Here is a 70,064-nt window from a genome sequence, read left to right as displayed (position 1 = left end):
GTGGGCTGAAGTTTGATTTGTCCTACTGCCCCCCTCTACATTTTCTTCTCCTTCTTGCTTCCATTGCTCGCTGCAGTGCTAAGGTAGACCTGGTTTCCTTTGTCCCATTTTCAATTTTTAATGTTTTTAGGCCTTGTGGCTGGAAATATTTCCAGTAAGCTATTCAGGGACTCTCCTTTTACTAATCTTGTGTAAAGTTTTTTTTAAATAATTAAAATAAGCGTTCTGATTTTTCAGTTTCTTAAATGTGAATATTTTCTCCCTTTGACACGGATCAACTGAAAACAATCAGACCTCTGAAACGGAATCAAATGGTGCCCTGACAAAAACAAAATAAACTTTGTTCGTACACGTCTGAAGTATGACGCCGCGTCTTTTGTGCCATCAGGTGGTGTGGATGGCTCGTTACCTGCTGGAGCTCACTCTTCTGGAGGGTCAGTGTGTGGTGTTCCCACCTGCACAGCTGGCAGGAGCGGCCCTCTGCTTGTCCCGTCAAGTCTTGCAAGAGCCCCCAACGCCAGAGGGGGAGGCTGCCTGGTGCCTGGCCTCTAGTATTTATGCTGGCAGGTGTGCACTTTGCAGTCGTTTATCTTCATGGCTGTATAGTTGTGTGTTCCGTGTTTTTTAAATTGGCCGCCCATTGTTGCTGTCACTTTGACCTGTTTTTTTGCTTTGTGGTTTTCAGCGAGACTGTCCTGCTGAGGATAATGCACATTCTAGCCAACGCTGCAGCCAAGGCCCACAACAGAGAGACCTGTGCATCTTTTATTAAATTCTCTTCCCCGGAGAGCATGTACGTCAGCAGACACCCAGGTCTAAAAAATGCCTCTGCTCTGCTGTATGCACTTGACAAACTTGAATCTCGGGAACCACACTATTTCACCAAATCTAGGTAGAGATACTGGACTGATACAACTGGAGTCAATAGCCTCGTGTATGTGTGTGTGAGCCTTGTCTCTGTATCCTGAGGAATAACTATGGAAATGGGTGAGGAAAAGGTGTATAATAAATGTATTACCAAACTATATTCCACAAAGAATTGCATGCACTCGGATTGCACGTGATTTAGCCTGTCTATTGGCACTTTTTTTTTTTTATGATCTTATCTTGCAGCTGATTTAGAAAATATTTGAATTGTACTGACGTGTCCTTGTCATTTTTGGAGAGGATGTGAGTTGTCTGTCAAGTTATCTGAAGTTTTAATGTAAAAATAAAGAGTCTGCTGCAAGTATTGCTTTTCAGCTTTTTGCCTCTCTTTTTCTGCACACACATTTATGAAAGTTTAGGATTTCAATTTATCCGACAGGACTTGCAGATCATTTATGTTTTACAACATTGTTAAGTAACCAGTAGAGAGGTGGGCATGAGTTAATAAAAAATGTGGTTGGGGTATGTGGGACTGCTGCTACAGCACTAAACTTTTTTCTTTCTTGGTGTTACAAAATAATTAAAATTTTCCAGGGTTGCAGGCCGTACACTAATATGTGATAATTATACTAATGGCATTTATTTAAAAATGGCAGCAGCTTTGAAACTTGCACACATTGTCATAGGCCTTTTACAGCACATTCAAGGAGTAGTAATACTAATAATTAATAAATAATACTCTCTGGTTATTCTTAGCTCTGGATGACCAGGAAAGGAGCGTTATAGAATTCTAGCAAAAGCTGACTAACTGAAATGCCTTGTTGGTTGGTTAGGGATTGTGTGTGTGTCTTGTGTGGTTCCTGAAGCATGGGGAGTGGATGTCAGTTTATACTGTGAGCCTGACCCCATGAGGTATAGGGGGTCTTGCCTCACTTTTATGCCCCTCAATTTGATGTGATGAAAAACGTTGCTATCTCTGTCACTTCAGTTCTTACAGGTGCCATGACTGGGAGGACACAAGGTTTGACAGTATGGCATGATATTCTCCATAATTGGCTCTTATCCTGATGTTGACATGCTAATGTATTCAGCTTGATTGCACAATATGATCCGCTGCTGTTTGTGCCCATCTCAGCAACAAGGTTTCACTGAATGCTCCTTTCTCTCTGTATAATTTAGTCATGAATCCAAAACGTGATTTGAACCCAACAGGCACGTCGTCATCTTGTTTTGTTCCTGAACACTTGAGTTACTTTCTTCTTCTTCTACTACCACACTTGTCAGTGCCTGGCCTGCCTGCTGCACGTGCGCGAGCCTCTGATTGGCTGTGGCGTTTCCTTGCAGACCAATGAACGCAACGTCATCGTGTCCGTGTGGTTAGGTGGCCCCGCCCCCGGCAGGCGGCTCTGGCTCTGGGTTCAGCTAAGGTAATGCGGACGCTAAACAACAGACACTTGACAAAGTGCGGGTTTAATCGTGCTGTCGGCGAGTTATCCCCTCATTATTGTTCCTCCACACACGCGTTAATGAAACAAAGTGTCTCTTGCTGATGTTTTTGTTAGCTCGCCCCACTTCCAGCAGGCAGTTGTGCTCCGGGTTCATTTAAGGTAATGCAGACACGCCGGGACAGACACTTGGCAAAGTCCGAGTGTAATCGTTTTTTTTTCAGCGAATTCTTCTCATTATTGTTCCAACACACACGCTTTAATGATACAATGTGTTTGGTATTGATTATTATCGCGACCTCTGCTTTTAACGTTTCGTCCTTACGTCAAATGGCGACGTCAAGTTAGCGAGATTTAGCCACCGGGATTTCAAAACACACGTCTTTAGAGTTGCCACAGATGGATAAAATTCCAGGTAAGTTCTGTTCTAATAACATGTAAATAGTGAAATGACACAAAGTGATGTTTCAATATGTGTAATAAGTAGGATTTCCTTACTTAAACGTGTTTCGGTTTTAGTTGTATGTAGTCTATGGCTTTTATTTGCAACCAACCGGAAGTGCTCTTATCCGTTTTCTCACTAGCTTGACGGACACTGTTGAGACCGCTTTGACTGGAGTCGGTGTATTTGACAAAGAGAGGAAAATGAATCAATTTAAACTGTAATTCTCACCGATCATTTTCACGGCGTGGAATCGCTTTGTCACACTAGTCTTTACCTGCGTTCAATATCCGTGCAAAAGGAGGAAAGCACCTTTTTTTACTGGAAATATTCTTTGCAACACTTGGAGGTATGATTCGAACTAAAGGCGCGATTATAAATGTATAGGCGTTGATATAAATACATTTACAAACTTCCTACTCAATATGTCACCGTTATTATAACTTTCCAGGTTCATGATATGAAATGCAAAGATAACATGTTGAAAGTCTCAACTATTTCCGACTGTTTGTATTTGCTTTTGTGTTGTGTGTTGTATGTGTTGACGAGCATTATGAGAAAATAGTGTATGTCAGAGAGGGCAGGACTAAAAAGTAGTGTTACATAACAGGGAGAGAGGGTGGGAGGGAGCGGTGCTGCCTTCGCTGAACCGCTCCCTTCCAAAATACTAGGAGCCGAGACATAACATGGCCAACAATAGTGACAAAATTAACAAGTTCAAATGCTTAGTGACAGGTGAAACTGTTTTGAAAAGGGAGTGTTTGTGTTTATCAAAGAGGAGAGCTCGGATGGATGGTTGAGTGCCTCCTTTGTTGTTTGCACTGTTCATTCCCCTGAAGCAAACTGCTGCTAACTGAACAATAACTTTGCCCTGACGTGACTTGACAGGGGGTGAATACATCTGATCATGAAAGTCAGATATAATTTTTCTATTGTCGTGCATCATTTCTATCCAGCAGAGGCATATGGGTGCTTTTTATTAAATTGTCAACTGGTTTGAGTAGGGTTTAGTGAATAAAAACGTTCTCTGATGATTAATGTGAACATGATCTGGTTTCTTTGCTTCTCTATGGCCAAAAACTGAACATTTTTGTCATCTTTTCAAAATGACAATTTGAAACAACACAAATGGCTGCAAAGGTTTTTGTTTATGATTAAGTTCCAAGCTCACAAGGTGTGGAGGGACTCTGTTGAAACTGAAGGAGTTCTTATTATTGTTATTACTCAGTCATTGTCTACCAATTAATCCTCCACATGGACCTCTGTCTAATTGGGATTTGAGCCGGCTACCTTCTTGCGTGAGGCAACAGTGCTAGCCACTATGTCACAGACAGTGTGACCCCCTTCTTGTTACTCTTACTACTAGAACCTGTCTCAACACGCTGTGTATGACAGGAAGATGCACGGTGTGACCTAAAGTTCTGTTTTTGTGTCGGTATCTGTATGGTATTCATGCACCGTCTCAATATCATGCGTTTTTCCCATTAGGGTCCAGTATGCCAAAGGAACAGCCTCGTTTAAGTGAGCAGAGTCCCTGCGATCCCTCAAGCAAGAATGCCAAAGATAAGAGGAACAGCACAACTCTGCTGGCAATTTGTGACACTAAAGACACAAATGGTTCCAGTGGAACTGGCTCCCACTGCAGCTCGGAAAAAGACTCTGGCTACTCTGGTGAGTTTAAGTACACATGGCAGATATATAACCAGAGAATTCACAACATGCCAAATATGATTATCTATTGTAAAATGCTGGGCAATTTCACTGTTTTGTGAATTTAACATTGGGAAAGATGTTACTGGGCTGACATGTTCATTTTAACTTGGTGGACATTCTTAAACAAGGTGTCCACGGGGACTTAAAAAGTCCCCGCTTTGTTCCTTTCAAGCTTATGAGTTAAAACTGTTTTGTGAGTTAAATATGTGTTGCTGATTACAGCTTGCAGTGGCGATAAGGTCTCACAATATTTTGAGAAGGTCTTGAAAAAGTCTTAAAAGCTATTTAAATTAACTTCAGGTTTCCTGCATATACCCTGTTAAAATCAAGATTATGTGTGAAGGAGAATCTTTCTATTAATTTATGGAATCTCTGTCTGTCTGTTTATTGCACAACAAATTGTTTTGAATTTGATTTCTATTTATCTGTTAATTGCGTATCTATCAAATGGGTCACCTGACTTGCTTCGGACTCAGCAGGTGACTTACTAAAGACACTAGTGTGTGCATCGCTGACTTAAATTTGGATAAGAAATACAGGGGAATGGGTACTGGTGCTGTTTTTACTTGTGGTTTTTTAAATTCTAAATTGCTGCATCTTAACCGCAGAAGGCTCAGATTGGCAGCAGACAGATGTAGAGGACCAGCATAGCAACAAAAGCCAGTCCAGAGGCAGTGAGCGCACTGAAACTTCACAGTCTGGCCAAAACCAAGAGCATGGGCAAGGAAATCCTGGGACTCCTTCCCTGATCCCAGCAGGCCGCGATCTCCGGACCATTTACGTTGTCAAGAATATGATGCTGAATCAGGTAAGACAGTCAGACATCATACAGAATTCCATTAGCATGTCACTTCGGTGCCATGGACTCTGAAGACTCTTTACGATTGTGGGTGTTTCCATTCTCATAACTCATAACATTTTCATTTTAGTCCATGTTTTCCTTCTCTCATTCTGGCTTTCTTCTTCCTCCCTGTCCCAGCAGCCTGACGCAGTCCAGAAAAATGGTCCGCTGCTTTGGAACAATATAAGCAGGGAGTCCGGCAATGTTGCTGCACCCCATATGATTCTCTGCCAGCAGCCAATCTTGTTGCCGACCACCCTGCAGATCCAACATTCCGTGTCCCGGAATCCCAACTTCACAGGCAAGAAAGCAAATGACACGTACTTTCCTATTTTAAACTCCTACCCTTGCATCGCACCACACCCTAGCAAGAAGCCACCTGATAAATCTTCATCAAATGATGAATCCCAGAATCTGAGTAAGAGGGTGCACATAGAACACAAGAGTGAGAGTACAACTGAAACCATGACTCTGCAACACCTTCATAAGCAACCCAAATTAGCAGTGTTAGCCTCTGCACAGGCTTGTTCCTCGACAACCAGAGATACTGTCTCTTCCTGTTCCTCCACTGCTTCCTCGAGCCAGTGCTCCCCATCTGTGTCCCCCATCAACAATACCACCACCACCACCTCCACCTTTCTTGCAACCAGAGGCCTCCGCAGATTTGGAACCACAAATTTTCAACACCGCCGTTTCCTCAACACGGTAGAAGTCCTCCGACAGTCGGGTTTGTTGGACATTACGCTGCGCACTAAGGAGCTGCTGCGCCAGAGCAACGCCACAGAGCAGAACATTGCCCAGCTTCGCCAACACACAGAGCTGTTGTGCCAGGCTGTTCACAACCCCAGCAGCAGACTGGAAAGTATTAGGTCCTGGGAACATTTACACAGTACCATGGCTGAGTCAAGCAACTACCCAAACCTCAAAATCCTACAGGAATTGTTAACCCCGTCTCATCAAGATTCTCCTGCTCAACCAGGGAATGCTGTCACAGGTGAAGCCCAGGGGCCATTTTCTGCTGAGAATCCAGATGTGTCACCTTATCTCTTTCTCAACACAATACTGAACCCGAACCAGACCTGTCCTGTATCACAGCAGTTGGAACAGAACAGGAAGCTTGATGCCGCTGAAAAGAACATAACGCCTCCTGACAGCTCTACTGGTTAGCACAACCTACAGTGCCTTGAGGAGAAGAGTGAGTACTCAGGACCAGCCAGTGGTGAACTGGTAGTTAGGTCAACATGTATTATGTTTGTGTGTTTTTTTGTTTTTTTTACTTTACAGTTTTGTTTCCAGCTGATGAATTCACCTCAGCAGAGTTAAGTGTCTGAAACACGATCCTATAATTAAAGCATTAAAGTGCAATTCATTTCCATGACATCATCTTCGATCCCCACTGCAGACTTTATAGAGCCACGCACAGAAGAAGAGAGGGTCTCTGCATGTGAGCCACTTAAAGGATTATATGAAAATGGATTGTGTTCCCTTTGGAGGATGAGAACTGACTTAGCACTCAGGTGTTCCTTAATGTTGATGGCTTCTTCCTTATGTACTACCAGTTTAGGTGTCGCACCTGACTAATGACTTTATTTCAGGAAAATGTGAATAAATCCATCTAACTAGATAAATGTGAAAATGAAAAGAAAATATTGTCAACCTTCAACCTTTTTACAGAGAGAGAGGGAGAAAGAGAGCGCTCACCAAGTTTGGTGCCTTAAAAAAAACATGACCTGAAGAGAAAAATGTCCCAGTGGCAAAACTGGGAGCTTAATGTTGTGGAGAAAATCCTCCTGTTGCATTAGAGATTGCAGAACTCTGGACTTCTGCAGGGGCTTTGTTTTCAAATGCTACCCATCAAAGCCTTAAAGACTGATTTCATTTACGTTCCACATCACCTTGAGCGATTATTCACCAAAGTCCTTATTCTTAACATATAAATGGCACGTCTTGTGAGAGGGAAAGCAATTTTCAAACACCCACAGACTGCTGCTTAAACACAGTATTTCCCAGATAAACAGTCACACCATGCAACAAGTTTCCTTTTATGGTTTGTTTGTTTGTTTTTCTTTTTGTTTGCAACGAGCCACTGATTGTTTGCGTTCTTTTGTTTTCTTCACAGATGTAGCATCATTTGCATTGTGAGCCTTGGAGTTTGACTATGTTGACATAAAAAAAATGCCAACTCAAGTGACTTAATGCATGCAGTATATGTATGACTTTTTTCTTTCTCCATCCACTTTGTGCTTGTGTGCACACAAGCTCTGGAATCTGAAGTGGTTTATACTTTGTGTATTACATAACTGTCAGGTATTTCAATAAAGCAATATAAAATGTAACCGTTGCAGAGAGTGTCACGTAAAACCCATATTACTGTTGAATGTCCCTTAAAAATCATTGACATAACCTTGACTTAATCCAGTTTCTGACCTGGGAATGAGTAGCTTGTCAAGGTTTTAATGCATGTATGGCAAACGCCATGATTACTGCACTGTCTTGTCACTTTGGGAAGAATTTTGTCACGTCTTGTCCATCCATCTTTCATCTGTTCTGCTTATCTTTTAAGGTCCTCCAGTTATGGGACATAGGCCGAGAAGCAGACTATCATAGGTCATGCATCCATCTTCTCCGGGGAGGGCGCTGTGCCAATCTCTGCTGACATAGGGCGAAAGGTCGGGTCACACCCAGGGCAGGTCGCCAGTCCATCACAGGGCCACATAGAGAGACAAACAACCATTCACTCTCACAATCACAACTATGGTTAATTTACAGTGTTCACAATCGAGCTCATATAACACTGATTAAGCATTCACAATTGGGGTGGAAAAAAACAAGTGAACCCCTGCCGAGACTAATGACTACAACATATGCTAATTAGAGGTGTGACTTTGAGCTTTGACTGATTAAAAACACTCCAAATAATCTTACCAAACATCTACTATCAAGATATGTTGATGTGTAAAGCTGGAAGTGTGAAAAAAGTGAGTGAGTGTTTTAAAAATATATGGATGTGGACCTAATGGACACGGTTCTACAGGTCGCGAATAGCCCACTGGTAACAAACGATGTTTGTTCATGTATTGACGTGTGTCATAGCCCTAGCCTGACAGTTTTCTTTAGCCCGAATAGCTCGAGAGTTGAATATTTTTGAATTCATTTACGTAGGATGTGTATCGCTGTATCACTGTTTCCAAGGGGACGAGTTTCAGGGGAGCTCCACCCCATGTCTAATTGTGTGCTTCAGCTCCCACTATAGGAATACATACTTCCTACGGGCACTGCACTAGTTTAATAAAAACGTGAAATATTTCAGTAGTGTGTGCTTAGCTAAAGTATATTGTGTTTCTAACACTTAAGACTTGGATGAAGGTCAGATCACATTTCATGACAAATTCATGTAGAAACCTAGAACATTCCAAAGGGTACAAGTCATTGTACGAGGGACAACTTTTTGCGTGGTGTCCGAGAAAATGATGAGTAGTGTTCTCATTGAGACTGAAGCAGAAAGTTTTTCTCATCAAATTTTTATATACAGTATTTTCTTTTAATAAGTCATTTATTTCATGTTAACATTTCAGAATCATCCCACCCATTTGCAGCTCGTACTCGTGGGGCTATACTTAATACAGTTGCAGAAGAGCTCGGGATCAGATGACCTTTCGTATCAGGCAGTGGACATTTGCACTTCTTCACCTGCGATGTGCTGCAGCTCAGCTTCTCTCACTTTAGTCAGCAAGCTGATGGGTTCAGGTTGGCACAGGTGATGAAAACGCTTAGAAAGGGAGATAAATAGTCACTTATATGTATATTATTTATATACACCAGGAACAAAAGTATAAAAGCCATAGAGTTTTTTACATTGTTGTAGTGGCAAGACAGTATCGATGCAATAATCAAACTGAAAACTTGTTTTGTAGATGAGTATCTATGTGACTTTGCTGTAACAATGTGACATTGTGACAGGCGTGAGAAGCATTCACTCTATTGCAGGTTTTTCAGATTTTGCACATTAGTTCAGGACAGGACATTAGTTTTTTGCATAAAAGGATCGTAGGAGGAAAGGAAGTTGTGAAGAACATGGCGTGAGTATTGTGTGAATGAGTCTATTGTATCGTCTTAAATAGCACAAAGTTCTCATGTCCATGTGTATTTTCACTGATGGTGTTAAAATGGCCCAGGGGTTTTGAAAAGAGTAATCTGTATTAAACTTAAAGCTGCACTCGCAACAAAATTAGAGAAGGAACCATTTTACTATCACAGACAAAGTGGTAACAATAGTATGGTATCAAGTTTCGGGTCTTTTGTGAATTTTAATGCCATTAAGAGGAAAACATGCAATAAAGTATTGCACGAATAAGCCAACACAAGTGCGATTGACTGTTGCAGGTGACGCCTCTGAACATACGATTGGAGGCTTCAAAATGGCAATTCAAATTCCTATGGTTCATGACTGGTTGCCACCTGGTGAGACTATAAAGAATACACAAAGCAATTTGTTGATTTTCTGTCCTACCTGTCTGAGGCTTCCAGTCCCATTTCCCAGCTTATACAAAGCACAGCCTGGCACAAGCAGGATGGAGGATAGGGCAAGCATCCAGCCCAACATATACGCCCAGTCTGGGTACGTATACCAACGATTGAAGGTCAGAGGTTGGTACTCAATCAAAGACCATATGAACGAGACCTGTGAACGCAACAAAAAAAAGAGACTTGCGTTTACATATCAGAAATGCAAATTGTCATTTAAGCACTTGCATCCTCGCTCATCGCTCACCAGTGACACGAGCGGTGTGAGGTAGAGCCAGCAGACTTTAAAGAACACGTTGGCACGCACACCGGTCATGTCTTTTATGATGTCATAGAGCCGCTTGACCCCTTCAGGGGAGATGAGGTGAGATAAACAGTACAGTTACAAAGTGAGACCAGGTGTGTATGAATAATTGGAACAGTTGTCCTCAGTCTAATCTAAAGATCACCGTGTAATATTGTCTGTGGTTCTGGAGCAGCTGTGTCCAATGTGACCACACAACCCTGATGGTGTCACAGTCTAATAGGAATATGCTATTGTTCATCCACTTTAACCACACAGGGATTTTTTTTAATTTTTTTTTCAATATCTGTTGTTTTATTTTTTAAAATTTTTTTTAAAAGAAACAACATTTTTTAAACTCATTTTTATAGGTGGGGGTTTGAATCCTCCAATCGTATAATATTATTGTGTGATTCAACACCACAATATGACACTTACCAAATATCCATCCCAGTGCCAGACTTTCAAACACAGCGAGAAAAATGAGGCACACTCCATTACAGGCGTAGTAGTCAAACAATTGGAACACATACATTCCTCCCTGGAGACAAAAAAGTGCAAACATTTATTTGATTTTCTGTAAATGTCAAAATCATAATATAAATTTCATAATAAGGAAAAACTGCACTGTTTTGTGATGTTTATTGTACCTGTTGTGATACATCTCGGCATTCCTTTTAAGATGTTTTTTTTGTTTCTTTCTTTCATGCTTCCTGTTTTATTGTGAAACTTACCTCTCCTCTCGTCTCAGATCGCTTCACTTCCTGCCCCTGTGTTGACTGTCTGCCCCGCCCACATTAGATGCACCTGTGTCTATATAAGCCGTGTTCCTCTTTCCCCTCTGTGCCAGTTCGTCATTGCTGTTCATTATGCTTTCCTATTTTTTTGGACTTCTGTCTTTGCCTTTCCCTTTTTGGATTTGTTTGCCTGGGCCGATTGTTCCTTGTGTACCGAACCACCCTCTGAGACAAGTAAACTGATTTTGTTATTAGAGTCGTGCTTTTGAGTCATGCTTTTTGTGGAGTCTTAACACATTACTGTGTACTTTCTAACAAATGTGCATTTCTCATCATATTTTAGCTTGTCATTTCTCTAATGTGCTGTCACCAAACGTGATAACGTTGCATTTTAACACCACAACACTGCCAAGTCGTATTAATAATGAATACATGTGATCATTTTCTGACCTCAGTGATCATGACAAGCTGAGAAAAAAAACAGATGAGGCAGAAGAGGAGGAGGAGACACTCTCGACGGTGTGCTTTACGTATCACAGTGGGAAACATGTCTGTGATGGATGTCATCACCACCTCCATTGCGACAAACTGAACAGAAGGCAGACAAGAGAGAATGAGCGGATTTCTTAATGGAAACGTGTTTGTCTAAAAATAGTTTCTTACTTGTGTGTCCAGGCCCAAGAGAATGAGCATGACGAAAAAACAGATGGACCACAGTTGAGGCAGAGGCATCATGGCTACAGCCTGAGGGTAAGCAATGAACGCCAGGCCTGGACCTGGAAAACAACATATAGATATGTCTGCCTTCTAAAGCTGAAATATAATTACACCTAAAGAGGCCAAATGCAGAACGTTGCAATTGAGCCTCGATATTCATTCATGAAAATTTGATTTGAAGAAAACCAAATGCGTATTTTAAAGGAAAGTGTTATAATTATATAGGTCCATGGACATGTCTCACTTTTCCGTAAAATAGAAGGAAATTAATTCAACGCAGTTTGCGCACATCTACAATTTTAGAAAATTAGTTACGGTTAGTTTACTGCTGTAAGAACAAAAAACGAAGAGACACACTACGATAACCGCAGTTGTAATTTACATTATCAAGCCACTGGATTGCAAAATATAATGTGAAGTACTTTTTATAGACTTTTGACGCAGTTGGCAGAAAGGCTTTATAACTATGATCTGTCTGAACATGCTGTAGGTTGTTTCTTCTTGTCCTTCATGTGTAGAAAGGTGTGCCCCAGGGCTCAATATCGGGACCTCTTCTGTTCATGTTGTATGTAAACAATTATGCGATTAATATTTTTAAATACTTAACATTTGCAATAACTCTGGTCAAATTGGCTCTTATCAAACTACACTATCAGACCTGACTGATCTGTATACGTCCCACTTTGTGTCAATGCATCTTCCTGAATACCTCTGGTGGCTGGCATTACCTGACTCGGCCACCTCTGAAATGGGAATGCCTTGCTCATGGGCCATGAACCCTAGCACTGAGAAGACCGCAAACCCAGCTACCAAGCTGGTACCACTGTTCAGCAAACACAGCCAGAAACAGTCTCTGCAAAACATGAACACACAGAATTTGTGCTCATAGTCCACCATGCAAAAGAGTGATGTACCTTTATATAAATATTAGAAAAATCCCCAAAAAAATGTTCCTGTTATATTTTTGTCACAGTTCATTCAGCAGTTTTCCACTCATCTGACCCCACTCTGCCTGCCAAGACACACCTCCTCATCAAGCCAACACTACTCACCTGTGATCCTAGCTGCTCCTCATCTCCTACAATCAGCCCTCCCTATATACTCCAGCTCCTCACTCACTCGATTGCTAACCCTTCCTGCCACATTTTCTCCACGGCATAATTGGTGTTGTCGGCAAGATTTGGCCAGAGGTGCGATTCCATCAGCGCCGAAAAAAATCAAGGTAGGAGATATTTCTCAATAATTAGTTATTCAAATGCATACTGATTGCTGTTCTGTTTGTTTTGATAAAAGTAGCTGTGTGAAAAAGGAATGGAGCAGTGAAAACGGCTGATAAATTGCCATGTTGTTGATGCTGTTGAGCAGCTTTTGATGTGGATTGAATACTGCAGGCGCCGTTGTTGCTTTTTTGTATGTAGGACGTGGCTATAATCGTGGATATCGTGCTCCCAGATGGTGAGTAGAGCTCACGATAGAGAATGCAGATTCCAAAATGTAATTATCCTGCTGATGAAATTAGTGATGTATCCTGCTATATGTCGCTGGTCAAAGTGACCCATTGCAACACTGTGCTTTTAGAAGAATGGCATCCTTTTTGGTTGGCGTCATATTGTGTTTCATTAAACATAGACATAAATGGCAAATATAACATTTTACGAACCCCTAACATACATTTCAGGCCACTTCAATGCAGCAGTGACAATTAAGGCTACAGAGATCAATATAATTGACTGATTATATTAAATTTGATTAAAAGACTCTTGATATTGCGAACAAACAACAGGGTGTCCACAGGGTCTTAAAGTATTAAGTCGATAAATCAATTTTCGGAGAATTAAGGCAAGTGTTCACTCTTAATCACGATTTCATGAGGTGTTAAATTTCGTCCATAGAGTTTGACTGCAAAAGTATGCATGAATGTATTTATTTTCTTACCCGCTTTTCTTAAAGACAACAACGTGCAGGCATGCTCACCCCGCAAGATCAGCTCGAGGCCTAGTGCGTACATGTGACGATAATAATAATAATAATAATATTATTATCTGAAATCGTACAAAATAAACTGCAAACAACTGGGAGGCTTTTTGTATTGCTTTATATTCCTTTGTATTGGTTGTGCTTTTTAGATTTCATTGCAAACTAAAAGGAAGTATGTGTATATGTGCATCTTGAAGTGGCGATAAGGTCTTAAAATATTTTGAGAAGGTCTTGAAAAAGTCTTCATTGGTGTCCTAATGAACTTGTCTGTGACGTGCTTTGGTCAAAATACCTTAAGGATGAAGTACCACAGCAGTTCAATCACCCTGCCAAAACAGTCCTGTTTTGAGTGCCTGTCTCTTTAAATGCAAATGAGACACATGAAACTATGTCCGCGTCACTGATGCTGCGGCAACTAACAGCAGTTAGCATTTGCAAAAGCAATCATTTGCACATGTATCCACTGGACACGTACATCCTCTGAGGCTGGACGTTTGTGTAGAACTCTGTGCTGCACTGTGCAGACAAGAATATAACACTTCGTGGACTTCCACTCTTCCGGATACTATTGCCCTTCGCCTGCACTCTTGTGTTTTTTAGGGACAAAGTGGAACTCTGCGAGACAACAATTCAACATTGCATGTTGTATCTCCTGTATTTGTCATCTTTTTTGACACTTTGCCTACTTATAGGGCCTCCAGAGTCCCAAATATGAGTATTAAAATGATTAAAAAGTTGATTTGGCATAATATGTCTCCTTGAAAAAGATATTGAAATTAACTTCAGGATATACCCAGGAACAAGCGCTATGCCTTTGGACGGTGAGTGCAATTGACTCGGTAACATTCCTGCTGGACGGTTACACATTAAAAAAACATGCTCATTAACAAATACTCACTTATAGCAGTTATTGTTGTAGTGGTTGTAGCTGCCTAGCACAGTCAAAGAGCCGGCACCCACACTGTATGAGAAGAAGATCTGAGCCCCAGCCTCCATCCACACCTGTTCCCGCAAAGCAACAGTGAGTCCATCTGTCCACATGCTGTACACTGTTGCACTGTGTGTGTCTGAGCTGCTTTACCTGAGGATCTGTGAGTCGCGAGGGGTCAGGCAGAAGATAAAATACCACTCCTTGTAGAGCACCAGGAAGAGAAAGTCCACGAATCAAAAGGATGAGCAACATCACGTAGGGGAATGTAGCAGTGAAATAAACCACCTGGGGAAAAAAAGACAAGTGTGACTTTTGTAAATATATAACAGAGCCATGTATCATTGCACAGTTTAAAGCCTATACCTTTCCTGTGGATTTGACTCCTTTCCATATACAAAAGTAGCATGTTATCCACATTACAATTAGACACAATAGCACCTCCCATCGGATACTGCCTAACTCCTCAATTCCTCCTGAAATAGCCAGCACTCGCCGTCTACATGGAAGAATGTGAAGGATTAAAACGTGTTTGGTTTAATCTGCATAAAACAAGCATGTAATATTTGTTTGGAACTGGAAGAAGAGCCAAGAGGAAGCCATACTCCCAGAATTCAGTGGGAGCAGATGATGAGTTTGTCTTGTTGGTCCAGTGCACGCTGTTATTTCTTACTGTGAAGTCTACACAGTCATCTGAAAGGATGGTGAGATGCTATATTCAGACACTTATTTGTACAATGTCATCACATTAATGGGAGTGTTGCTTTGTTGGAAACAGTAAAATGCATCACACTGTCAAACATTATGCGGCTATTGAGTATGATGGGCTGTGTCCTGCGGTTTGAGCCATTTTTTCCATGAAATGTTTCCCCACTTCTATTAATTATAGAGCAATTTTGTTGAAGGCAAGCAATAAAAGAAAAAGACACAACAATTTAAAAACTCTTACCACAACCCAAGCATCGACTCAACAGTAATACCACCCATCTTTGGAGCTAAACATAAGCATTTCTTTACATTTTTCATTATTATATGCTGAGATTTTTACAAAGAAGTTGTCTTCTCGAATTCCTGATAAACGTTCAGCCTCGTAATATTTTGAAACTGTTAGAGCAGTCAAAGTAGAAAAAGGGGAAATAACATTGAAATGGATGATGGCTGCATTTCATTGTGCTACATCTGTTTCTGGGTCTTGGATCCTTGTGCTATTTTTACTACAAGTCTGTATATTTGCAGTGAAAAATGGTGTCTTGCAATACAATATGCATAATTGGTGGACAACATTCTATGTGAGGGCCCAGTTTGAAAAACACTAAACTCCCACTGATCTCATTAATATCCAGTGAAGCGTTGATATGTGAAGTAACATCAGTAGATCATGAAACGATTACTGCATAAGTCGTGTCCAGTACTACCTGTGTTCCAGTAGTTGTCACAGCTGGACCAGGGAAGCTGGTAGCTGAAGGAGAACACCAGGTAGAGCAAAGCCCAGGACAGAATAATGATGTAGCTCATACAGCTGTAGAAGAGAATCAGCAGCCCACCGTAGCCGATACCTGCATGTGTAGACACAGCCAAAACTTTGACTTCCTTAATTCATCCATCCATCCACCCATTATCTACCGCTTTATCCTCCACAGGAGGGTTGCGAGGTGCCAATCTCAGATGACATGGGGCGATAGGCGGGGTACACCCTGGACAGTTCAGTGAACAGAAACAATTTAAAGGTGCCATATGTAAGAATGTGGCTAAAAACGGTTACTACGTTCAAATTCAAAACACTGAGGTCTTTTAGGTTTCTTTTTCTGACGTAACTGGCAACCTGTGGTTGCTCGGCAGCTGACTGCAAAGTTTGGTAGACAGCAGTAGGTGGCACCACATGCCAAAACATGATTTCAAAACATAAACATGATCTGCAGTCTGCAAAATATTTTTTTTAATGTGAATATTTTGGCTGTACTGTTGTTGTTGGTGAGTTCAGTTTGTTATATGAATATTATTCCTGAGTTTCTGTGACATATTAGGAGGATTTTATGGCCAGTTGCTTTAGATTTATTACATAATGCACCTTTAACAATATTTGGAGGCTGTGTTCTTCATCTGGAAACAGCCTCTGTCGATCAATACTGTCCGATGTTACTGAGGAAGCATTTGTGTGTACAGTAGTAGTGCACGATCAAACTGCTGAGAATTACCTTCTGAATCTTTTTCTGGGGCAACTGCTTTCAGTCAACGCTCAACCTGTTCACTCTTGCAATGTTGCTGTTTGTTGCCTTCATCTGTCCTGACATGAAACAAATGACTTCCTTTTCCTGGCACTTTCATCATTAGAGCCACTGAGAGAGTGAATTGTATGATATTCAGCGCTCTATCAAGACTCAACATGTAAAGTTAACAAGTGTCATTACTGACTGTGATTTATCTGACTTCACACACTCCATCACCCTTGAGGCACTGGCTAATTCTGCAGCTTCCTTAGTGTAGCGCCACCTGCAAACTAGTTTATGCCCTTGTGAATCAATCTCTTGTTTAAATATTAATATTTGTTTAGCTGGGGTCATAGAGGCCATGTTGCCTCACACTTCAATGAAACATGGACATTACCCATCATAGAAGATTACCTGTGAATCTGGTTAATGTTTTTTTCTTTGGCTTTTGCATTCGTACAACACAACACAATTTGTTTGGTTAGATTAGACTTTATTGATCCCACACTGGGGAATAAGGTCAACGGTAGATAAGTGAAAAAAATATATAGAGATATTTACTATAGTCGAACGTGGAGCAACTTTCTGCTCTCATGTTAAGTCTGTGCACTTTAGATCTTCTCGGCCTTGCCTGAGCCCCTGTCTCCTGACATATCTAGCACTGATTACACAGTATTACAGTGTTTTGCATTGCTCTAATAAAGCTGTTATTCTGGACAGTTTACCCTCTGCCAGTGGACATAGTTTTCTCCAGCAGGTGATGCTGCCCTCCTGGGTGAACTGGCCTACGGTGGTCTCCAGCAGGAACAGTGGTACACCACAGGTCACCACAAATACCACATATGGCACCAGGAATGCACCTGAATTGATGACATACACAACACTGCATAACCGTCCTGCACGTTTCAGGTGACAATTAATGAGCATCACATTTACTTACCTCCTCCATTTTTATAGCAGAGGTAAGGAAACCTCCAGACGTTGCCCAGGCCGACAATATTTCCTGCCACAGCGAGTAGAAACTCTACCTTACTGCCCCAGTGTCCTCTCTCCTCCTGCTTGTTTTTTGTTGCACATTGTTTTTCCATCGTTGCAAAAACAAAATCAGTCTGAAGCTGCTCTTCCTCATAACCTATTCTACTTTTGTTCTGGATTCACCTTCTGCCTTAAGTAACTCCTAATTCTGTGTCTATGTAATGAGAAACTGCCTGACCGGTTAATCAGTTCTCAGAGGACATAAATTATCTGCTGCTGGGAATAAATTTTAATGTCTGCCACTGTTGAAGTGCAGTGCAGCCACTTAACCAGAGCTCGGCCAAGGCATAAGCCAGGGGCCCTGAGTAGTAGTTAGTTAGTTAGACGTTAACATATTTTTGCGTGTTGGGAGGGTAGGTGGGTGGAGCTTCCTTGCATGTATTGAGTTTCTTAAGCATAAAACTGTGTAGCACCAAGATGCTGTAGGAGAAGACCCTCCCGCTGACTGTCACCACCTGTAGTGCTGATCATCACTTCTAGCTGGCAAAGATACAAGACCCCTGCATCGCCGGGCTGGACTTGGTGCTTAAATGGAAAGCAGTGGTTGACGTACCCGGGCCCATACTCTACCTGGGTTTGGAAGCCTTTGTGCGCCATCCTGCTGGTGAATTAGGACTGCGACTCAGCTCTTAAATGGTGTTGAGCTTAAGTTCATCCATCCATCCATTATCTACCATTTTATCCTCCACCAGAGGGTCGCAGGGGGTGCTGGGCCTGTCTCAGCTGACATAGGGCGATAGGCGGGGTACACCCTGTACAGTTCGCCAGTCCATCACAGGGCCACATATAGAGACAAACAACCATTCACTCACACTCTCACACCTACAGTCAATTTAGTATGACCAATTCACCTAATCCCCAAATCTGCATGTTTTTGGACTGTGGGAGGAAGCTGGAGCTTAAGCTTAAATTGTTTTGTTTTAAACATACAAATAGCTGTAGCATTGTTCTTTTATTCCTTCTTCTAAAGTATATTTTTTTGGGCTTTTTATTGCCTTTAAGTGATAGTCCAGTGGAGAGAGACAGGAAATGGGGAGGTAGAGAGGGGGAACGACACTGCCCGACTCAGGATTTGAATCGGGGCCGCCTGCAATGAGGACTATAGCCTCAACATGGAAAGGCAGCTCTACCAAGTGAGCTATACACTGCCCCATATTCCTTCTTCTTTGGTAGGAATGCGTCATATTCCTTGCGTCCAGACTAAGGATTGACCGATATTTGCGTTTTTTTGCAGGTATATCTTGATGTGCGAGTATACCAAGGTCCAAGAAATGGGATGATACATTGGTATCAACAGCACACAAGCACCAGCTTCTTTGCAGTTTTCCAGTTTCCTTTTATAAGTCACAGTCACAAGAAAACGCCCCCAATTAATTATTTTTATATGATTAAGATGGGCCCACGGTTGGTGTAGTGGTTAGCACTCTTGCCTTTGCAGCAAGAAGACCCGGGTTCCTGGGTTCGAGCCCCGTTTGGAACATCTTTGGAACAACGGCCTTTCTGCAAGGAGTTTGCATGTTCTCCCCGTGTGTTGCGTGGGTTTCCTCCGGGTTCTCCCACAGTCCAAAAACATGCAATTTGGGGATTAGGTGAATTCATACTAAATTGACTGTGGTGTGAGAGTGTGAGTGAATTGTTTAATGTCTCTATATGTGGCCCTGTGATGGACTGGGGAACTGTCCAGGGTGTACCCCGCCTATCGCCCAATGTCTGCTGAGATAAGCACAGCACCCTCCGCGACCCTCTGGTGGAGGATAAAGCGGTAGATAATGGATGGATGGATGATTTAAAATGTCAAACACAGAGTGAAAACATAAGAAAAGGAGTTTCACTTGATGTGACCTTGAGTTACTTGAATTTACGTTTTATTTGGTGGACATAGTGTGAGTTTTCCTTACAACAGCACCCCCTGGCTGTGGTTTGTGTTTAGCACATCTATGACTACTACCACACTGCAAATAAGACATTCTCACTCAACTTAGTCAATCTTGTCCAGAGCCTATGGAAATTTGATCCCAGAAACCCCAGTGTTGTCAGCATTTGGATGGGGACCAACAAGATGTCTTTTATTTAATATTTCATGCAGATGAAAAATGTTGCAAACTATTTTGACCATGTCTATGTGTAAATTGTTGGAGTACAGATACTGAAAGTGTAAAAGACATATTCAGTTTCCATTCTTTTATTCAGTGCAACCCCCCCCCCCCCCCCCCCCCCAGAAAAAGGACAAGCTTCATATTGTCTTGGATTTACTTCTCATCTAGAAGACTGAGATCCAGTGATCAACACATACATAAGTTTGACCTGCAAAACATTTGTAATTACATGGAGCTAAAGCAAATGAAACCACAGCAGAACAAAGTACAAGTAAGAGGGTGTAGTGAGTGTGATGTGCTCAGTTCCACTGGTCTCTGTGCTCCTGTCTCTTTGCTGTCTCTGCTGACCAGGCATGAGGTGGCAGCGCTTCATGTTTCCCGCTGTGTCCCACACCAGCAGCTCTGCCTGAGCAGAGCAGCAGCTGGATGTGTATCTCACCCACAGAGGCTGAGATGAGGCCCATTCTGACACATTTAAAGGCAAGTCACCTCTCTCTATTCTGGCCCTGTGGTGATGATGGTAGTGGCTCCCCCTGCTGGCCGCCTGGTCCCTGTGTGCTTGGTGCTCTTTGGGGCCAGACTGGGCTGTTCTTATGCTGTCCTCTGTGGGAGGAGGATTGAGGTATAGAGTCAGAGCACCTTCACCTCTCTGCAGCTGGAGGGCAGCGAGGCCAGAGCGCCCTCTGTCTGACACGACCAGAGACACACTCCAGTTAGACAGACTGCAAATAGAGGGACAGGTGAACTGTCCTCCTGCAGCAGAGCACGATGGTGGCAGTGTATCAGGATCCTACAGCAGAATTACAGTAATTAAAGACGGACACAAAGGAGACCTCGATGCAGAAAATAACAAAGACTTAGGGGCTAGGCTTATCTTATTAGTTTTCAGTTGATACTCACCAGAGGGACCACGGTCAAGTAAGCGACAGCATAATTTGAGTCTGCAGAGTCAAGAGCGCGCACGGTGAGGGTAAGAGTGACTGTTGCTCCGGCCTTAGCTGTCGCAGGAGTGTGGAAGTTTACCTGATCATGAAAGGACCCGTGTTCTGTAACATAGAACCTGAGGGATAATAAAAACAAAAGTGTACATGCAGCATTGAGGTGTAAATATTCAGATTCTATATCATAGTACCGTTTTAAATTCCCTGAACATTACATATGTCCCTGAATATAACAATATTCAGAGCAGGGTTTCTTATGTATAGGAACGGCAAAGTTTAGAAATGTGTTTGTTACATTCTCACAACTACCTGTAGCCTATTATAATTTACTTTTAATTTCACTGTCATACACAGTGAAATGGGATGCAGGGGAATTCAATAGGAAGACAAAGACTGTTCATATGATGTTTTTTTTGCCGAACCTGTGAGGTCCTCTATTATGAATATATCCACAGTCGTCCTCCATGCTCAGACTGAAGTGTCGGGCCGGGCCATGGTTCAGGATGTTGAAATCCACAACTGAACTGTGGCCAGGTACCAGGCGAGGGACAGACAACACCTGTGGTGCGAAAGCATGAGACTGTATGAAAAGAAAATCCACATATACACAGAGTGATATGGAAAGTTGGTCAAGGAGGCGATAAATATGACAGAGTTTAGTTCTAGGCCAGAAAATCAGTTCCTCGATCGCATGTAAAATAAAAAGTTCAATGCATGAACCGCTACTTAACAGTAATAGATTTGTTCGAGAGAACAAAAGCAAAACTTTTTATTAGAATTTAAGTTCATCATCACATCTCTGGATGAGTACTTCTTCTGAGTACCTGTATCTGAACATGAGTGGGCTGCACCATCTCCGTGGAAACCCTCTCCAGCTTCTTTCCTGTTGCATCTCGGCCTGTAAGTCGAACACAGAAGGGAACTCTGGGAACCGAGGCCACCCATGCAACCAGCTGGTCCAAGGAATGAGACGATGAGGATGAAGAAGAGGAAGAGGAAGAGGAAGAATTCAGCTTCACCTGCTGGAGGTTCTCCCCTTTAGCCCCTAAGAGTGTCACATGACTGAAATATGCCTCGTCTTCAGGAGCCAGGCCTGTAACAGCCAGCACCAGAAAGGCAGGGACACCTGGGGAGACAACATATCCGGTTTGTTAACTGACAGGAACACACTGGGTCGTGATCCTTACAGTCACTGACACATCAATAGTTTTCTAATTTAAACAAAAACAAATAAAAAATGCTTACCTGCAACAGGACAACCTTCTACTCTAGCCAGACCTGGGTGTGTGTCGTTGGTTACAGTGGCAAAGTAATACAGGAAATCTATGCTGCTGTCACCTGGTGGAGCAGATCAAAATCACTTTACTAGCAGAAACATGAATATGCAGTACAGTACATAATGTCGAAATAATAATATTAGTAATATATTTATTTAGATAGCATTTTCTTAACAGATGTTAGAAACTGCATAGATTGTACCATCACATGTGTAGGAGCCATACTTTACTATTTGTATTTTCTGGGTTTATTCCTCCTGAACATCAGGGGGCGTAATGGTTAAGGCCGAGGCTTAAGTTCATGTCACTGATCACGTGTTGCTAATTTTTGACTGAGCTCGGAAGACTTGTGTTGGATGTTTATGGTTTAATGAATTTGTATGGAACACTTATTGAGAGCAACAGAGTGTGGACAGTGTGCAAATAAATGCATTTTGAGTTAAAGTATAAGAAAGATTTGGTTTCAGTTTCTCAGAGTTACACGTTACTGAGCAATCTACCAATTATCAGTAGCAGCTGAAAGTTGGACTTGGACACTACAACATGTCAAGTAAACTAAGAGTATAATCATTTAAAATACAGCCCAAACAGACAAACCAGCAAAAGTTAGCGATATGAAGTGGTATCTTACTATGCAAATGAAGAAAAAAAATATATATATTCTTTCTGGTATGTGAAGAGCAATGTTGGTCCCTGATGTGCTTGGAAAAGATTGGAGGAAATGGAGACTTACATTCAATCCTTGTAAATATGTAAATGTAAATAATGGTTACATGCTGCACCTTTAAATGCACATCTCACAAAATAGGACATATTGTCAGTTAATCCGCTCAATAATAAATAAAACAACATCCATCCATCCATTTTCTACCGCTTTTACCTCCATATGCGGGGGTGCTGTGCCAATCTCAGCTGACATCGGGCGAAAGGCGATACACCATTCACTCTCAGAATCACACTAACAGTCAATTTAGAGAGTTAGGGTTAGTCCAGGTCCAGTCCATATAAGGTTTACCTAATCCCCATATTGCGTATGGACTGTGGGAGGAAACCGGAGAACCTGGAGAAAATAATGTTTTTTACCTATCACATTGAATGTGAGGTGTCCATCACCCTTGGCGTGGACTCTCCACTGGCCCGGCTGTATTGGAGGAAGCAGATTGATGCGGTACAAACCCTCGAACTGCTCCAACTCTGCGAAGGGGCCGCTCTCGCCCAACAGAGACTGGCTTTTGTCTGAAGAAGAAGACGTGTTAAATGTTTAAAATCTTTTACTGTGATTTTAACACTGCTACTGCTTTAAATCATTCTACTTCTACTTCATACTGTGAATAATCTGAAAGAGAGGTGGGACACAAATTATTTTGTTTATTTAAAGGCAGCTAAAGAGCCTTAGTGTCCCACGTCACACTGCGATTCTGAAGTCAAGTATGATTAAATTCGTCCAAGGTGTTTCTGAGACATTGTGTTCACAAGAACAAACCCATGTTGTTCCTTGAGATATTGTATTCAGTAGGAAGGAAGGACAATTACCTGAAGGATTGGTCAGGATGCACTCTTTCAGGACGCCGATGACGTGTAATGTGACGTTTTTTACCGAGCTGTCAACTCTGAAGGAATGAGAGGACTCAAGATTCCGGGCACTTTCCACATGCAGCAGGGTCACCTGCAGGAATGATGCAATTACATTTATACTTTCCATCTCAGTGGTCATCGATGTGTGTTTCCAGTTTGAAAAGGCTTAAGAGTCTATAATCCAGTATATAATATGCAAGACAAATGTAATGTTTTGGATGACACGGACACATTTGCTCCATCAAACAGACAAAATTAGGTATTCTAATATTTTATTCCTTATTTGTTGTGTTCTTGTGTAGCATGTTTTTCTATAGATATATTTTACAATCTTGCAGATCGTGTCAGCTAGTTCAGTAAATCCGAAAATCACTGAGTGTGAAATATGAACCAGGCACACATTGTTCATCAATGTTCCAAAATAGCTGGTAGACAAAAGTGTCCATACCTTCCTCCAATCTTTGCCCTGTACCCTTTCATTCATTTCACTGTTGGTCAATTCCTGTTTTATTTTGCTTAGTTTCATTTCTTTTTAGCACCGCGTGGTTGGTGTAGTGGTTTACACTCAGTAGAAGAAGACTCAGGTTTGTGACCTGGTCGGAACAAGGGACCTTTCTGCATGGTTTCCTACCGGTGCTCCAGTTTCCTCTCACAGTCCAAAAACCTGTGGCTAAGGTAAATTGGACACTCTAAATTCACTGTAGCTGTGAGTGTAGGACTGGATATTTATTTGTCTCTATGTGGTCCTGTGATGGACTTGGTGTGCCCTGCCTTTAACCCTATGTCAGCTGGGATTAACACCTGCAACCCTCATGTGGATGATAACGCAGTAGAAGAAGAATATTTCCTTTTATTTCAGACACTGTACTTCCTGTTCCTGTGTTGTTTCCTGTGCCACTAATGCACCTGCTAGATTTAATTCTGTTAAATATTGAAATGTCCATTGCTCTGCTGTACCTTGTCGGCGGCTGTGTTGTCCTCTACTATGGCGGAGACCCTGTGGATGTCAGAGTTGGTGGTAAATATGGTCAGTCCTCCTGACACAGAGGAGAGGGAGGAATAGAGCGAGAAACGATCAGGGGACAAAGATTCCGCAATCCTCCTCTTCCTCCTCCTCTTCGCTCTGACCTCTGCTTTGTGGTTGGGGTCTACAGTGAGGAGAAACGTCACCTGAATGGAAAGAAATTAGCTAAATTACAACTTGTTGTGCACTGCAACCTGCAGGTTCAGATCCCGTTTCAGACATGGGCGTTTGTATGTGGAGTTTACACGTTCTCCCTGTGTGCGCATGGGTTCTCTCTGGATAGTCCAGCTTCCTCCCTCAGTCCAGAAACATGCAGAGGTAAATTGGACCCAAGATTGACTGTGTGCGTGCGTGCATGCATTCGTGTGTGTGTAAGTCGTTTGTCTCTTTGTCAGACTGGTGACCTGCCCATGATTGACCCCATTTTTTGTCTTATGTCAGATGGGATTGGTTTCAGTCTCTGCAACCCTCACATGAAGGATAAAGTGGTAGAAAGTGGATGAATATTGAGAAACTATGTACAGAAAGCTGATACTGTAATAGGTAAGATGAGACGCTTCAGTACTGTAAAGTAATTTAAATCTACTTAATAGACATTTTTGAAGCGATGTGACCAGATTCTGCAGACGTGCTGAAGATGGCACCTTCCTACGTCTCCAGATTTTGTACTCAGTCACTCATTCACATTCAACATTGTTACTGCATGTGTACAGTAAGAAATAATCTTGACATTCAAAACCTACCTTGCTCTGTTTCTCAAGCGCCAGTGCCTTCACCGTGTCAAACAAGTGCGCGTCTTTAGGTGAGGCATCGGTGAAGACGAAGATCTCTGACAGAGGAGGACTGTGAGTGAGTGCCAGCTGTAATCACACAGTAAAAATGGGAAATGACATGCATTTCTTATACCATACATTTGTTTACACCTAACTGATACGTGCTGCGTCTTACATTACCTGAATAGCAGAGAGACACATCTCTGGTTCGTCTCCTCCTCCAAGCGCTATCAGGTTCTCCATGTGCTCCATGAACTGGTTTGGGTCACTGGTCTCATACACTGGCCCTACAGCTACACAGTGCAGTACAACAGAAGAGTGAGATGGGTGAAATGTTGATTTACAGGCCCTATGTGAAACATTTAGGAGGGTTTAATTAAAGAAACGCCATTCAAATGGACTGACACAGTCAAATCATGTGCACCATTGATTCATTGTTTGGTTTTTGTTGTCTTTGATATATACTTAAGGCAATCACCCTGCTTTATAGAGGCTGCCATCTTGCCTCAATATGATTCAGCAGCTTTAATGGAAAAGCCAAAGCTTTCTATGCAAACAGAACAATGGAGCTGCCCAAGCTGATACATAGTCGAGGGAAGAAAATGTTGTGGAAGTGGAAGAGTGTTTACATACTTTTAAATATGTAATCGCCACTGTAGTTGATGAACTTGGAAGGGGAGGAGTGAGTAAAGGAGTCCTCTTTTTGTTGCTCTCAGTCTCATTGTTACATCTAATTACTTCTTGCACACTCTACATTTAATTGTCAAGACCAAATTCCAGAGGCGGAGCATCCGATAGCTCCAAAATTATGAGCAAACAAATGCTTAGGTTCATGTTCACATTAGTAATCTGCTTTGTTCAGTTCAAATTATATGAATGAAAATACCCTCACCTGGGTCATGGAAGGGTATGAGTAGAAAGGTGCCAGGCTCTCCAGGACTGTTGGCTTGGCTCTGGATGATGGAGTGCGCCCTGAGGCGAGCAGCGGTGATCTCCTCAAACATGCTGCCGGTGGTGTCCATCACAAACACCAAAGCTGGTGCCTGCTTCACACTGAAGAGTCTATCAGAGGAAATACACATTTTGTACACTCAGCAGCTGCATTGGGGTTTGGTTAATGTCAAATGAAACACTCAGACAATTGTAACTAACCGGAGGAAAGACTTGTGGCCCACAGTGTCTCTGAGGTCTCGCAGTACACTCAGAGTGGCCTCAGTAGCCAAAGTGGCCGCTTCCTCATGTAGGTAATAGTGAGGTGAGAAGAGAGGCGAGGTGCTGTCTTTGTTGATGCCGCCTTTAGCCTCCATATAGCGGCTACTGTCCAGAATGCCTCCATGACTGCATTTACCTGAAAAGTAAAACACCATTGCTACTCAAAAAAGGCTTTTTAATACATAGAAGTGACTTGTTTTTTGTTTTCTGGCAGGTCCGTAATTGTGGACTGTAACTATGTTTGATCATCATACCCCGAGGTTTAGGAGGGTAAGTGCTGAAGTAGCCAGTGGTGAGCAGCTGGGAGTGTTGCTGAGTGTTTGTCAGTCTTGGCAAGAGGTTGTTTCGACAGGTGGCGCTGAAGCATTCCATACAGGTGGGAGTGTCCGCTGTGGACGGAACAGAGAGATGTCATGTTTGCTTGAGTTTTCACACTTTTGGATTGAATCGTTTAGCAAAATGAGTGTTCATATTATTGCATATGAATGTTTTGGTGCCAAATTCATTTACCAGGGTTTTGAAGGCGCCAACGCAGAGCCATTATTAACATATATGCAGAATGTATGCAGTTCTTCAGTTTTCCACACCTCTGTAGGATGTTTTTAAATACAAATAGTAAGTAAATCCTAACATTTAAGAGATGTTATGATCTTGGAGAACAAATAACATGAATTTTGCATTTGATATGTCATTTTCAAAAAGATCAGGACAGGAAGACTATTGGTTACCCAGTTTTTTTTCTTTCTTTTCTTTTTTTTTAATGGAAAGATAGGATAATCGCAAACCTTCCTTGATACCTGCTTTTTGATAGCTGTACTAAGCTTTACCACTGTCTAGACTATAGTAGTGCTACCATTTGTTTGTTTATGTGTGTGCATCTGTGTTTATACAAAGATTTACATGTTTGATTCACTGGCAAAAAAGAAAAAAAAAGAAAGCTGTTTGTCATTTCATTTTATTTGTTTTGCAGTGATCCTTATGTTGTGTATAGGTTCAAGATGTTGGTACATGGTTCACTGCTATGGTGGTAGAAGATGCATAGATTATCTATATGTGCTTATGGTGATGATAACTATTGTGGTATAGGATACTCATCCAGTTAATGAACTGATGATTAGAAAGTGGCAACATTTTAACATTTTTCTCAGATACTACAGATACAAGACATTTTGGTTTATACTGGCCTTTTAATTCATTCAATTGTGCAGCAGTATCTGTCCTTTCCTGTTTCTCGCTTAGAATTAGAATTAGTGCACAGATCAGTGAAGATTACCGTTAGCCACAGGGACGGCTGGCTCCTCTGGCTGCAGGAGGTGGTGGTATATGGAATGATGGCCCATTTCCACCCAGTTACTGTGGCTGTAGAAATCCTGGTACAATACAATGTAAGAAAAAATGCTACCTTTGTTTTTTCCAGCACAATTACATGATGACAGACATTTAAGTATTTAAATAATATGTTGTTGCATACCTGCAGGGAGTGGAATAATTGGCCCAAGCTGTGGCGAGCGCTTTGGTACTCCTGAGCTCGCACTGACAGAAGAGTCTGAGCCCAGAACTGCCGTAACATGACCAGTGCACTGTCCACGCGCTCTGAATCAAAGTGATATACTGGGTCAGACCTGGTGGAGCTCAGGAAGTCCATCGCTGCATTGGACTTCACCACTTCTCCTACAGCTCTCCAGAAGCTGCGTCCTAGTCTGGTCTAGGAGGAAAACAATCATTGGAAGCAGGTGTGGTTGCACTTTTAAAACAGATTTCATGAAGTCCTTTGAATTGGCTCTCTTCAGTAATGGCCTCAATGATGTTTGATATATAACATAGACATTGTCCTCTTGTTGCGAAGCTGGTTTTTGAAGCTGGACATTCAGTCACCTGCACTCAGGCTCCTGATGGATGTTTCAACCAGTTGGCACAGACAGCATCCATTTTCTAAAATGCAGTATAGTACAGTATAATATATCGACTGCAGACATTATCTCACCTGCTCCTCTGCCTGGTGTTTCTTGCTGCTCTTCAGAGTCTCCAGGGTGACATTGAGAATGGCCTGCTCTGTGATGTATTGGTGCGTGTTTGAGTCCCAGGACAGCGTTAACACTCGAGACCAAAAGTTGGGGAGGAAGCCCGTGCATGGTAAAGCCAAGAAAAGGAGGTAAGCCAGGATAAACCAGTACACCCGCTTCCCACTCTCTTCCCAGACTCTTCCTCCGACTGTTGACATCTTGTCCTGGAGATGGACTGAGTAGGTCACATCCTCCCTACATGAAGTAAGAAAATCTTTTATAAAAGACGATTTTCTGTTCAGTCATTTTGTTGAAACATGAGGTGAGGGATGAAAAATCACTTTTTCATGATGTTTCAAATCATTTCATTGATTGGCCGTGCTGTCAGACATCCCTTTTCAACAGTTGTAAAGCTGTGTTTCAGTAGATCACTTGGGTCACACTGTCAGGGACCTGTCTGACAGAATTGGTGAATCACAACAAATATTCAAAGTATTGAAAACACAATGTTATTGAGCAATTGACTTCCTTTAATTTCCTGATATGGCAAAGCAAAAGTAAATCGTGTTGTGGTTCACACGTCTCCCTCTCTAAACATGCAGTGCGCTGAATGTCGTCTACTGTATGTAACAAACAGACTGTGCATAAATATCTCATGCAGCCCCACAAAATACACTTTAACTTTTTTGACGACTTCATTTTTTAACCAAAAGTTCCAAAAGGCTTCTTTACTTATTTGTGATTTTATTTTTTATTTTTTTTTTACATGAAAAGTGGTGCATTTTTTGTGCATGGCTGGATATGAATTGACCTGAATCCTATTGTTCAGTAAAGTTTTTGTGCTGATTTGATCAACTCCAACTCCAAAACCTCCTCACATTTTTTGTGAGTGAAGCCCCCTATTGTTCTTTGCACACTCTTATTCAGATACAATACTTTGGTATTGTTCTCATCGTCTGTGCTGTGAGACACTGAAACAAAGAACGTGGCCCATAGACTGCTCCATTCAACAAATCAGTTTTAATTGATTCAAGGGCCACATTGACTTTCACTCACTCTGCAGTGATGATGCAGTATAGTGCATTGTTTCCTCACATCTTAAATACATATCAGCTTAAAAACTGTGGTTTATTTTCAGCAACTTACAGCCATCTTTTTAGCTATGAGACATCTTGTAAAACTGGATTGTTTGAGCTTAGCCAAACTTCCTCCTTCCTCTGTCTACAATAACATCAACAAACTATTTTAGTCATATTTGCATCATACAAGTGAACAAGCAATCAAAACAAATCTGCACAAAATAAAATAAAAATGTTCTTACCTCAGTTGATCTGGTCAGACTTTCTCTTTACTCTTTAGCAGAGATGTCACAGTGCACAGGAACACCACATGTGTATGTTCACATACAGATTCACAACCTGTGAGCAGCGGAAACTAAGCGCACTGTCGCTGCATTCTTGTCTGTCACAGAATTATTTAGTCTTCACATTTTGTCTTTAACCGTTTCCTCACAAAAAAATAAAATAAATAATATGTTGAACAGAAGAGGCCCTTTTTTTGAGCTAAGATAAGAGTCTGGTAACACTGCTCAGTCCTGGGTGTGATTCTTGGTGAGGGAGCTCACCATGAGACAGGAGATGTCCCGTCAGAGCGTCCCTATAACCCCATACCCCTCCTTACCCCCCATTATTCCATGGTGCATTGATTCACCACAAAAGGACTGAATATATTACCAGCCATGGTGCTCAACTTAAGTCTTCACCCAACCCCCCCGGTTCTTTCTGTCTCCATCACTCTTTCTTTTTTTAATGGCACACAAAAACACACTGCTTTTCACAACTGCAAACACTGCGACCCCTTCCCTTTTTAACGTGTTACCCACGTTTCCACGGGCAGTAAAAAAAAAAAAAGGGCAGCAGTTGCTAAACAACACCAGGGACAGTGCAGAACTGTGTGGGACTGAATGTGTTAACACTCAAACTGCCAAAGGGGGTCATTTTGAGAGTTTAACATATTTAACTGTTCCTAAACGTGTGTATTTATCATCTTAACAATGTTAGAGTACTGTGCAAAAGTTTCAGGCAACTCTGTTATTTTTTCTGTCTGTCAAATTCTGTGATCATTGGAATTTGGAATGAAGTGATGCGACTTAAAGCTGGTCTTATATGTTCAAGTCAATGAGTTTAACTCATGCAACATGTGTATGTAATCCTCAAGCATGTCTTGAATAAACCTGGCGTAATAGACGTTTTTTACAGCAGATATTTCTTTAAATGAGTAGGACAAACATAGGATTTACCGGTAACATTCATTAAGGTTCGACTTCAGTATTAACAGAGCTGTGTTCAAGTGTAAGGGTAGATCACGCTAAATACTTGACACCTGTAGAGGATTCTTTTTTTTATTATTATTTATTTATTTTTAAACAACAAAAAACTGCATATTTTCTGGATGTGTTCCAGTAAAGTGAAATAGAAATAATTATCCTCTACTGTCATTATAGCATTGCTAAAACAACACATCTAATGGTGGCCTTAGACTTCTGCACAGTACTGTATATTTTAAAAATGTTCTGGTAATGTCTACCTTTAATTACCATGACCGTATGCATTGTAGAGGGAGTAACATGTCTATATTTTATACTGACCCCAACCTTTGAAGACTATTGCTAGTTGTTTTATTTCTGTTAGCTTAGCTCTGCTTCAAAGCCTGCCTGAATGAGTCTGAGGAGTCTGATGGAGAAGCAGCTTCAGATAGTTACTGGTCTGTGGGATCATCTGACATCAACTCTTACAGTGATTTCCTTATTGCATTAGTAAACTATCAAAATAACCAAGCTCAAAGCCTATTATGGTAACATAAAATAAACATGATATAATTTCGGGTGAAAGTTCAGCGCACAACATTGAAAATGCCCTCACTGCATTTTTTTAATTTTTTATTTGATGATTTAACATTGAATAATATCAAAATAAAGGTAAGATAAGAGTCCTTTATTTGTCCCACAGTGTGGAAATGTACATTGTTACAGCAGCAAAGACAGTAAAGATAGAGATAATACATAATAAACATGCATTACCAACAACATGTACAATATATAATGATGTTAACACAAAAAATTTTGTTTAATGTACTTTGTAGACAGTTTATTTTCAAAATGTTTTGAATATTGTTGTGAGCAAAGCTTTTCTTATGAAAGAGGGTAGACAGGTGGGAGGTCTTACCAGTAAAACACTTAAAACAGACTCAGTCGTTCACTGATTGCATAACTCCAATCACGTAGCTGCACAAATAAAAGCCACAAGTGAAACTACCCACGTTGCGATACGTCCCAGTTAACTGTGAGAAATCTGCAGGTGAGGTTACTGTGTGCTTCCTTTTCCCTTGTGGTAACTATAACTTTCAGAAGTTTTAGTCAGAAGTTTCCCCACCAATCACATAAATCACAAGAGGAACAACATAACATTGTCAAAATGTTGGTAAGCGTCTAACATTTAAATATAATTACAAGCATTGTAGATGCACTTATTTATGTATTTGTTCACATTTTATCCCACAAATATTTAGTGTGTATACTTGGTAAGGTGATGTACCATAAAACACAAAGCAAAACAAAATAAGACAATTACAAAACCAGACATGTTGTATTACAAAAAAAGCACATATACTGTATGTATATTGCATACATTTCGGGAGGACTCTCATCCAAAACAACAGTAACAACAATTACTATCAGTATTTGTGAGTGATAATGTTAAAAAAGAGAAAACAGGCTGTCAATAATAATAATAGACTTGATGCTTACTTGACAATAAAGATATTAACAGTGCCTTGGGAGGAGAGAATGGAACGGAGAATGGATACTAATCAGACAACCCTCTGACAAATGCTGATAGTTAAATAATAACTTTGCAAAAACAGTGTTTATAGTCAACAGGCACTTTCTGTTAGGGTTATAATCTGTGGAGCTCATAGTCTACTGGCAGTTATTTAATTGTATGTAACTTATTACCTCAATGAGTGTCAACTGATTATCTGTTGGCATGAATCACAATTGATATATTTATTTATGCATTTATTTATTTACCTCAATCAAAACGGTACAATACAGAGTTACGGACGGACAACACAACAATAAAGGAAAGTGAATGATTAAAAAGAGCAGTTCCTGCTAAAGTAAAGTGTGACCAAATAAATGTCAACTGTAACGACATCCAAAGAATAAGAATAATCATTTAAAACACAAATTGTTTGCCAGTCCATGGTTAATGAGTTTATTTTATTTTATTTATAAACAAAATGGCCACCAGGGGGCACTCACACATTTTTTCCACAGATTTCACAGTGTGACAGAGGTACAGCCCTCACATGATGAGTTACCGTGGAAGTCTCAGAGTGTGGACAAAGGGACAGTGACAGTGGGACAGTGACAGTGGGACAGTGACACACACCTGTGTGACTCAGTGACGGTGAATGTATGAACGTGGGGACCATATTATACATCCATGGTGGGGACTGGGACAAAAACTCCAGTTGAAACAGGAAGTTTACAGTGGGCGTGTCTTCACGCGCATTTCTCCATTCTTGTGTATTATTCTTGTCGGTGTTCAGTGTTCGACATTCGTCTCTCAGCTGACTCAACCTGTAGGTGACACTCTCCACACAAAGGTAGGAAACATACAGATTCTGTGACTGGCAGAAGTGTACGTATTGTTATAGTCATAACGTATACAGTAAAGAAGGAGAGGCTGCTTTTTGTCCAGGCCCAAAAACACTGGCGAGATACTGTTGATATGAATTGTATTCGTGTGTCCATCTCCTCTTTTATCTATTTATTTTTTATTTCATAAAGTGTAAATCAACTTCCGTGTTATCCCTCTAATATTCCCATGTGCGACATTCATGTCAATAACATTACAGGTACTTGTTTTGGTTTGTTCGCGCGACATTAATTCAAGCAATCATTTCATATTCGTGTTAATTCTTTAAGTGTAACATCAGACAAGGTAGTTGCACTCAGTTACAATTAACAAATTGGGGACATTATAAAAAATCAAACCCAATTATAAGCATAACAAACGATAGAGTAGCATAAAACAATAATTTACTTAACAATTATTAATATAACATTTAAAAAAAAAGAGAACACAGTGCAAACAGCATTTTACAATTTAATTAAAAAACCATAAGCATATGAGAATCTACATAAGATTATTAGGGCCACAAAAAAAATAAAGAAGGAAAATCTTAAATCTCGTTTTTTTTTTTTTTTACTTTTTTTCAAAAAATCTTTTTTTTACATGTGGCCCTCAAACTCTTCCGTAAGAATCTAAATGTTTGAACCTGGATTCACATTTATTGCTGATTGCAGTTCAATGTTGACCATATTCTTTTAATTTCATCTATTCTGAACTTTCAGGTCCCAATGTTATAGAGTAAAAAATATTTTTTTCTTTTAGGTTATTAAATGTCATTAAATGTAATTTGTTCCACAGGTACAATGGTCTGCTGTGGTTTGCTGACTGCCCAGAAGGAACCAGGTATAAAGCCATTAACAACTGTCAAATTCCCTTTTTTGAACCAGATGTAACAAGGCAAGCTTCACCCCATTCACACAACAAGCATCTGGCACCCTCTGTTTGTTATAGTGGCAAGTGCAAGTGTGGAAGCACAAACAGACAGACAAAGTAAAAATGAAGTAAAAATGTGTTGCCTGTTGTGATGATCTGATCCTGCTTTAAACATTATGATTATTATCCTCGTATTATTATTATTATTACAATTTATGCCAGCTATAGAGAAGAACACAACACTGTCTGTGACATTTCGCTGTATTCCTTTATGCTTCTTGGTCAGTTCCTCTGAAGAGCATTGAGGTGGAGGTGGAGGTGAGGGACCATGTGGCTACAGTGGTCTCCACTCTGAACTATGAGAACAAGGAGGACAAACCAATTGAGGCTGTTTTTGTCTTTCCACTGCCCGGAGACGCTGCTGTCTGTCATTTCAGTGCTAAGATTGGACAGACGCAGATCGTAGCTGAGGTGAAGGAGAAACAGCAGGTGAGCTGGACAGTACATTTTTATTTCATTAGAATGGATCTTTGAGTAAACATAAGGAATGTTGCTCACAAGTGTGTGTGTGTGTGTGTGTGTGTGTGTGTGTTTGTGTCTCGTCGTCTGTACTTCAGGCTCGTGAGGAATATGATGATGCTCTGAGCTCTGGTCAGCAAGCCTTTTTATTGGAGGAGAGTGATCAGAGTCCAGATATATTCACTCTGAGTGTGGGCAGTCTGCCTCCAGGGGAGAGCGCCTCCATCAGGCTGGAGTATGTCACTGAGCTGGCTGTGCAGGCTGATGATGGCCTGAGGTTTTGTCTGCCTGCTGTGCTCAACCCTCGCTATCAGCCTCAGGGTAGGAAACCCAGTCAACACTCAATCATTACTCCTGTCTATACGAAGGCTTTTACAGCAACAATCACATGACAAGATGTTATGCCTGATTTTTAGCTTCCGTAGCATGAAAGAGAATCTAGTTGGAGAAGTATTTCTTTGACTATTTTGCGATGTCTCCTGTGACACGACTGATTTTTAGGCACAACCATCTCTGGCGCTCACAGAGAATGTAATCTAATAAATGAGAAAATATCCAGAGAGCATCACTTCTCTGGGTAAAAATGCCTTGTTGAAGTCAGAGGTCAGAGTGGTTTGAAATGACAAAGAGGTGACTCAAACAACTTGTTACAAACAAGGTATGCAGAAAACATTTAAGCTAATGTGCTAAAGCAGCAGGAGAACACACTGATGTCATCTTGTTTTCATTTTTGAGGATTAAGACTTGTGTTAGGACAGTAGGACCCAGGGTTAAGGCCAAAATCAGGTTGAAGATAGGATTAGGTTAAGGGTTAGGGGTAGGCATAACCCTTTTATGAATTAAAAGGGTCCTTTTAATTTAGTTTAGACTGTTAATGTAATGCGTCTTTAATCATAACATTTCAAACTAGGATTGGGAATCACTGGGTACTTCACAATGCAATATGTGACATACGAATAATGACACGATACAACAATTCTGTGATAATCAATATATTACAAGGCTATCATATTGGGATACATCACTCTGTTTCTCTATGTATTCACAACATAGAGGAAAAGGGCATAAAGCAACATGGATGGGGCATCTCTAAATGTAGCTTTCTCCACCATTACCGCAACGCAAACTCCCTCTTCTTCAGCCAGGTAATTTTGTAATTAGTGCCACCGCGAGGAGACATCCAGTAGTGATGCCTGGCGAGTGAAACTGGCAGGGACTGTTTACTTTCGAGCTCCTTAATTAGTAATTCAAATATTGATATTTCACGAGGAAGGATGATGATATATCACCAAATTTACATTTTGACCCACTGCTATTTTTTTTACTACTTTGCAGAAAGTGGAGGCAGTGACGGTGCCAGTGTCCAGGTGACCTCTGTCCCAGCCTCTCTGGTGCCCTACAGTCTGTCTTTCTCTGCCCGAGTGTCCTCTCCTCGTCCAATCTGTAAAGTAGAGTCCAGCTGTTCCCTGGACCCTCTGCAGTACCTGAACACAGAGCAGACCCAGGCCACGGTAGGTAAAGTGCTAATGTGTCTGCTGATGTGTGTGTGATTGTTCCTCAACACTAAGAACAAACATTGGCACTTTGTTGATGTAAATGAGTGTGTTGTGTGAACTGCAGGTCAAGTTGGCTGAAGGACACAAGTTTGACAGAGATGTTGAGCTGCTGATTTATTACAAAGATGCTCACCAGCCCAGTGCTGTGGTGGAGGCAGGACAGGCCTCTGCAAAACCTGGTGAGTGCAAATTAGTGAGGTTGTAACTTTAAAAAATGGTTAGTAAAGTCATCTGATTCTTCAGCTAAGTGACGTGTTGAAATATGTGTCTCAGGGACTCTGATGGGCGACCCAGTAGTGATGCTGAGCCTGTATCCTGAGTTCCCAGAGTCTGTGATGTCTTCACTGGCCTCATGTGGAGAGTTTGTGCTCCTGATGGATCGATCTGGGAGTATGGATTGTCCTATGGCGAATGAGAGTGATCAGACTTGCATCAGCAGTGCCAGGGTATTATTTGTTTATTCTGACATAAAACCATACGTGATGTCTCTCACATGGTTAACTTCACCATTGTTTCTCTTCTGCCTATAGGACACTTTACTGCTCCTGTTGAAGAGCTTACCAATGGGCTGCTACTTCAACATCTACAGCTTTGGTTCCAGCTATGAACACATCTTCCCGTAGGTGGCTTGCCCATACGGCTTGTTTTTTTTCTTCACAAGTTATAGCTGCAGTAGGCAGGATTGCTGGACAAATGGTTACATGCACAGGTTATAAACATACATTTTGGGATCACTCTCAGATGACCTGAGGCAATCTCCATTCGCTGCAGTTATTTTCTGTTGTTTTCAAGGTTTCTTTGCAGTATAACATTGTTGTCTTTCTAGGATTTCTATACATTTTTCTATGAGGCTGTAAGTACAGAGCCCAGAGGAGGTGTAGAAGTGCTGTTCTGTGTCAGATAACCTGATTTACATCATACAATAATTATTGATCAGTAATGCCCCCAGAAATCCTGCTTTTGTATCTTGACACTTTGTATGTGTGATCACAGCAACAGCGTGGAGTACAGTGAGTCGACCCTGGCTGAGGCTCTGAAGAAAGTGGAGGTGATGAAAGCTAATTTGGGAGGAACAGAGATCCTGAGGCCCCTCAAACATATTTACAGCCAACCCTGCATTCCCAGTCAACCAAGACAAGTAACAATCCCACAAATACACGTTCTTGTAAAGCATTCCTACAGGACATTCATCGACAATAACCTTTACCATCACAACTGAATGCCTACCCCTAAAGCCCAATTTATACTCCTGCGTAAAGTGCTCTACGTAGGTTACGGAGACCCCTCTACGTCGCCGGTGAGCCTCGCCGTCGTGTCCGGCTGCACAAAATATTTTTTACGTGTCACTCCGTCAAGGGACAACGGAGACGGCAAGGGCTGCGATTGGTCCTCAGGACAGGCCGAGATAACGCTGCTCTGTGCCGGCCACTGTGCCGAGGGTCCGCAGATGCGGAGCTGATCACCGCCGACAACGTCGCTGTCAAACTATAAATACGTCATATATTAATACACAAACCACATGTTTAGACACTAAATGGCTAATTTCTCATCTCAAATGATCTTTTCCAGGACAGAAAAATATTTATTTCAGGTGAGAAACTGCCACTGTTTCAATGTTATTCAACAGTCTTTCTCTCTCGGACGCCATTGCTCACTGTAGCCAAAAGCACAACAACCTTGCATAGCGACCCCTACTGATCGGGCGGGAAATGGCAGTGTGTATAACGCATTACGCAGTCAGAGAAGTATAATGTGGCCTTAACCTTTAAGATAACCCTAACCTGAACCTGATTTTGGCCTTAACCCTGGGTCCTACTGTCTGAACACAAGTCCTAATTCTCAAAAAGCCCATTAAAATTGGCCAAATTGAGAAAACACAGGCCAAACATGCTAAGCTGGTTGTATCAAGACCCCTTAATGTTTCCTTTACTCACGTACACATCTGTCAACATAGTTTCACATGAAATCATACATTGTTATTTACACTCCCACATAAAAGCCGGGTGTGTCACTATAGTGGCAGCTTAACACTGCTTTCAAAACTATGTCGATGTTTTTTCAGGTGCATGTTTCTGGGTGTGTCGTTGTGTAACTTCTATTAATATTTCTCTTCCTTGTAGGTTTTTGTTTTTACTGATGGAGAGGTATCCAACACCAAAGGAGTAATAGATCTGGTGAAGCAGAATTCAGGCTCCCACAGGTAAAAAGAAACAACAACAAAAAAACACAGTTTGTCCAGTGCTGCCTGTGTTAAACTTGAAACTGTACTGTATTGCAGATGTTTCTCTTTTGGGATTGGGGAGGGAGCCAGCTCCGCTCTTATCAACGGGCTGGCCAAGGAAGGAGGAGGTCACGCTCAGTTCATCACAGGGACTGACAGGATGCAACCTAAAGTAAGAGAGACACAGAAGAGATAGTTTGGTTTTTGTTTGTTTTTTTATTTGGAGGTGTATGAAGAACTTATGCATAGTCAGTTTCTTACATAGTAGACGCCATTTAGTGCAGTGCCTGTTCAGGTATATGGGTCAACCAGAATGCCATCCATGCAGTGGTGGCTGGTGATAAAGAATGTAAAAGCAAAGAGCTGTCTAACAGCACAGTAAATCACTGAAAGTATATAAAATATAGCAGTTAAAATACTGCCGTTAAAATCTTCATTTGTTTTTTTCTGTAAAAGGGCTACAACATTCACATGGTGGTTCTCCTGTCCCCCTCTGTATTTAAATCACTGACTGTGCAAAACAAGACAGACAAAAATATAACCATGCAATGTATATTTCCAGAAAATATCTTACAGAAACTTAACAGTGCTTTTTTGCATATTTGTTTTTCTTCCCCTCCAGGTGATGCAGTCACTGCGATTTGCTCTGCAGCCAGCAGTGGTGGACATCTCAGCCACATGGGATTTACCAAAGGGAATGTCTGTCACTGTACTCTCTCCACCACTCACAGCACTCTTCCAGGGTCAGAGGTCACTGATTTATGCACAGCTCACTGGAGAGGTAGGAGCATATTTACAAAGACGTTGCATTGACTGCTGGAGTATGTGTCGCCACAATCATTGGAGTGGCACTGAGAGCAACTAGGGATCAGTGGAATCAGTGGCCGAGTGTACGAAATGTGCACTCAGAACTTTTTATTCTGAAAACTTGTATTGATTATATAGTGGACTTGCTCATACCAGGGTGGTGGACACACTGCAACAGTCAGACAACAGTCAGTGTGGCCTCAATACATATCACGGTGAAATGCACCTTCTCTCTGCCTAGATTAATTTACTGACAACTTCCATCCGCCTGTTAATGTGCATTTTTGTGCTCGAGCACAAGCTACAATAATTAGTTATATTCCAAAAACAGGCAATATAGGGATTAGGCAAATAGGACACTCTAGATTGACTGTGATGAGTGTGGGAATGGATGGTTGTTTGTCTCTATGTGCCCCTGTGATGGACTGTCCAGGGTGTACCCTGCCCTATGTCAGCTGAGATTGGCACAGCACCACCCCCCTCCCTCATGTGGAGGATACAGCGTTCGAAGATGGATGGATGTAGCGATGTAGCAATCGACATAGTTTCTAACACGTGTTCTTCCTCAGAGCTCAGAAGCAGCGGAGGGCAGTGTAACGCTGAAGTACTGTCTGGCAGGTCATCCTTCTCAGAACCAGCTGCCCTTCAGTCTCAAACCTGCAGAGGACACAGGGTAAAACAGCAATGTTGGATCAGATAGTACAGTTTTATGATTGTTGGGATACATTGCTGAACAGTGCTGGAATGCTGTCTATCTCACAGCACAAGTCCTATTGATTTATTTCAAATTCCTGCAATGGGGATCCTGCATGTTTCAAGTCATTCCAGGAACTCATGATTAATAATCTCATTAAGAGTCCCAGTAAACAGTATATCCTCCATTTGTAATTTGAACATTTGAAATTGTGTTTATTTTGATATGATAGCAGTATGATGTTTCATATCTTTCCATGCCTACCCACATATCAATAGCAATAAAGATCATTTCTTCTACGAAATGTATTATGGTAACTTACAATCTCTGAATAATTGTGTAGGACTTGGTCTGCTCTGGTTTTTCTGATGTTTTAGATGTCATAGGAGGTTTTAATAGCACAGGTTTTTACTCCCCTCTCCTGTGGAAGGTTGACAGTGCACAGGTTGGGGGCTCGGAGTCTGATTCGGTCCCTGGAAATGAAGGAGAGAGAAAACACAGGAACGCAAGATGGAGTGAAGGAGAAGGTAGTGGAGCTCAGTGTCCAGTCAGGAGTGAGCAGCTCCTTCACTGCCTTTATTGTTGTCAACAAAGGCAATGGTGAGCCGATCGAAGGACCTTTGATTCGCAGAAATGTTCCAGCACCTGGTGAGTGTTTTTTTGTCCAGAGTAAGAGTATATGACAAACTTGAGCAGTTAATCTGTAGTAGTGTGACTATGGCCTGTTTAAAACCATGTCATCATGGTGTACTGTCATCTTCATTTCCTTTGTGCAGGTGGGTATCCGCCTATGCGTATGAGACGCTGCTGTGCACCTGTGTTCGCTGGAGCAGCTGGTGAGTATTTTTCATTGAAAATAAAAAACTAATATTGAATAACCCACCACTTTAAATTAGCTATAGCTGAGCAAAACGTCAACATGCTAACACATCGCAATGAAGGGCGTGTAAAATAAACAAGATAATTAATTAATTGTGTTGGAGTCTGTACTTATAATGAAGTTGGCATCCGAATTCTACAGTCGCTCAGTGCAACAATCATTGTAAGTTACACTTACCTGAAGTTCTGGTGAAGACACATTGACTAATACCAGTTATGAGCAACTCCACTGCATGCCATTGTTTTGGTTGCATGACCATCCATCCTGTGGGAGAAAGAAGAACATGTAAACACCATGCAGAATGGCCCTCGTTCTGACCGAGTCGCTAACCCAGGCCTTCTTGCTGCCACTAAATCACACCACTACACCAACCGTGTGGCCCTACCTGAGCTTTATACTGAGAAATACATAGTGTCGCATTCACTCTCACATTAACAATCTTCATGTTTTTGTATTGTGGGAGGAAGTTTGGAGTATATGAGCAGGGGGAAACCCACTGCAGCACTGTGTAACCTAATGCTTTAACATCTTCCATTAAATTCTTACAGTGTCATTACAACATAGTGTAAATACAAGTCCTAACAATCATAGGCATATAAACTGACTGGGACAGTAATCCTGTGTTTGTTTGTTTTTCTCAATCTTCTTGCCCTTAGCCGTTCCTCCTCAAGCCCTTGCATGTGAGTTAAACCATTCATCTGTTTACTTAACTTAAAATATCTAACAACCTATTGTTCATTTTATTATCTGAAAAATGCATATTTTGACGACTGTCATATGTGTTATGCGACACATGAACTGAACTTGTTTCAAGAAATGTGAAGATTTGTGATCGTCACACATTCAAGAGCCATATCGTTACACTGATTGACATTTTGCTTTGTCATGATGACCACTGCTCTGCTCTCTGTGCAGGTGCTAAAAAAAGCAAAAAAAGAGGGAAGCCATTTGGTGCCCCGATGATGGCAATGATGAAAATTGGCGGCCCCGTTATGGAATGTAAGTATATCCATGCACACAATTGTTGCTTTCAAATATAAAACCAGCTCAGATGTTTGTTCACATTTACTATACTTCCTTACTTTTCATATTACCATTATAATGTAGTGACTATGACTAAAGAAAAACAATCTCAAGTGATTGAAGATGACTGTTTGTAATTGGAGGTACAGGTAAGATTAAATAGGAAAAAATCCTAAGCATTTGTATAAGAGCATGATTATGTTCCCTCGTCATCATATTCTAACTGGCTATACATTTACTGCCTATACTGGTGGAATGATTTATTAAAGCAATTCATGCAAAAATACAGTGGTTTCAACAACATATGACAGTTATATTTGTTTTGCTTTGAAAGGTTATTTAGACTTATTTGAAAAATAAATAAAAATTAAATTAAATTTTGAAAAGGTATGAGAGGGATGATGTTTAGACTGATCATATCCCACCCCATGCTCTTTAATTAATTAGTGCTAATACTCTAAAAATAATAATAATCATTTTAATAAACAACTTGAAATACACACATCATCCCATAGAAAAGGGTACAGACAAATGGACCAAACAAAAACACAAACACAGAAGATTACCAAGTGAAACTGAACATAAATTAATAAGTAAATGGATACTCTTATGTAACATAAATAATAGATTGAACATATTTAAAATTAATTAACATCCTCCTGTGACTATCACAGCCCCCTTCTCATCCCTGTATCAAACTATGATCTTTGTTTTAAAGTGTTTTGTTTCAACATTTTTTTTTTTAGTTGGTAATAAAATTGGAAGTCTTCCCAAAATATGGTTCAGTGATAATCGAACTAAACATTTACATTAAATGAATGCAACTGTCATTGTGTTACAATTAAATATATAAATATATAAATATTTTTATGTTCGTATTATTGACTTTATCTTATGTTCTACTTTTCTTTCTTTTACTTTTTATATGACAGCCCAAGGAGCAAAAGCAGGGTTGCGCTTTAGGATGAATAAGAAATGTAAGTTTGAAAAGGCTTTCAGTCAAAATCCAATCACAAAAATATAATGTGTAACATCAGTGACCTTTGGACTTTTATCCTGTACCATCATTATCATCCTCATGTCAACACTGACTCTCTCAATACTTTTTTTATGACCTCATACCTGCGAATTTAACTACATTCCAACCGGATTCAGCTGTAAACTGTACCTATGGTTATGTCAAAGAGAATGAAGATGGTGCATATTGTGTAAATTAAACTTGCTCTGTCAAGAAGTACAGTCAGTAACTCTAACTTGAGGACCGTTTGTTTGTTAGCAACACATGTCCATGCTTTGCAATGTAGCCATTATCTTACATTATAGGCTGATGACGGCAAAGGTTTACGAGCAACACCACATTCTGGAAATAAAGGTGTCATTCTAACGTGCATACTCTTATACAGGGCAACGCAGTCATGTTATAGTGATTGTAAATGATATATGAAATGATGTATGGATGTGCTTTCCTGTGTGTTTTTCTTCAGGGAGCAGCGATGACAAAACTGAGGCCAAGCTTTCCAAAGACCCGCTGCTTCAGCTGGTTTCCCTCCAGAAGGCCTCTGGCTGCTGGCTGCTTGATCCAGCTCTGGCTGCTGCACTGGGAAAAACCAGCAAGGAGGTGGAGCGGACAAAGCCTTCATCTGTGGGTTATTGCCAAAATCATACATAGTTCATTATTTAGTGACGTATCAGGTTATTGCATTAAAAACAAAAAGTTGTAATGGACCTGATGGACCCATTTCCCCCCTGAGATACTTTGTGCACTTTGATTTTCATGTTTTACAAATTCCACATCATTTAATTTCATTTGATTTGCTGACTTAGGTAAACCAGGAAGTGTGGGCTACACTGCTGGCTCTGATTTGGCTTAATGGCTTCAAGATGGATGCTAAGGAAGAGTGGGAGCTTCTGGGTCTGAAGGCTTTGTCATGGCTCCGCGCTCAGAATGGTATTATAATGGCTCCAAACTGCTGTTTTTCTGTTTTTAACAGTGTGAGCTGGTTTAAAAAAGCTGACTTTCCACATCAATCTCCTGATGAAGCTAATTGTTTTGTTGTTATTTTTCAGCACCACCCTTGGCAGAGTGTGTGGAAGCTGGAAACACACTGTTGGGCTGCAGTGTGCAGAAGGGTGTCCTGGGCCTCTGAGGTGTTCTCAAACCACTTCGGTGCACAGAAAACCTCTCAGTTCCAGTGCCAGTGTCTAATTTCAAACTGGCTCTCTACTACATAACAAAAAAAAGGCTTCAATCCTGTGCCGACTGCATTGCATGATAGTTTGTCACAATTAATTAACTATTTTCTATTTTCATCTGGTTAGAAATTATGGCTTTTGACTATAGTAAAAACTGCATTTTTTTTCAAATATACTGTCAAAACACTTTTGATGTAATAAATCAAAACAACTGCCACCATACTTACACAAGGGATCACAGCCAGCCACCATTAGCTGGCAAGGAGTTCACTGGCTTCATATCCCGCCTGTGACGGATAGATACATGGATTCACCAACTGGAAAGTTGTTATCAAACAGGTTTGCGTATAACTGTACAGAGGTGGGGAAGTAATTACATAAGATAAGATAAGATAGTCCTTTATTTGTCCCGCAGTGGGGAAATTTCCAGTGTTACAGCAGTAAGACAATAAAGATAAGGATAATAAATAATAAACATGCATTACCAAAAAGAAATAGAATATATAAAGTACAATATATAAAGATATTAACACTGACTATAAAAATAGGTTTAAAAAATAGAATGTAGAATGTACATTACAACCGGTCTGCAGAATATACACAGTATGCACATGGTATTTACAGTGTAAGGAAACAAGGCTGAGCTATTAAATAAGGATATGGATATTGCACTGATGAGAAAACTACAGTATAACAAATTTGACAGTAAGAAAAATGACAATATATTGCACTTAAAAAAAAATTACATTATGAAAAAAATATTTACAGTATATTACACCAATGAAAAATTAACAGTATATTGCACATGGAGAGTGGAGAGTGTGTGTGTGTGTGTGCGTGGTCTACTTAGAGCAGTACTTGATGTACAGTCTAACAGCTGCAGGGAGGAACGACCTGCGATAACGCTCCTTCAGACATTTTGGATGTTTTAGTCTGTGACTGAAGGAGCTGTGGGAGAGATTGTCCATCAGAGATGATAGCTTGGTAGCCATTCTCCTCTCTCCCGCCACCTCCACTGGTTCCAGGGGACATCCAAGGACAGAGCTGGCTTTTTTAATCAGCCTGATAAAACACATTTACTCCTGTTACTGTTATTGACTACGTGTTCTGTGTACTTGTACTTTTTAAAGTAATCTTTAAAATGTTTAATTTTTACATTTTTTAAATTAAATTAAAAAAAAAAAAAAGTTAAATCGTGCACTGGAAACTTTGGCAGTGAATGAGGACAGGTGACCCATTTGACCCATTCAGACTTATACATTCATACAGTTTATTTTGTCAGCACTTTAATTTGTAAAGGTTTGCCTTTAATTAATATCAATTATTGTGAAATTTCTGTTCCCTTGTTCATTTTGCACAACACAAGAAAGAACCACAATCTTGTAAAAAAAGAAGGTAAAACTAAGTAACTTTTACTACTTGTTACTTGTATTCAAATATTTATTTTTTTTATCAAAATAGTGGTACTTTTACTGGAGTAGAATATTTAAGTAATAAGGTGGAGAGGTGGAGATATTATCTCCACCTCTGCCTGTGTATAAATATTACTTTTATGTTACTCTGTTACTCCAGATGTGAAAGAAAGGCATAATTGGTTGTTTTCCCATTTGTTGACTCCTTAGATTTGCCATTTAAAAATGATAATTTTGACAATGAAATTAAAATTGTTATAAAACCGCACATTTACTTACTGTTAAATGTCTGAAGGGACCATTGGCCCAGGGGAATCTTCACATTTTACCAAATCTGGCACAAGTTTGGACACCTATTCTCATGGATGTATTAATACATCCATGCCTATTCTCCACCACTAGGTGGTGTTGTAGACATGTAACGACAGGCGTGACTGGCACTTTAATTTTTGACAAATAACTTCCTTGTTTTGAACACTCACACGAACACAGGACTCGGTCTGACACTCACGCTGTCCCACACTTCACACTCAAAACTGTCCACACGCCACAGGTAAGCTGTTCATGGACATGTATCACTTTCTTTCGTGGAATAAGAGGAAGCTAATTTAACACAGTTTGCTCACATCTACAATTTTAGACAAAGTTGACTGAATTCCCGAACGATATTAATACTGTTAGCTTACTGCAATGTCAGTCCTGATAGGTTTCAGGAAGATCTAAATATGGTGGCGCAGTCATTAACTAGATATTAGAAACCGATGCAATAATAACAACTGCAGTAAAAGTATAGTGGTGGTAGTGTCACTCTGTCCGTCGGGTTGTACTTATTATCTCGTAATAAAGTCAATTGTCCTCCAAATACAGTTTGTTTCTGTCCTGTCAGTGAGTGAGTTTGTGACACACTGCCCGAAAATACAGCCGGCGTATTTTTAAATCAATTCCCACTGTGGTCTAATCTAGACAAACCAGAACAAAGCTAATAGATAGATAGATAGATAGACAGACAGACAGACAGACAGACAGATAGATATGCACCTTATAACAAGACAGAACAGAAGGATTATATAAAGGAATATTTAAAAATAACATATATAAAATTATATTATGAAATAGTGGAATAGACTATAATTCAATTCATTTTTCAAATGCTTTATTTGCCCTCAGGGGCAGGTCAACACACCACAGCATCATCAATAATATGTATATTAATTAATATTAGAAAACAACTAGCAATTATGAACATGAACACAGAGCAACATGTAGAGTATGAGTATAAAATAAATAAATATAGATCTATTTCCTGTTACTTATAATTGAATTGTTTTTTTCAACAAATTGAAAAAGACTAAAAGCTAAAATCTTGAGACTTGAGTGTCATCAACAAATACCAGAGAGGCAGCAGAGTTTGTTTTTTGTATTTGTTTAATTTTCCTCTTTACTTAATACATGTAATTAAATGTAATTTTCTGCACAGGTACAATGGACTGCTGTGGTCTACTGACTGCCCAGAAGGAACCAGGTACAGGACTGTGAGAAAAACGGACAAAACGCTGTCAATATTCTTTTTTTTTTTTGTCTATTGTGATATTGTGATCCTGCTTTAAACCACTTTAAATTCCCTATGGTGAAGAACACAACACTGTCTGTGACATTGTCGCTGTATTTCTTTATGCTTCTTGGTCAGTTCCCCTGAAGAGTATCGAGGTGGAGGTGGAGGTGAGGGACCATGTGGCTACAGTGGTCTCCACTCTGAACTATGAGAACAAGGAGGACAAATCAATCGAGGCTGTTTTTGTCTTTCCTCTGCCTGGAGACGCTGCTGTCTGTCATTTCAGTGCTAAGATTGGACAGACGCAGATCGTAGCTGAGGTGAAGGAGAAACAGGAGGTGAGCTGGACAGTGAGGTTTTATTTAGTTAGAATGAATCTTACAGTAAACATAGGGAATGTTGCTCACGGGTGTGTGTGTGTGTCGTCTGTACTTCAGGCTCGTGAGGAATATGATGATGCTCTAAGCTCTGGTCAGCAAGCCTTTTTATTGGAGGAGAGTGATCAGAGTCCAGATATATTCACTCTGAGTGTGGGCAGTCTGCCTCCAGGAGAGAGCGCCTCCATCAGGCTGGAGTATGTCACTGAGCTGGCTGTGCAGGCTGATGATGGGCTGAGGTTTTGTCTGCCTGCTGTGCTCAACCCTCGCTATCAGCCTCAGGGTAGGAAACCCAGCCAACACTCATTATACAGTCATTACACCTGTCAATACAAAGGGTTCTATAGCAAAAATCACATGACTGGTGACTGAAGAGCACTTTCACTGCAACAGGTGGTTTAGGAAAACAGTTCTAATGTAGACTATAAATAGATAAACTATGTACTGTACTATACTCTGGAGTATGTGACTGAGTTGGCTGTACAGGCTGATGGTGGGTTGCGTTTTTCTGCCTGCTGTTCCCAACCCTTGCTACCAAGGCAGTAAACTCAGCCAACACATTTTTGTTTAGTGAACACCCAGCTGGAAATGGAAGTGACGTCACCAGTTTGCATTTTAGACTGTTTTTTATGCTTCACAGCACCCATATGTTAATTTATTAGAAGTCACTATCACAGTATTAACACAGATAACTTTCAGATTTTCACATTAACCACATTTAAATCTTATTTCATGTTCAAAAAGTATCCTCTCTCTTTTACACCCTGCCTTTTGCATCGTCACACACACCACCAGGTGCCCACACCTTTTCTGTCTATTTTCCATTTAACTTGCCTTTTCATTTTCCTGGTTTCTTGAATTGATCTTACTTTGGTTCCATTCAGAAAGAATAATAATAATGTTGTGCTTGCACCCATGTTCATGAGATATGGAAAATGACTGAGAACTCATCAAAACAAATTCACCGTCCTTCACAGGGTGACTTGGATTTACCTTTAGGGACAGTGTGAGGGGTCATTATGTAATTTGTTCAAAACAATTGAAATTTGTTTTGTTATTTTAAGAGTTGAACAAGGTGGCAATTGATGATATGTATGTGGTACTCTCTTCTTTGTTTTACTTTATATTAGGGGTACTTGTGTGAGTTTTATCTGTAATATTCTATTGTTACAGGCAGTGACGGTGCCAGTGTCCAGGTGACCTCTGTCCCAGCCTCTCTGGTGCCCTACAGTCTGTCTTTCTCTGCCCGAGTGTCCTCTCCTCGTCCAATCTGTAAAGTAGAGTCCAGCTGTTCCCTGGACCCTCTGCAGTACCTGAACACAGAGCAGACCCAGGCCACTGTAGGTCAAGTGCTAAAGTGTCTGCTGATGTGTGTGTGTCGTTGTTCCTCAACACTAAGAACAAACAGTGGCACTTTGCTGATGTTAATAAGTGTGTTGTGTGAACTGCAGGTCAAGTTGGCTGAAGGACACAAGTTTGACAGAGATGTTGAGCTACTGATTTATTACAAAGATGCTCACCAGCCCAGTGCTGTGGTGGAGGCAGGACAGGCCTCTGCAGAACCTGGTGAGTGCAAATCTATGAGGCTGTTGCTCTGTATTGAACAAAAAAAAAAGTATTTTTTCTTTTCTTGAAGTTACATTTATTGTCATGATATGTGTGTCAGGGACTCTGATGGGTGATCCAGTAGTGATGCTCAGCCTGTACCCTGAGTTCCCCCAGTCTGTGATGTCTTCACTCGCCTCTTGTGGAGAGTTTGTGTTCTTACTTGATCGGTCCGGAAGTATGGATTGTTCCATCAATAACATCATGCATGAAGAAACTCGAATTGGCAGTGCAAGGGTAGTCAGCAAAGGGTTCACTTAATCATGACCATCATTGATCATGTTTCTCTCTCGCACCATTATCCTCATTATATCATTTATCGCCATCCTTTAGGATACTCTATTGCTCCTGTTGAAGAGCTTACCAATGGGCTGCTACTTCAACATCTACAGCTTTGGCTCCACCTATGAACACATCTTCCCGTAAGTGACCCTTGCGAGAGACTGTCCAACTAAATTTGTAGGAAAAAAACACTTACACAAATCAGTGCAGTGTGGACGTATTAAAGTATATAATGTATGTTTCCTATGGCAGTAAGAGTGTGGAGTACAGTGAGACAACCTTGGAGGAAGCGTTGAAGAAAGTTAAGGAGATGAATGCTGATCTGGGAGGGACAGAAATCCTTGAGTCCCTCAAACACATTTACAGCCAACCCTGCATTCCTAAGCAACCTAGACAAGTAAAACACTCACAATGTTTTTCATTTTATTTTTTTTAAAACACACATTAATGACTGCTGCATTGGTGTGTTGAGAGGTTTGCAAGGTGTTTAATTGATGAAGTGCTTGACATCTGGCCTTTCCAGAGAAAATAATGGACTAGAGCAACTGTAGATTAGTATATTATTTAACATGTCAAAAATGCCTTGATTGATCTTCTCCTATTGCGCCTTCTCTCTCCTACATACGGTCGAGCAAGAACAACCTCGAAACTCAAACTGACTGCACCTAGATTGTTCTTCATAATTCATTGGGCTATGTTTCATACTATTTCATACTATCGATGTCAGGGTGTGTAACCTCTGTGTAAACTGTCCTCACTGTAGCTTTTTGTCTTCACTGACGGTGAAGTGTGCAACACAAAAGAAGTTCTAGATCTGGTGAAGAAGAATTCAGGCTCCCACAGGTAAAACCAGACACACATGCTCACCTTTGCCCTCATTATTGAAATGAACAGAAATCTGTGTGTATGGTGATTTCCACCCAAGAGTGGTGCTTATATACAGTATATTTATATGGACACAAGTAGAGGCAATAATCACATTTCAAGTCTGAACTTTTTCTCTCTTTCTATTCGTCATCATGGTTTATCTGGCTATAGAAAAATAAATAAATTGTGATATAATCAGTGTATTTTGCAAAGCCTGGACTGAAAGATGGATAGACATGATTGGCTCTCATTGATCTTAAGTATCATTTAAATAAAGGAATGCATTCTGTAACTTTGTGGCTATTTAAATAAGAGCTACAAAATGTACTTCCATGATAGGCTGCTTTGTGTCTGTGTCTCCTAAAATTAAACTTGTGATGTTATAGTTTTGATTTCCAGATCAGAGAAATCAGAGACCGCTGTACTATGTTTCTCTAAGCGACATTTGTTTTTATCAACCACATCTATCTACTGTACTGTATGTCTGATAATTCCTACACTGAGGTGGTGAGATACGATCTTTTCGTGAATCACACGCAAACCTTGTTGCTTGATGATTTCTGTGCCTGAGTTTGACTACAGTTTGTCCCATGTAACAGTGCTATCTGCGTTAAACACAAAAATATACTGTGTTGCAGGTGTTTCTCTTTTGGAATTGGGGAGGGAGCCAGCTCTGCTCTTATCAATGGGTTGGCCAAGGAAGGAGGAGGTCACGCTCAGTTCATCACAGGGACTGACAGGATGCAACCTAAAGTAAGACAAATAGCACAGATGGAAAAGTGTTAACAAAATATAACTCCCATGTTTAAGTTTAACATATTAAGTAAATACATTGTATAAAATCTTACTGCCTTTCCCAACTTTATTTAAATACCATCTTTTAATTAGGTGATGCAGTCGCTGCGATTTGCTCTGCAGCCAGCAGTGGAGGACATCTCAGTCACATGGGCTTTGCCCAAGGGAGTGTCCGTCACTGATCTCTCTCCACCAATCACTACAATTTTCCAGGGTCAGAGGTCACTCATTTATGCCCAGCTTACTGGACAGGTAGGAACAACACCAGTTCTTAGAAGAACATGTCTCTGGTTAGATTTGTGTCCTGGAAATTGTGTGAATATCATCAAAAATAAATACACAGAAGTGTTGAATGTAGAATATAATCCATATCTGCGTGCACATGCAGATTGTTCTTTTTTTTACCATTGAAGAAAACAAAACAAAAAAGAACTGTTGCTTTATCTCTGGTCGAAATGACACACTGGTACTTAACATGGAATACGTCATTAAACGTATTAAAACCGTTACACGTTGAAATACCTACTGTTGAATATTCCACCTCCTACATTTTCAGGTTATACAATTGTTTTGTTACACCATGTGACACTATTCCTCAGAGCTCAGAGGCAGCAGAGGGCAGTGTGATGGTCAAGTACAGTTTAGCAGGTCATCCTTCGCAGAACCAGCTGCACTTCAGCCTCAAACCTGCACAGGACACAGGGTAAAACAGCTTTTAAATCAGATACTGACTGCATTTCATGTTCATAAGGGTATCACGAACTAGTTTAACTTGGGGTAATAGGGTATACTATGGGCACTTTAAACAAGATTGACTAGCTGTAGATTTGACTTTTGGGTTCACAGAAATATCCACTGACTGTGTGTGCAGATTAACAGTCCACAGGTTGGGTGCACAGACTCGGATTCGTTCCCTGGAAGGGGAGGAGAGGGAAAGCGAAGGAGAAGTTGATGAGGGTTTGAAGAAGAAGGTGGTGGATCTCAGTGTCCAGTCAGGAGTGAGCAGCTCCTTCACTGCCTTCATTGCTGTGAACAAAGGCAACAATGAGCCCATTGAAGGGCCTCTGATGCGCAGAAATATTCCAGCACCTTGTGAGTAAAATCGTAGCACACTCCCATCAACAATACAACTAATGTGCCATCGACTGGTTAAAACAAGGTGATTTTTTTCTTCTTTATTTTCTTTCAGCTTTCATGATGATGGCTTGTATGCCTACCATGTATGCAGCTGCTCCCTGCATGATGCCTCGTATGTACTGTGGTGAGTTAAAGGTTCAGCCCAAAAATGAGTGTGACACTTAATCTTACCCACCGGATCTGTAAGATCTGTCTACTGCCTTATCCTCCACGTGGGGGTCACAGAGGGCTGGAGCCAATCCCAGCTGTCATAGGGTGAAAAGTGGTACCCTTTCAAGCTTGTGTTCGTCACAACATCAGAACTTGTTCTTTTTTTTTAAGATTTCTTAATTTACAATTGTGTAGCTGATAAATAAGTTTTGACTTTGAATCTAGACTGTTAATTTACTGAATGCTGGTTAGCATTGAGGTCCTGAAGCTGACAATACTAAAAAGTTAACCACCACCAGCTCACAAACATTGGACTGAACTGTATCTCTATTAGAAATTCTAACAATAAATCTTTTCTAAATCAACAGCCAGTGCTCCATGTGATATGCTAGAAGACTGTGAAATGGAGGAGTGCTATGAAGGTATCTGATTTGATGTTTAACACCCACTGATTTGTTTCATTAACTAATAACAGATTGCACTAATAATTGGTTAATAGGTTTAATTAAGGTTTAGGTGTATTGTGGAAAACTGTGTATAAGCTACTGTATATATGTAGGTACATAGTGAGGTGATTTTGACTATTTAAGTGGCTCACATTGATAGCTCCTCAAAGGGTCAGTCTATTATCAGTGTACCAGTTTGAGTTGAAATATGTTCACTTATCTCTGCTCTTTTTATTTATTTTTGCACAGACTTAGATTGGGGGGGAGTTGTTGAAAACAGTGCACCCAAGCAGGTTTCCACAGACCCTTTCCTAGAGTTGGTTTCCCTCCAGAAGGCGTCTGGCTGCTGGCTGCTTGATCCGACTTTGGCTGCTGCACTGGGAAAGACAAGCGAGGAGGTGGAGAACACAAAACCTTCAGCTGTGAGTCCATGATAAAATACTGACCCAAATTAAAGCAATGATATGTAATTTTAAGTAAGCAGTAGCACCCTCTGCAGCTACAATTGATAGTTGAATCTACAGAGCTCTGACTTGAGCTGTAATGTTGTTTATATACAGAAAACAAAACCAATCTATTAACCTCTTCTTCACGGTTGCCCCCCGGACCGGGGGCAGCGTCAGACGCAGCGACAAAAGCGTCATAAAACCAGTCTAAAAAACACGTCTAACTTTAATAAACACAGACATGCTGCATAACCACAGAAAGGTCAGAAACAGCTAAAAGCTCATATAAACCATTCTTATGTTCACGAAACACAGTTAAAACGCAGACAGATCAAACCAGCAGGAGCTAAAAAAACCATTACAGCGCACACATTGTAAAGTGGCACCAGAGCGTCAGTGTGATTATGTAAACAAAAAAAAACATGTGTCGACTGGACATCGGAGAACCCACAGATTCCAACGGTACCAATTTTATCACTCTACGACCAAGATTCATGGATCCAGGCCTAAAATAAGAGCAAAACAACAACTGACTTTCAAGAAATACAAGCAGAAATGTTGTCTTACCTTTGCTGTTTATCAAAACAAGTTATTTCCACCGGAACATAACCACTTCTAATAAGGAACTACACTTTCCAGCATGCTTTGGGAACAAATCCCGGTCTGATTGATCATTACAGAGCGACATTAGATCGTTCTGATTAGAGAAAGGCGAATGTCTGCACAAATGCGTCATATGCATTTATGTCCTTTTGACTCGCTAATGAAGTGATTCTCATGCATCACCAGGGTCTGATTCTACCGGTTTAGAGGTTTAAAATTAGCTGTCAATCACCCTAATTGACCAAGGTAAGCCAGAGCTATGGCGCTGCGTAACTGAAGATGCTGCAGAGTCACAGAGTTGTTATTACGCACCGCACAGGGAGCATCGATTTACAGCGATTACATACTCACAAGTGGTATCTTTATTTTGATACCAAGATAATCCACATAGAGCTTGTAACTGCAGAGATTTACTCTATTTAGTTTGGGCTTGTCATTTTCGAGCAGGGACTCCAAAAAGAGGGTCAGGGAAGAAGTGGTTAAGCAGCGATGACGAGTAGTCTTGTTACTGAACTGGGCAAGCCACATAATATGTATTCCTGTTGCTGTAAAAAGCACACCAAACTCCAAAATCTCCTTGTTGAATGTTAAATGTGTATAAAGATGTTCCATGATGCTAGTTTGAAAGACAAATTTTCTTGAAAACAGATTTCAACACATGGGTTTCTGAATCCTTGTCCTGAGGACCACTGCCTGGTATTCGACGTTTCCTTGCCCCAACAGATCTGATTCAAATGAATGGGTTGTTATCAGGCCTTTGCAGTGATTGCTGATCATGTGTGTTAGCGCAGTGAACTTAGCGCAGGGCAGTGTGTCCCCAGGACCAGGATTGCGAAACACACAGTTTATATAATGCCACATACTCATAATACAGGTTTGCACTACATACTGTATATAAAATAAGGATTAGTTGTGTGTCTTATACCAAAACTTGCTAGCTAACATTGGAAATTAGTCTGCGTAAGATTTTAAGGAGACCATGATTTACAATGTTGAAGTGTAACTGACAGTAACAGCAATCAGTATTTCAGCTGCTGTGTCCTTATTTGAGGGAGAGAGCAAAAAAGCATCAGTTATATATAATTATTTTGTTTCATCTTACAAAAAATAATTCTTCTTAGCAGTTACATTCCTGAATTTAACATCTGAATATCTGTATCTTCTTTGTGTTGGACTTTGTGTGTTTTAGGTAAATCAGGAAGTATGGGCGACCATTTTGGCTCTGATATGGCTTCATGGCTTCAAGATAGAAGCTAAGGAAGAGTGGGAGCTTCTGGCATTGAAGGCTGTATCATGGCTCCATGCTCAGAATGGTAATAATCATAATAAGTGGCGATCTGTTGTTTAACTTCAGTTCAAACAGTGTATTGTGTTTTAAAAATGTTGTTTTTGGTGTGTGTGTATGTTTTCTTTTTTCTTCCAGCACCATGTGTGGCAGAATGTATGGAAGCTGGAAACACACTGTTGGGTTACAGTGTGCAGAAAGATGCCATGGGGCTGTGAGGATTTCAATAATGGGCTTATTTGTCAGTACAGGTTCAATAAACATAATATGCTACTTTAAACACATATAGTACATGTAGGTGCCTCATTGGTCACTGGATCATAGTCAATGTTGTAACCATATCAGATCAGACAAAACTGACCTAACACAGTCCCAGACATGTTATACTTTTTGTCTGCATGAAAGGTTTCCATGCTTGAAAAACATCCCTTTTAATAATTCTCAACAGTACAAAATAATTAAGAAGCAAGGATTTAAATTAGTTTGCACACCAATACATAATAGACAACAAACGGCAACTGGTGAACTGGTGAGAACAATCTTTTAGTGACACACCCATCACCTATGTGCCAATCAAGTGTTCACCAATTCCAGCAATCAATAAGCAATTAATAAAATATGCAAAACCTACACCACCCTTTACATGTATATGTTTACAGGCCAGGCTTGCCTGGTCCAATATGGCGGACACCTGTTGTGGAAATTCTCTCTGCTGCTGGTGAAGAATGAAATAAAGATTTCTGCTGGCCGACAAGGTTTTATTTTCTATGCAAAGAAAAGGTCAATAAACACATGAGTGGTCGAAGATGAGGAAAAGACCCCGGGCATGGGGTGAGGAACACCCCTTTCACACCCTTTTGTCTATTACAGGTATCAGCGCCGACTCTCCAAATGTATCCTGCAGGATCTTGTATTTAGGTGCAAAGTTGAGTTTATACCTCATAATTTAAATACACAAAAGGACTTGGTATCTTGTGTTAGGAAGGTGGATGTTGGGCAGCTCTAGTAGCTGAAACAAAGAAATTGAATTTACCATTACACACCTTGACATAACAGGTATAAGTGGCCGCTGTGGCATCTTTGTGTATTTGTATATGGTCACTGGTACATTTATTCCATCTTACAACCATAACATTGCATTTTACTCTCTGCAGTATATATTTTAAAACAAACTTGTGCCTTGGTGTATTTGCACTATACCCAGTTAAGTCCAGCCATGTGATAAGACAACTTGTTATTCAGTTTTATGTCTTTAATGTAGCTTTTTATCAAAAATGGCTGTTCACAAACATTAAAGTTGGATTTTTGCTCAATAACATTAAGCATTTGCCGTGTTGTGTATCAAGTATTTTAGACCAATTAGGTGTATATATTTTGCTTACAGTAAGTGGTGGAGACAGACACGTCACTTAGTTCAGTTGTCTACCTGATTTTTGTGGTTGCAAATCTCAGGCCCTGTTTCCATTTCCTTACCTTCTGTAATGATCCACACAGGAGGGAGACTGCAGGGAAGTGAAGTGACAGTAAATTGGCAAAAAAGAAATGTGAATAGCTGTTCCTATTTCCCTTCCCTGAGTTGATTTTTATGAACCTTTAGATAATAATATTAGCACTCTGCTATATGTATGTTTTATGTAAGTCCCATAAATACGGTGCATTGTATGATATTGTGATTTAATTATTATTTGTTTTGCTTTTCCATGGTAAGAACATTTTGTAACATGTAGGAAGCTTTATGATACATAAGCAAATGGAATTATTTGATTAGAATAAGCCTTTTATTTGGGCTAGAGTGTCTTTCGTTTTAGAGGCCCCCATCCTGGTCCCCACTACAGCAGACAAACCTGCCAGATAGTGTTAAGCATTTCAAGGCAGAATGACATCCTTTCTGGTAAGATCACCATAAACATGTCACATTATCAATTGTAATGTATTCTTACACACAGGACCTTTCATTTCATATGTATACATAATAAATGTATAGAGTATTTGCTGAAAGTACGTGCAAACATTGAACATGGGTCTTGAGCATCACATCGTCTGAGTTCACTGATTGTTCAAAGTTCACGGTACGACACGTTTCTGGATTGCGTACTCCCGTACTGGTCCAATTCACGCACAAATGTGCACCTTGTGCGTAGTTGTGAAAGCCAGGTATCCCAGAATTCCTTTCACCGGAACAAAACGCCCACGAAAACACAACAACCTAAAATAAAACGCGGTTTCAAGTTCATTTGAGGCGAAAAGTCACTCATTTAGAGTGATTTGTGTTTTTGTATTAATATATGACGTATTTATATTTAGCGGACGCTCGGCGCTCACAGCGCCCAACACAGAGCAGCGTTACCTAGGCCTGCCCTATTGAAATGATCCGCTGGGCCCTGGCATAATATATAAAAACAGTATTTTACATTTTCATTTATCGACACTCGGGGGCGACAATGAGACAAGCGCTTGGTGCCATCCGCCATTCAAACTGTAGAACAAGGAAGTAGCTGTTGTTTTCAGTTGCAGTGAGTGGACTTGTGTGCTCCAGTACATGGCGAGATTTGAGAAAGCACATGGGTGGGAAATGCCCAAGTACGCACTTCTTGGATCGAGCAACGTCCTCAGTCTCTCAGTTTCCGTGAAGTTCTGCTTATGGACAGACATGGGCGTGGTTTGTAGCCTGGATCGTCGCTGTTTCCTGGTCTGACCTGCTGTGTCTGTTATCAGAGGTTAGTGTTTCAATATCCATCAGTAACTCCGCATCAACTGTAAGTATCTGAGAGCAATCTCGATAGACTGGACAGTTATAGTTAAACTGAGTAGGTGAGTGGATCCTAACGTTACCAGCATAATAACGTAATTCACAGCAGAATGGTTGTTTGTCTGTTTTTTGTTTGTTTGTTGGGGGTATATGTTTTTTCAAATTTTGACAATTTAAAGTAGACACTTTGGATGCCATGTACAAGTAACCTCAGGAAAGAACGAAATGTATGCGTTGTCCTTAAGTGGATACACAGATAGGCTGTACCATTTTATCATAACCTACAGCAAAATGTGTCAATGTATAGTGTTTGTGTGACCCTTTGCATAGGTGAGATGTCAGGCTTCTGTGGTCTGCTGACTTTACAGAGAGAAGCAGGTAAGTAGCTGAAATCACTCAAACTTTCTTCCTCCATAGATAACAGTGGCTAAACTTATTGAAGCAATGTGTCTGCTTCTTTTTGGTCATGAACTGAAACAATGTAACATAATTTTTATAATTTGTCCTTCATCTGAAAAAGGGCTTTTTCAAGCAATGTCATCAGACCTGACCGAGGGACTGTTTGTATACAGCAGCAGTGAAAGGGATGGGCTGAGACAGGAAGCATTTATCCAATCAAACTGCTGAATGACCAGGTTTTTTCAGCAGTAGTATTCACTTTAGAAACTTTAGATTTGTTTTAGTCATACTACAACCAGCCTTCTCACTTTATTAGCATGATGTTGCTGTTACCCTCGTCTGCCTTGACAAAAAACAAATCCCTTCCTATATGAAGGGCAGGGATGTCACTAAAATGGCAGAGAGAACAGACTTCTGTGAAGCTGATATGCTGAAACAATACTATGTGAAAATTACACACAATAGCTTTAAGCTTGCAGTGTCAGAATTTAATACTTGCAGTTTTAATCAATGAATAATATTCATACATTATGGCAGTAACAATTAGCTGTTTCATGATCTCAGTTCCTCTGAAGAGCATTGAGGTGGAGGTGGAGGTGCGTGACCATGTGGCTACAGTGGTCTCCACTCTGAACTATGAGAACAAGCAGGACAAGCCAATTGAGGCTGTTTTTGTATTCCCTCTGCCTGGAGACGCTGCTGTCTGTCATTTCAGTGCTAATATTGGACAGACGCAGATCGTAGCTGAGGTGAAGGAGAAACAGCAGGTGAGCTGGACAGTAAAGTTTTATTTCGTTAGTAGAGTAAACATAGGGAATGTTAGAGTAAACATTGGGAACGTTGCTCACAAGTGTGTGTGTTTTTGTGTGTGTGTGTGTCGTCTGTACTGCAGGCTCGTGAGGAGTATGATGATGCTCTGAGCTCTGGTCAGCAAGCCTTTTTATTGGAGGAGAGTGATCAGAGTCCAGATATATTCACTCTGACTGTGGGCAGTCTGCCTCCAGGAGAGAGCGCCTCCATCAGGCTGGAGTATGTCACTGAGCTGGCTGTGCAGGCTGATGATGGGCTGAGGTTTTGTCTGCCTGCTGTGCTCAACCCTCGCTATCAGCCTCAAGGTAGGAAACCCAGCCAACACTCTGACTCACTCAGGAGCCTTTAAGCTGAACCAGAAAGTCCAAAAAACACCTTCACAACATCAACAAAACCCATGCTGTAACCAGACATTCATTTATTTACCCTTTGTTTCTGTTGTCACATAAAACCAGACACTGAAACTGAGAGAAATGTAATATTTGAACATGACTGAAGGGGTCAGTTGGCCCCATGAGGCAAATAGCCCATTGCAGTGACCCCAGGTTCTGTGTCTTCCCCTCTCTAGGGGCTTCACAACTGTTGCCTCACAACAAGGAGGTTGGGTACAAATCTCAGTTAAGCTGAGAGTTTGAATGTTCTCTCTGTGTTCTTGTTGGGTTTTCTCCAGGTTCTTAGGTTTCCCCCCACAGTCCAAAAACTGAGAGGGGTTAATTGTACACTCTCAATTAACTATAGATGTGAATGTGAGAGTGAATGGTTGTTTGTGTCTTTGTGTTCACCCTGCGATGGACTGGTGACTTGTATAGTATGTACGCCACCTTTCCGCCCTATGTCAACCTATGTCATGTGGAGGATAAAGTGGTAGACAATGGAGGTCACATTACTGTGTGGAGTTAGCAGGTTTGCCCCGTGTGTCTAGGTTATCTTAAGGTACTCCTACAGTCCAAACATATGCTATATATATGAAAGTCAGTCTGAATGATTGTTCATCTGCATATTGTCCCTGTGATGGAGTGGCTACCTGTCCAGGGTGTCCCCTACCTTGTACCCTGTGTCAGTTTGGATTGGTTCCAGCTCCCATGACCAAGACAAAGAGACGAACAACCGTTCACTCCCACATTCACACATACGGTCAATTTAAAGTGTTCTGGGGTCGTGAATCTGGGTGTTTGTGCTGCAAGACAACATCGCTAACCACTACTAGTAATGTATAGACAAAATGGGTTATCCAACAAATAAAATAAATGAATAAACTTTCAGATAAAAAGATACGTTTAGCAAGTTTTTCAGAAAAAAAATGCATATTTAACCAACAATTATTGGCCAAAAGAGTTTGGCCCAATCAATTAATCAGTCTACCTCTTGTTCAGGCACAGTCTTCTGCATACCTTGGTTGTAACAAGTGATTATTTTATTCTATTCTCTTCTATTATTTTGAGCCAGTCGACTCTGATCTCTGGTGTCAACACAGAACTGACACTCCCTGCATATTTTCTCCTTTTCAGACCATTCTCTGTCAACCCTTGAGATGGTTGTGCATGAACATCCCAGTTGATCGCTATTACTCAGACCAGCACACCTGGCACCAACAACCATTCCACATTCAAAGTCACTTAAATCACCTTACTTCTCACTTTTCATGTTCAACCTACCTCTAGGTCTGATTATCGGTTTGAACTTCAGTAGGTTGTCCTTACCTTGTCTACTGGCATGTTGTTGCTGTCGTGTGATTGTCATTTGGTCCTTTTCATAGAAAAAGAATTTCCTTCCCTGTGACCCACAATATCACCTGGACCAAAGTGTCTAATTTGTTCTGTATTGTTTACAGGCAGTGAAGGTGCCAGTGTCCAGGTGACCTCTGTCCCAGCCTCTCTGGGGCCCTACAGTCTGTCTTTCTCTGCCCGAGTGTCCTCTCCTCGTCCAATCTGTAAAGTAGAGTCCAGCTGTTCCCTGGACCCTCTGCAGTACCTGAACACAGAGCAGACCCAGGCCACTGTAGGTCAAGTGCTGCGGATGTGTGTGTGTGTGTGTGTGGTTGTTCCTCAACACTAAGAACAAACAGTGGCACTTTGCCGATGTTAATGAGTGTGTTGTGTGAACTGCAGGTCAAGTTGGCTGAAGGACACAAGTTTGACAGAGATGTTGAGCTGCTGATTTATTACAAAGATGCTCACCAGCCCAGTGCTGTGGTGGAGGCAGGACAGGCCTCTGCAGAACCTGGTGAGTGCAAAGTAGTGAGGAGGTGAGTTAAAAAAATGGTTTGTGAAGTCATCTGATTCTTCAGCTGAGTCACATAAATTATCTGCATCTAAGGGACACTGATGGGCGACCCAATAGTGATGCTAAGCCTGTTTCCTGAGTTCCCCGAGTCTGTGATGTCTTCACTGGCCTCATGTGGAGAGTTTGTGCTCCTGATGGATCGATCTGGGAGCATGGATTTTCGCATGACAAATGAGAGTGATCAGACTCGCATCAGCAGTGCCAGGGTGTGAACTATGTGTTAATTCTGTTATAAAACCAGGTAGTGTCTCTTGGATGGTTAACTTGACATCTCCCCTGCCTTCAGGATACTCTACTGCTCCTGTTGAAGAGCTTACCACTGGGCTGCTACTTCAACATCTACAGCTTTGGCTCTAAATTTGAACACATCTTCCCGTAAGTGACAATTGAATTTTATTCAGCTACTGTTTTATTTTAATAATGTTGTTTTCCTTCGTTTATGTTTGTATGTTGTTTGACTGGTGATGTATTCTAATTGATCTATAGCAGGGGTCACCAACCTTTTTGAGACAGAGAGCTACCTTAAGGGTAAAAAATAATATGGAGGGCTACCATATAATATTTTTTTGTTTGTTTACCATTAAAATGATTAATATTATGCATTCAACTGCATACACATTCATTCCAGTGCTTACTCCTAACGATTACCAGTTTTTATAAACAATATCAAAGATATTTTACTGAGCGATCATACGGATACATGCAAGTGAGGTGAAGTGAAGTGAGCCCGCGGGCACCGTATTGGCTGCCTGCGGGCTACCAGGTGCCCGCGGGCACCACGTTGGTGACCCCTGATCTATAGACACATTTCCCAGTGAGGACAGTAAAGTATATACTGTATCCATCTGTGTATCTATTTTTATATCTTGGTATCCACAGTTTGATATTGATTATAATGTGTGTGCACACTTGTATTTCTTTATCGCAGTGACAGTGTGGAGTACAACCAGAAGACAATGGCAAAGGCACTGAAGAAGGTTAAGGAGATGGGTGCAGATCTTGGAGGAACAGAAATCCTGGAGCCTCTCAAACATATTTACAGTTGTCCCATCATTCCCAATCATCCCAGACAGGTAATACACACAAACCACAAATATTGTTTTCTATTGGTTATAGCAATAATTTTTTTCACTCCAATTACAGTCTTAAACTACACTAGCATGTTTGTTTGAAGCTCATGTATTCTTCTCACATACATACATACATACATACTTACTCTATGAATGCCTTTGACAGAACGCACAGAACATTCTTAAAGACGACTCTCATAGATATAATGCATTCCCGAGCCCCTTAGCCACACACACAGACACTTGTAGTGAGGACACATCTTTGACATAATCTATTACCTAGCTCCTTACTCTAACCTTAACCCATTGACGCTGGGAAAGCACTGCTGCACCTCTACCATTAGAGCCGGGAGCGCCGCTACGTAATTCTACCATAGACGCCGGTAAAAGCGGATACGTCAATTTTCGGGGTGTATAAGGTTTCCTCGCGGAGAATTACCACCGTAATCGACGGAGTGTTTACAACCGCGCACCAGGGGTGAAAGTGGATTTACCTGCAGATGCGCTGTAAGCACTATCACCGTCACATGTGAAACAGACTGTTACAGTCATTACATGCTGTTCTTGTTCTTCACACTCTATCAGGACTAAATCAAGGCACTGACACAAGTTGATATTACTTTATTTTCTTACTGTGTTTTAATTGAAAATAGTTATTCACTTAAATTTTAAATTTTTGTATCTAAATACACTAAATTTCCCAGGAAAGCCACAGGTGTAAGCTCTCAAATACTCTTTGAATTGTGTTCCTATCTGCTGAGGCTGAGAAATCAGTAATTTAGTAGGCATTGAAGCTCAGGTTTTAGAGGCATATTTTCCAGGCGCTTCAGGCCTTAATGGGTTAACCCTAAAACCAGATCTTGACCCCAAAAAAACCCTTAAAAGTTTTGGGGCCTGGACAAAGGTTTTTATGTTTTCACAAATATATAAATACAAGTACACACACACACACACACACACACACACACACACACACACACACACACACACACACACACACACACACACACACACACACACACACACACACACACACACACAAAAATACCAGACAATTCAGTGAGCAGTGTGATAGTTCACACAGTTCACACGTTTCTGCCGTCTAAACTCCTTGTAGCTCTTTGTCTTTACTGACGGAGAGGTGTCCAACACCAAAGACGTGATATATCTGGTGAAGCAAAATTCAGGCTCCCACAGGTAAACCAGGACAACTTGGTCAATTTTGTTCCATACAGCAGTGCTGCCTGTGTTAAACACAACACTATACTGTATTTAAGGTGTTTCACTTTTGGAATTGGGGAGGGAGCCAGCTCTGCTCTTATCAATGGGCTGGCCAAGGAAGGAGGAGGTCACGCTCAGTTCATCACAGGGACTGACAGGATGCAACCTAAAGTGAGAAGAAATAAAGCAATGAATTATTATTTTTGGATTGAAATCATGGATTGATATCACACAGTAAATTATGTTGCTTTGCCTTTTTGTTCATTTTTTTCTTCCCAAACAGGTGATGCAGTCACTGCGATTTTCTCTGCAGCCAGCAGTGAAGGACGTTGCAGTCACATGGGATCTGCCACAGGGAGTTTCTGTAACTGATCTCTCTCCACCAATGGCGACACTATTCCATGGTCAAAGGTCATTGATTTATGCCCAGCTCACTGGGGAGGTAGTAGCAGCAGCACCTTCACTTATCCAAATAAGCATAATACAGACATCAACATGGTTTCTAACCACACTATGACTCTTTCTCAGAGCTCAGAGGCAGCAGAGGGCAGTGTAACACTGAAGTACACTTTGGCAGGTCATCCTTCTCAGAACCAACTGAACTTTAGTCTCAAACCTACAGAGGACACAGGGTAAAACCATACACCACATTTTATAATATGAAATATCATGCTAATGAATGAATTCAATAATAAACATTCCATTGAAATAATGATGCTGAGTATCCTCACACTCTCCCATATAATGTTCGAAGAATGATACATCTCTGTTTTCACCTGTGGTTACTCCTCTCCTGTCTGCAGATTAACCCTGCACAGGTTGGGTGCTCTGAGTCTGATTCGCTCCCTGGAGATTTTTGGCGAGATGCAACAGAATGAGGGAGTGGAGAGGAAGGTGGTGGAGCTCAGTGTCCAGTCAGGAGTCAGCAGCTCCCTCACTGCTTTTATTGTGGTCAACAAAGACAGTCGTGAGCCGATTAAAGGACCTCTGCTGTATGTAGATGATTCATCAACCCGTGAGTGTTAAGAAGTAATCTTAGACTTAATCACAGCTATTGTTATTATTATTATCAATGAAGTTATCATTCGTTAATTAGAAATGAATCATTAATCTTAATCACTTAATATTTAGTTAATGTTGACTCGTGTTTAGTTGGTTGAGTTATTAGTTGGTTAGTCAGTGGTGAACTAATCATTAGTTAATGATTAGTAAATTAACTATGGAGCTCTGAGAACTAGTAATTTTTAAATTTTGAACCCCCTTTTGTGGCCTCGATGAAGATTGTGTGTTTTACTGATTGATGATGTGCACTGTCCTTCTCACAGGTATGTATCTCAGATGTGGTTTGTATGATTTATATGATGATGACTTAAGCAGCAGCTTCAGCAAAGGTATGTAGTCAACGTTGCTTTTTTGTGTGAATGTCGTTCATGTTTTTCTGACGAAGCAAAGACGATGTAACGCAACAGATAGTTCATCTGGTAACGGTGATATTTGTATGTTTTTGCTTTGTTTCTTAATTGGTCATCACTTGAAATTTGCACAATTTACTTTGACCATAGTCTTGTCTCAGCATGGCTGAGAGTGAAAAACTAAATAAATAAACTAAATCCACAGATTAATGTCAACCTTGCAGAAAGAGTGCATTTCAAACATGACTAACTTGAAATTGCTGCACCTTAAACTGGAGAACTTTATTTATATAAAAATATACATCAGTATATAGGCTTAATTACATATCTGTGGTTCTGTATGATCTTGTGAGTCAGTAAATCTTTATATATATATATATATGTATATATATACATGTATGTGTAATATGCTTTGTTCAATAGGTTCTATATTCTAGAACCTAGGTTTTATATTCTCTTGAGGTTTGTATTTGAATGTCATAATATTAATTAATTTTGAATGATAACTACAAATGATTAGTGAGATACAAGATATACAAAGTCCCTAAAACTGAACAGTGTCTTAAAAAACAATTGATGTCTCATTTCTGCATAATATTATTTTTATAATTTTTATTTTATTTTTTTAAATGTCCAACAATTCTCAGGAAGAAAGACCATGAAGAAGAAGGTAAAATCAGGTGAAGATTTTCCTTTATTTATTTATTTATTTATTTGTTTATTTTGTACACATTACTTGCAGTACGTCTATTCTACTTTGGCTATGGAAAACAATGGATGGAGCTTCCTTAACAATTTTGGGTGAACAGAATTATATACTATATTCATACATTTGAAAGAATGCAAAATGTCCCCTTAGCTTCACCAGTGCTGTCAAAAAATACTGCCATAATAAGCAGAAGCATAATGATTGAATCTATACAAAAGGAGAAGGCTGGAGTGATCCAATATTGGCCCAGACTGAACTATATCCACATTCGCCTAAAAACAACAAATGTTCTATATATAATGAACAGTTTAGAGAGCTGATGCAATAATATATCACTGACAACTGGCCAACAGTGATTCATTAAAAATAGATATGAATTGGGGCATCTATAATTTCATGCAATCTGTCAGTATTTACCCATGATGACTTGAATCTGAAGCTGTTAATATTGGCACTTTTGGTGTCATTGCAATGAGTTTTACATTTGGACAGAGGTTTGCACCATGTAGCTATGTGTCTGGACTTTTTGTGAAAAGCCTGAATTTTATGTTTCTTTTCATCTTCTTGTTGATGTCTCTTCCCAATCAACAGTTTTCGGCAGAATTGGCAGCTACTTTAAACTCAGTCGGAGGGCCTCACCTCAGAGTAAAGGCAAGTGGTGAAGAAAACGAGTGGTGTGTTGACAGTTTTTTTCTCCATCTCATTAGAGCTGGGTATTTCCTGTTACTTTTCACAGATTTCTTTTTTCTTCTTCTAATTATTATTATTATTATTATTATCATGACCGTATCCTTTTCAGAATGTACTACAACATCTGCGTCATTGATCTTTAACAGCTCGGCATTCACTGCACTGTTGCACTGTTGTCAGAGCAGCCTTTCCGATTCTGTATAGAGCAGACTCGCTTAATATCAAGTTATAATGAGTTATTTCTGTATGTTTTTTTTTATTTATGGATACATTTTCTATCATAAATACGTTTATATTGTGAACTATTAATCATTTCATATCAAAACGAAAACTTTTATTTTGAAATTATGTGAACTATCATCATAAATATAATTATTTTGGCCCCCAGGTCATTTGAGTTTGAAATACAGGTTAAGAGGGTGCGCTCAAAATTTCATGCAATATAGTACATGTCTGAAATCTAAAAGGTCATAGGCCATAGTTCCTTTAGTTAGTTCATGTTATCTTACAGCTGAGTTACACAGAAAACTGTAGGAAGTTTCCACTATAATATTTCTACCAGTTACTATTCTGTAACCTCTGAATCTATACATACATATTCTTCCATATTTATATTTTTAGCACAGGTATGCTATCATCTGTCATAGAACCTACAAATGCAAAAAGGAACACAGTGTATAGTAGCACAAGTGTGTGTGTGTGCGTGCGTGTGTATGGATACCTGCTGGCTGCTACTACTCCACTTTTTCAGTCCTTGTAGTTCTTATGCACCCTCTATAGATCTGCACAGCTACATGAACGTCATTTTGTTTTTTAACTTTCTTGGTTTTTCCTCCTCAGAAATGTCTCAATGTATTGCTGCCAGTATCAAACCTGAGGAGACACTCGAAGACCCTTTGCTACAGTTAGTTTCCCTGCAGGAGGCGTGTGGCTGTTGGCCACTTGATCCGACATTGGCAGTTGCTCTGGGAAAGACCAGAGAGGAGCTGGAAAACACAAAACCCTCCAAGGTGAGTTAAATATTAGAGGACAGTTTGTTTTAGGGCTGTCAGACTGACAAATGAATTGCAGATTATGCTTTGATTAACCATGTTTAGGGTTAGGTATGTTGGCATCTTTTCATTTTAATGTTGAAGCTTGTAATATTCAATTCTTTAATGAAATCTCCACAGAGTTAATGTTGAATTAATACAAAGGATATTTAAATTAATTTATTAATGTTTAATAGCATCTGTACTTTTAAACATGGATTCTCTCTGGTGAACTACAGGAACATGTATGAACTGCGACTTGCTCAGGCTGAGAAACTCCATCATTATACTAATTTATTTTGTATCATTGCAAATATTTGACACGACTCAAATGTTTAATGTGTTAAGATTAAATGGCAACAGGGATCCTTTTTTACAAAGCTTCACATCATATCTAAATGTAGGTAAACAAGGAAGTGTGGGCCACCATTTTGGCTCTGATCTGGCTTCATGGATTCAAGATGGATGTGAAAGAAGAGTGGGAACTTCTGGCTCTTAAGGCTGTGTCATGGCTCCGTGCTCAGAATGGTAATAACCATGACAACGTTGTTTAATCTCTTGTTGTTGTTGTTGTAGAATAAACTGTTTACTTTTACTCAGTGTTTCTTCTTCTGTGTTTTCCCTCAGAACCATGTGTGGCAGAGTGTGTGGAAGCTGGAAATGCACTGTTGGGTTGTGAGGTACAAAAAGATATAGTTGGGCTCTGAGGTTTTCATTGAACTGGTTTCTCTGTAGGACTGGTACATAGAAGTGGACTATTTTACCCAGGATTGGTTCTAGGGTGAGACTGGGAGACTAGGACTATTATGGTCTATTAAAGACGATCTGAAACTAGTGATTAAGAATATTAACTGTTGGAAAATGTGTATCGATTGTATACATTGAGTGAGAAGCAGGCTTATTTATTACTATATATTTTTACTTCTTGGTTGTCCTCAATGAACAAACCACAAGACTATCTCTTTTTCATGTTTATATACACAGTCTATGACGTAATTGTGGAACAGCTAAGTCTAAATCGCAGAATACGACTACTTTTTAAGGTATTAATACTCGCTGTCCATGGTGCTGAAGTGGACAGAGACCTTGACTTTAGCCTAACTCGTATACACAAAAGCAAAGACCAAAGACAAAAATACATAATGTCTGTCTATCTCCATTAACGCCACCTTTATCGCAAAAATCTATATAATAGACGACCACTGCTGCCGCAGCCTTTTATTTTTCCACCTGCTTGCCTTTGTATTGTTGCTGCTGTGAATTGATTTGCCGGTATGACAGCAGATATGGCAGTTTCCAACTGCTTGTCATCTGCTCCCACACCTGCACATTCACGCTGTGCTTTTTTAAAAACTAAAATTAAATTTTAACCCACTTTGTTTCGACAGAATTATATTATTATTAGCCTCAGATTACGTCTGGTTGAAATCCACACTTCATGGTTGACACTACTCCGAACTTGTTCATTACATTGGATAACATGTTGGTAATGATGCAGCCAATAAGAGTCACCACGTGGGGTGACTCTTATTGCTCAAGAGCCCTTTGAGTCCACTTGTTGCACCAGGTCTAACTCCACCTTACAATACTGCTTGTGCTTCAGGGATGTTACTTATGCATTACTTAACACGTTGTATTACTGATATGAAAGGTCCTTATGTCAGTGTCTATATTGTGCCTTTTTATTCTGGCTATACTTGCACTGCACTTCATCAAACATACAACCGCGCAATTATGTGCTATTCAGACTTCTCTTTAAAAAAGAGAATTACTGAGTAAAAATAAAACTGGTGCGTGAACATAGAGAGCGCGCGCCAAAAGTGTATCCTGTGTCGCGCCGGGCTCGTGAGCTCCAAAATAGTTTTGGATTTCTGACCCCTTGTCATATTTCTACTACCCTCACACCCCACGCAAAGTAACTAAGTAACTTTTACTCAAAGTACATTTCAAATGAACTACTTTTTACTTCTACTTGAGTGCATTTTCAGATGACTACTTTTACTTCTACTTGAGTAAGTATTGGTACTTTTACTTGAGTACAATATTTTAGTACTTTTTCCACCTCTGGTTACCACGATTCAATTCAGTCATGCTGGTAACACGAACACTGTTTGTTGCACCACAGTGATAATTTACAGTATACACACGTGATTGTCTCTTGCACAGGCCCTTGTGTCCAAGGGAGGGAGTTTGAACTCCTTATATCTGCTTATCTTTTGTCATTTAGTGTGAAATATTGTTGAAGTGAAATACTGTTGTAATGTGCCATTGTTCTTAAAAAGTATTTTACCAGAAGATATTTATCTTTATTGTGGTGAATCAGTGTCAAATTTTTGTATGCAGTCTTGTGGCTATCAGTAAAACCTTAAATCTATAATTGTGTATGTCTTCTCTCTTTTTTAATGTCTCTCACTCAAGTTAGAACATTAGTTTGTGTAATTTGCCATTATATTAAGATACAAAGCAGGCATTAGCTGCAACTGTATGATCTTTACCACTGTTTGCATTTTTTTTTTTTTTTTTTTTTTTTTTTTTAACCTGTCCTGTCCAGTACCTTGGGCATGCACTATGGTTGACTGCATGTCTGTTGGTGTTGAACAGATTTTGCTGTTTGCAGGGCGAGTGATTACAGCGCTGTAATGCCCGTCCTGCT

At 40.5% G+C, this 70,064-nt stretch overlaps 8 protein-coding genes across 8 annotated transcripts in view; 6 read left to right on the top strand and 2 right to left on the bottom strand.

Annotated features, from left to right (window-relative positions):
- Nucleotides 1–896, top strand: part of ccnp (cyclin P) — a gene marked incomplete at both ends in the record, with an annotated part of 4,156 nt that extends 3,260 nt beyond the window's left edge. Inside the window, 3 exons of the mRNA XM_083886898.1 lie at nt 1–83; nt 389–567; nt 686–896. The exon at nt 1–83 is cut by the window's left edge and continues 76 nt beyond it. Coding sequence (XP_083743024.1) covers nt 1–83; nt 389–567; nt 686–896 — 473 coding nt within the window. The remainder of the gene's footprint in view (nt 84–388; nt 568–685) is intronic.
- Nucleotides 897–4,153: 3,257 nt separating this feature from the next.
- On the top strand, nt 4,154–6,475 carry LOC310925030 (CLOCK-interacting pacemaker-like; the record flags this gene model as incomplete). Its single annotated transcript, XM_083886897.1, has 4 exons — nt 4,154–4,160; nt 4,243–4,425; nt 5,076–5,275; nt 5,447–6,475. The coding sequence occupies 4 exons, from the start codon at nt 4,154–4,156 to the stop codon at nt 6,473–6,475; spliced, it is 1,419 nt and encodes a 472-aa protein (XP_083743023.1).
- Nucleotides 6,476–8,969: 2,494 nt separating this feature from the next.
- Nucleotides 8,970–17,742, bottom strand: LOC310925029 (sodium- and chloride-dependent GABA transporter 2-like; the record flags this gene model as incomplete). The annotated part of the gene is made up of 14 exons (XM_083886896.1): nt 17,622–17,742; nt 17,407–17,541; nt 15,890–16,030; nt 15,080–15,167; nt 14,841–14,973; nt 14,628–14,762; nt 14,445–14,548; nt 12,298–12,422; nt 11,516–11,628; nt 11,303–11,440; nt 10,554–10,656; nt 10,080–10,180; nt 9,819–9,989; nt 8,970–9,077 (listed from the first exon to the last, which is right to left on the bottom strand). Exons 3-14 carry the CDS (start codon nt 15,987–15,989, stop codon nt 8,970–8,972), a joined length of 1,419 nt encoding a protein of 472 aa, XP_083743022.1. The 5' UTR covers nt 15,990–16,030; nt 17,407–17,541; nt 17,622–17,742.
- A 2,305-nt stretch (nt 17,743–20,047) lies between these two features.
- vwa7 (von Willebrand factor A domain containing 7) lies at nt 20,048–28,835 on the bottom strand (the record flags this gene model as incomplete). Its single annotated transcript, XM_083886895.1, has 16 exons — nt 20,048–20,602; nt 20,713–20,872; nt 21,176–21,312; nt 21,578–21,879; nt 21,999–22,091; nt 23,114–23,266; nt 23,564–23,696; nt 24,563–24,775; nt 25,373–25,489; nt 25,583–25,695; nt 26,295–26,464; nt 26,555–26,750; nt 26,869–27,003; nt 27,888–27,984; nt 28,086–28,319; nt 28,599–28,835. The coding sequence occupies 16 exons, from the start codon at nt 28,833–28,835 to the stop codon at nt 20,048–20,050; spliced, it is 3,045 nt and encodes a 1,014-aa protein (XP_083743021.1).
- Nucleotides 28,836–34,117: 5,282 nt separating this feature from the next.
- On the top strand, nt 34,118–44,275 carry LOC310925026 (von Willebrand factor A domain-containing protein 5A-like; the record flags this gene model as incomplete). Its single annotated transcript, XM_083886892.1, has 19 exons — nt 34,118–34,157; nt 34,474–34,676; nt 34,805–35,027; nt 36,042–36,217; nt 36,327–36,441; nt 36,536–36,708; nt 36,793–36,881; nt 37,256–37,400; nt 38,383–38,462; nt 38,541–38,655; nt 39,106–39,264; nt 39,860–39,963; nt 40,415–40,632; nt 40,761–40,820; nt 41,521–41,544; nt 41,780–41,863; nt 43,372–43,529; nt 43,712–43,835; nt 43,955–44,275. The coding sequence occupies 19 exons, from the start codon at nt 34,118–34,120 to the stop codon at nt 44,032–44,034; spliced, it is 2,370 nt and encodes a 789-aa protein (XP_083743018.1). The 3' UTR covers nt 44,035–44,275.
- Nucleotides 44,276–45,937: 1,662 nt separating this feature from the next.
- On the top strand, nt 45,938–56,353 carry LOC310925434 (von Willebrand factor A domain-containing protein 5A-like). The gene is made up of 19 exons (XM_083887390.1): nt 45,938–46,045; nt 46,970–47,014; nt 47,180–47,382; nt 47,482–47,704; nt 48,595–48,761; nt 48,873–48,987; nt 49,088–49,263; nt 49,360–49,448; nt 49,561–49,705; nt 50,072–50,151; nt 50,814–50,928; nt 51,064–51,222; nt 51,570–51,673; nt 51,842–52,062; nt 52,160–52,231; nt 52,626–52,679; nt 52,953–53,125; nt 54,942–55,065; nt 55,176–56,353. Exons 2-19 carry the CDS (start codon nt 46,975–46,977, stop codon nt 55,253–55,255), a joined length of 2,340 nt encoding a protein of 779 aa, XP_083743516.1. The 5' UTR covers nt 45,938–46,045; nt 46,970–46,974; the 3' UTR covers nt 55,256–56,353.
- Nucleotides 56,354–58,121: 1,768 nt separating this feature from the next.
- On the top strand, nt 58,122–64,968 carry LOC310925025 (von Willebrand factor A domain-containing protein 5A-like; the record flags this gene model as incomplete). Its single annotated transcript, XM_083886891.1, has 14 exons — nt 58,122–58,164; nt 58,750–58,952; nt 59,078–59,300; nt 60,827–60,993; nt 61,104–61,218; nt 61,312–61,484; nt 61,565–61,653; nt 62,207–62,351; nt 63,466–63,545; nt 63,626–63,740; nt 63,853–64,011; nt 64,098–64,201; nt 64,373–64,584; nt 64,895–64,968. The coding sequence occupies 14 exons, from the start codon at nt 58,122–58,124 to the stop codon at nt 64,966–64,968; spliced, it is 1,902 nt and encodes a 633-aa protein (XP_083743017.1).
- A 563-nt stretch (nt 64,969–65,531) lies between these two features.
- Nucleotides 65,532–69,672, top strand: LOC310925435 (von Willebrand factor A domain-containing protein 5A-like). The gene is made up of 5 exons (XM_083887391.1): nt 65,532–65,661; nt 66,282–66,341; nt 67,221–67,390; nt 67,816–67,939; nt 68,039–69,672. The coding sequence occupies exons 1-5, from the start codon at nt 65,640–65,642 to the stop codon at nt 68,116–68,118; spliced, it is 456 nt and encodes a 151-aa protein (XP_083743517.1). The 5' UTR covers nt 65,532–65,639; the 3' UTR covers nt 68,119–69,672.
- Nucleotides 69,673–70,064: the final 392 nt, after the last annotated feature.

This window comes from Microchirus variegatus (genome assembly GCF_963457635.1).
Source record: "Microchirus variegatus genome assembly, chromosome: 3".
In the NCBI taxonomy this organism is placed as follows: Eukaryota; Metazoa; Chordata; class Actinopteri; order Pleuronectiformes; family Soleidae; genus Microchirus; species Microchirus variegatus.
This window is presented reverse-complemented; position numbering and strand designations above follow the sequence as displayed.

Excerpts from the sequence above, each read along its gene's own strand:
- LOC310925434 (XM_083887390.1), top strand. The coding sequence starts at position 46,975 with ATGGACTGCTGTGGTCTACTGACTGCCCAGAAGGAACCAG. Across the intron at positions 50,929-51,063 it reads CTGACAGGATGCAACCTAAA|GTGATGCAGTCGCTGCGATT; the intron begins GTAAGACAAATA and ends TCTTTTAATTAG. Across the intron at positions 55,066-55,175 it reads ATGGCTCCATGCTCAGAATG|CACCATGTGTGGCAGAATGT; the intron begins GTAATAATCATA and ends TTTTTCTTCCAG.
- LOC310925435 (XM_083887391.1), top strand. The coding sequence starts at position 65,640 with ATGAAGAAGAAGGTAAAATCAG. Across the intron at positions 65,662-66,281 it reads GAAGAAGAAGGTAAAATCAG|TTTTCGGCAGAATTGGCAGC; the intron begins GTGAAGATTTTC and ends CCCAATCAACAG. Across the intron at positions 67,940-68,038 it reads ATGGCTCCGTGCTCAGAATG|AACCATGTGTGGCAGAGTGT; the intron begins GTAATAACCATG and ends GTTTTCCCTCAG.